We start from the raw sequence: 68,705 nt of genomic DNA on the forward strand, positions 1-68,705 counted from the left end.
CAGTGCCTGGGAGGGGCAACAGGGTTGCTTATTTGCCCGGACCTTGTAGGGCCCCTGCCTGACCCTGAGTGAGGGATGGTGTCCATGGGTCCCAGTGATGAGCAGGCTGAAGCAGAGGGCAGGGGCCAGGCCACCGTCCCTGACCTTCCTGCACCTGGCCTGGGCAGGCCCCAGTGAGTGCCCGATACGGAGGTTTAAGGCTGGCTGGCCACTCATCAGCTGGGTGACTCTGGTCAACTCTTATACCCCCTGAGCCCAGGTTCCTTGCATGTAGAGTGGGGGTGAGAGTCCCTCCTCTCGGAGTTGTTTCAGGGGTCCCCTGGGTTGGTGGTTTGGAGGACGGCACACAGTGGCCTGCAAGTGTCCTTTACGGGGTGGCTGGGAAGGGCCCTTGGGCACCTCGGGGTCTCTGGCTGTGGTTGCAGGGGCCTCACCCCGTGCAGTTCCTCCAGACCCTAACAGGAGAGAGCCCCAAGGACACAGGGTCTTTGGTCACCAAGGAACACTCAAGAAGGGCTCACAGACCCTCCGAAAAAAGGCACGGAGGACAGTGCCCATGCCCAGCAGGCTCCTCGGTCCCCAGGTCGCCACATCCTGACCCCCGTGCGTGGCTGTCTGTGCATGTGGTTGCATGTGTCTGGGGCACCGCCGGGCTGGCTGGGCCACACCCTGGTGACTCAGGGCTGTGGCACGCACCCTGCACGGCCAGTGGGAGAACAAAGCCACCAGCTCAGGGCCTTGGCATCCAGCTTGAGTCACAAGCGGACACACCTGACCAGGTGCCCCTAGGCCTGTAAGCTGGTCCGACCCCAAGGGATCATGAGGGCCCCCCACCCCTCCACAGTGGTGGAGCAGAGGCGGGGCCTCTCACTGACAGCCAGCAGCGTGCCTGGGGGCAGGTGACTAAAAAACAGCTGCCAGTCCCGGGGAAGCCGGGAGGTCTCAGGCCAAGCCCAGGACCACCAGCCCACCGCTGGGCTCCAGTCTCCAACTCAGCCCAGGAGGCAGAGTACCAGCTCCTGCAGAACCACAGGCCTGGGGCCCATGGGGCTGGCTTCCTGGAGAGGCTAGACATGGAGGGAGGGAAATGGGGGACAGGGGAGAGGCCTGCCATGAGAGCAATGGACGTTGGTCAGTCTGGGTTGGAGACATGCTGTGGAAACGGCCCTGACCCTGAGCCCCCAAGTCTGGGTCTGAAATGTGTGGGAATCATGAGCATCAGGCCTTCCGGTTACCGCTCTGGTGAGGAGCAGGCCCGGTTCCCGCCTGGGAGTGAGGCTCGTCAGGACAGAGGCTGGGGCCCACCCTGCTAAGCACCCCCACCAGTAGTGATTCAAGAAGGGGCCAAGGTTCCGAGACAAGTGTCCAAAATGAGAGAGGAAGCCCAGGGAGGAAGACAGGTAGCAGGGGGTTGAGGGGAACCGGACTGAATTCACTGGCAAGGAGGAGCCCCAAACCCCACGCTCTGTCCCATGTGAAATGGGGCCTCTAGTTCAGCTGACACCCAGGCTCTAGAAAGTCTGGGGCTCAGATGCAGAATGGTGACTCCTTGGGGTCCCAGCTGGGCCTCAGAGGGTGGAGGAGGCCTCACCACTCCCTGGGACCAGAGGACCCAGTCTCTCCAACCAAGGCTGAGAGCATCCCACCAAGAGAAGGGAAGACAGACCCAGCAGAGACACCACAGGGCAGACAATCAGGTCCCCAAAACCCTCAGCCATACCTGACCCTAACGGAGAGCCTGGTCCAACCTAACCTAACCCTGAACTGTGCCCAGGGTGCCCTGTGCCCACCCCTCTACCCTGGAGCCCACCCCAGACTTGACACTGCACTAACCCCCACCCTAACGCCAAATCTGACCCCTACCCAACTCTACCCTAAATCAACCTTACTGCACATCTGGGTGCTTCCCTGTGCCCAAGCCCTACCCCGCCCACCCCCAGCTCTGACCTGTGCCCACCCTCAGAGCAGACTCTTGCCCAAAACTGCAACGTCAGCCCTACTCCTGCCCCAAACCCACAACACACCTCCAGCCCCAGCCTTCCCAGGTCCTGCCCTAATCCTAATTCCTAGTCCGTGTCCCAGGAGCACCCTACTCCCTGTCTCTACCCTCACCACCAAACCCACCCTAAGTGCCCCAGGCTCCCCACAAACCCACTTCAACCCCAAGTGCTCATGTTGTGCCCACCAGGTTTCCACCGTCTGACAGTCAGGGACTCAGGCAGTGCCTGGGAGCTCAGGTTGGGCATGGGCTCAGCACAGTGGGGCAGGTCTCACATCCCCAGGCCAGGACTGAAGGTGGAAGGGCAGGGCCTTGGGTCAGGATGGGCCCCCCAGGTGAGAGCATCAGGTACTTTGCCAACACCAGCAGCCCCTGCAGCCAAGGCTCCCGGGGACCCCGTGCTAGGACTCACAGGGGAAGTCGTTCAGACTCTAGGTCTGCCCCAGCCTGCCTGCCCTCTCAGCAGGTGGGGGGCAGCTCAGAGCTGTCCAAATGCCTCCTGTGCCTACCCAGGTCAGGACCCTACTCCTGCACCCCAGACCCCGGGGCACTTGCACCCCAGGGAGGTAGGGAATCAAACCCAGGCCCCTAGAACGTAGCCAATATTCCCAGGGGAAGCCAGCATCCCCTCTCAGCACCCCCAGCCCCCTTCCCTGGTCTACAGGCCCAGCAGGAGAAGAAGGAGCAGAGCTGGCTGGCTGGTGCTGGCCCTCCTTTCCTTCCCTCAGGCCCAGGCTGCATTCCCAACAAGCCAAGACCTGCCACCTGGATAAACAAGCTCAGCACCCTCCTCCACCCGTCCTCCCAGCTCCAGGGTGGCCACTGTAGCTTGATGGGACGATCCTGCTCCCATCTCTAGCCTGAAGCCTTCGTGCTGCAGCTTCTGTCACAAGACTCCCCAGGACCCCTCTCAGGCAGGCCCAAGCACCCCAAACTCCTCAGGCCTGTACAGCCTTCTCTCACCCCGCCATCCTCCCACCCAAGGCCCAGCACCTGCAGCTGGTTCCTTTCTTTAGCCAGGTGCCGCTTTCTTGTGAGAAACCCGGGACCATGGAGTGGGGCAGTGGGGAACTGTGGCCCCACCCCCTCCAACATGGTGGGCAAGGGAGGCTCAGAGAGTCACACAATCACATATCACCCGTAGTGCTGGACACAGACACCCTTGCCCAACCTTAGGCCTTAGCCAGGCCAGGGCTCACGCCAGAGGCCTAAGTAAGGGCATGGGGCATCTGGAGGCAGTGGAAGCTAGGGAGAGGCAGGAGACTCAAGGACAGATAAGGCAGGGCTAGGCCCCTGGGCCAGGGCTTCCCCGGGCCTGGGCCCAGGAAGTTCTTCCAGTCATCAACCCCTGTTCCTTCCAATGCAGTCCAAGGGGAGTGGTAGGTTTTCCTCCTTTCCAGCCCCATGCTGAGCAGAGGGGCCCAGCCCTGCTGCTCCAGTGACCCAGTCTTCCTGAAGCTCAGCTCTATGCAGGCACCACTGTCTCCCCACCTCAGACTCTTCTCCCAGGTGCCTTCTTCCTACGGATCCACTGAAGGCCTTGTCACTAGCACTCAAGGATATCCACGACATGCCAACCCACCCAGCAACCTGACCCCCGCTGCCCTCTACCCATCCGCTGCCCTGGCCCCAGGGGCCCCTGATGTTCTCCAGAGAAGGTCCGCACTTTCGGCCTCCTGGCTTTGCTGGGCTGCCCGCAGCCTGAAGAACCTTCCCCTCTGCTTCCAGGCAGGGAGGAATTCCTACCTGCTCTTCAAGCACCAGCCCAAATGGGGCCTCCCACCTCCTCAAGAGACCTTTGCTAGCTCCCTTCCCCCATCAGAGGGGAGGTCCCCTTCTCTGAAGCCCAGACCACTGCACTCGTCTCTGATGGCCTTTCCACCTCCCCTGTCCAGCAGTTTTGTGGCAGGTCCTCTCCTACCCCGCCCCACCCCACCCCCTGCCCCAACCTCCAGGTTGCAAGGGCACAGACTATCTGGGGAAAACTGTCACCACCTGGTGCAGTAGTTAGAAGGGCTATGGTTTCACCGTGGTCTTGTCTGAGGCTTCCTTCCCTCCCCACCTGGCTGCAGGCCTCTGGGTAGCAGCCAGGGGCTGGGTGCTTCCCACATATAGCTCTAGCTCTCACAACAGTCTTGTGACATTGGTGTTACTGTCCCCATTTTACTGACAAGGACACTGAGGCTACAACAGGTGATTGCTCAAGTGGTGAAGTGGGAATTAGGTCTCAAAGCCCACCCTCCAAAAAACTGGTGACCTGCCCTAAGTGGGTGTGGAGGTGGGGTTCCCTAGGGTAGGGCCAAGGCCAGACTGTCACCTAAGTCTTTGTAACTCTACTGCAGGGTCCCCAAGCCTGGGGGTTGGGAGGAGAGTTCATCCAGGGCCCCAGGGCACCTCCACCACGCAACCCATAAGGCAGGAGACTGACGCCCACCCATTCCCACACCCCTTGCCACACACATGACACACACACTCTCTCTCTCTCTCTCTCTCTCTCTCTCTCTCTCTCTCCAACCCACCTTCGCAAACCCAGCACTCACAACCTGACACAGCAGCTTGCACTGACTATGCGCCCTCAACCCCACCTCCACTCGGCCTCTCAGTCCACACCCAGACCGGCCAGACAGGCTGGGGTGGTGCAGGCCCAGAGACACCCCAGGGGCTCCCTGCCCCCACTTGGAGCAGGGTGCGGGATTCCGTGGGGCAGGAGCGCCCCCAGCTGACCAGTGTGGGACAGGCAGGGCGCAGGGGACCAACCCAGGCCCTGCGTGCCCCAAGACCTCCGCCCATCGCTCCATTTCTTGATCTTCCTGAGCACCCAGGTCCGGGTTAGAGAGGTGACCCAGGAGCAGAGGAGAGAAAAAGGCAGGCCTGGGACCACAGGAGCACAAACGTGGAGGGAGGAGCCACAAAGTCAGGAGCAGATGGTTTTGGCCTTTCACTTGATGATTAATTAGGCCAGGCCTGCAAAAGAAAGGATGAAATGGGCCCCCGGATTTCTGGTGCTGGGCGGATGTTGAGACGAAGGCCAGTGCCATAGGTGAGCCAGGTCTGGGAAGGTGGCCGAGGGACTCGTCATGGACACATTAGCCTTGAGGGACGTGAGCAACACTGGGTGGAGACCAGCAGGAGGTGGACGCTCACCCCTAAAGATCTGGAGAGTCTGCGGACACGGCAGGGAAGCGAGCACGTTCACCACAAAACTGTTCCCCTCTTTGGCTTCTGGCCCCCCTCCCTTACACAAGTCTCTTCCCAAAATGGACGTGATGTGGGTCACCGCGCCTGAGGTCTCTGCCCGCCCTGTGCTTGTGTTGCCCCCGCCCTGCCTCCGCTGGGCCTCAGTCTCCCGAGGAGCCCTGAGGAGGACGCTGAGGACCCAGATCATGTCAACTCCCACTCACTGAGCACAAACTAAGCAGGAGGCACTGTGCTGAGGTGGCCTCACCAGCCTGCATGTGACAACCGGCCGCTTTGACATCAGTGCCCAAATCAGAGAGGCTTCTGACACCCACCTATGTGCAGCAGAGCCTCCTGCTGGCCCCGGGAAGTGCCCCCAGTTCCTTCCAGGCACGCTCAGGGATGCCGCCTAGCACTTGGGCAGGAGCACCGTTTTCACGGGCTGCCCACCCCCCACTGGCTTGCCCCCACCCCTTTCCAGACCTGCCTGCAGGTGCCTCCTCAGTGAAGCTCTTCCCTACAGGCCACAGCTGGGCGAGGCACTCCTCTGTGCTGACCCCTATCAGTCATTTAATGAATCCTTACTGAGCACCTACTGCGTTCTGGACGCTGTGGATACCACTGTAGGCAAGCCCAAGCACCCCGCTCTCACAGAGGTTATATTCCAGTGCGGGGGAAGGACAGCAAACAAATACCCATGACGTTGTCAGGGCCACTTCGTGGGTGGGTGCAAGCCACACAGTCACCCAGTGCCCCGTATTCAGAAGGTCCCCGCACTTGGTTCAATGCTCTCTTGTCACTGTCTTAGAATTTTTAACAATGTTTTTAACAATGTTTTAACAATGGCCTACATGTTCATTTTATATTGAGCCTACAAATTAGTCCTAAAAAACAGAGTTAGGCTCTGACCGCTGTGGCTCACTTGGTTAGGCATCATCCAACAAAGCAAAAGGTCTCTGGTTCGATTCCCAGTCAGGGCACACGTCTGGGTTGTGGGTTTGGTCCCGAGTCAAGGTGGTATGAGGGGTAACTGATTGATGTTTCTCTCCCTCTCTTTCTCCCTCCCTTCCCTTCTCTCTAAAAATAAATAAATAAAATCTTTATTTTAAAAAATAGTTTGTTAGATGGTAGTTCCTGTGGAGAAAAATCAAACAGGAGAGGGGGCTGGGAATGACAAGAAGGAGGGATTATAAATTCAAATAGGGGAGCCAGGGAAGGCTTCGTCAGAAAGTGATATTTAGTGAAGACCCAGCCAGAGAGCGAGGAGAAGCAAGAGCACAGGCCCTGAGGTGGGGACACAGTTGGTGTGTGCCAGCAACACCGGAGGCCAGTGCGGCCAGAGGGGAGCAATGGAAAGAGGGCTGGTGGGAGGGGAGGGGAGCGGCGGAGGGGCTGGGTCACTCAGGGCCCTGCAGGCCAGGTCAGGACTTGGCTTCACTGTGAAAGAGACAAGAAGATACTGGACACACGTGACCAGGGAGCTGGTGCGATCTGACTTAAGAATTTACCTGGAACCTTCCTGCTGCTGAGTGGGTAAGAGCCTACAAGGGTGGGGGCGGAAGCAGCGGCCAGTTCCCACACTTCATTGACCCCTGTTACATTTCTGTCTTCGCAAGAGACCTGGTGGGCTGGAGATGGGAGGGGGAGGACAGGCATCAGGGATGATGCCCAAGAGTCTAGTTTGGGTAACCAGGTAGGCGGAGGAGCCACTCCACAGCCCAAGACAGGGACCGCTGGAAGAGGGCAGTGTGGACAGGGTGGATGGGGGATGAGGGGTCCACAGGCTGCAACTTTTCACCTCAGAAACTGACCACAGGCCTGGCTTCTGCCCCTTCTCCCTGCAGACAGCCCCGTAACCTCTGCCCTGGCTGCGGGAGGCTCAAGTTGACACCAGCTCAAGTACAGTTCTGTTTTCTTCCCGATAAAGGGACCTTAGTCTTCCTGTTATCCGTGAGGATAGCCTGCTTCTCTCTAAAAAGAATGTGGGAGGCAACGTGTATCAAAGATTAATGGTAAGACCAACACAGAACTAACAAGCTAGGCCCCCTGAGAGCAGATTGTAACAGGCTGCGGAGCGGCCGCAGACGCTGTGGTTCGTAAGTCCCACGGCAGCCAAGGTGGAGGAGGAAATCTGATCTGTCACAATCTGCAGGAAGCAGATTGTTTTCTCTGTGGGGACAAAGGTTTCCCTTTACAATAAACTCCGGTGAAAATCGCCTACATGGGTCTTGATATAAGGAACAAAAGAAAAGCGCATTTCAGGTGACTGTTGACCGACAAGGCTGAGGGCACTGCACCAAGCCCCGCTTGGGGAAGCAGGTCCTCCAGGGGAGAGGCCAGCATGGTCCAAGGACGGACTGCCCCAGGGCCCAAACTCGCAGACCCAGGCAGGACAGCTCGGGCCCCAAAGCCGTGGCCTAAACACGCTGCACTGGCTTTGGTTTGAGAGGAGCTGGGTGCTCCCTGAGGTCAGGGCCCAGTCCTTCTGGGTCTGTAACCTGGCTCCTGGCTCGGGGCCCTCAACAGCTGAGCTGCTTGGAAAGCTGGGCGGATGGGTGGCTGAAGCCTGACCCCAAATCCCCTTGCCTAGTATGGTAGGCACTTCCTCCATCCCCTCATCTCTGCCCTCCCTGTCTGGAGAAGTAATGGAGCCAAAGTTGTAGTCGGGCACAGGATGCAACTGGAGGTCATGAGTTCAGACTCCATGCTGGGGCACCCCTTTCCCGGCCTTGTCCCCTCCTGCTTGCCGGAACCCAGAGATGGCCGTGGCAAGTCAGTTTAGATCACACTCGCCTATCAACCTGCGGAGCAACAAGACAGAAAAAGCCTGAGATTCGATTCTGTGGAGCTGCTATTCCAGCCCCAGAATGCTCCTGCCAGGATGCACGTGAGAGAAAACCGAGGTTCCGTGGTTGAGCCACTGTTACTTTGCATCTCCAAGGCAGTAGGTGAATCGTTCGCCCAGCTAATAATATCTCAGTGAACCCAGGAACTATGCAGAAATGCCATTGCCTGTGTTCCCGGGCACTGCGTCCCACCACCCGTCTCCCCCTGAGCCTATTCTATATCAACAGCTCCAAGCAGGAGGTTGTCTGTTTCCACTGGGACAACTCGATGCACCTGAGGCTTTTCACATGTGACCTCACCCTCACACAAGCCTGTTTTATAGGTGGGGAAACTGAGGCACAGAAACATGCCAAAACGCTCAGAGAGAGTATTAATGGAGCCAGTCTCAAAATTCAGGTCTGCCTGCTCAGAGTCAGGGTGGCAGAGTCTTGGGAGGTTGGCAGCTGATGGCAGCCCGAGAGGCAGGGGCAGGAGGCTTCCAGTGGAACTGTTGGAGTCAAGGACACACTAACATACCACCATGTCACCGTCTATGGATCAAGACTCTCTGGTGTTGATGCTGCCACCACCACAACTACTGTCTGTCACCCAGAGTGATCATGACCAGACACTGGGAGACAAAGGCAAGATACCACAACCACCTTCCCCAACCCTGTTGGTCAGCAGGAATGGCAGCAGGAAGACAACCCATACTACACCACCATCTTTGGGGGCACCTAGCTGCAAGGGAGCCCAAGCAGTGTGGTATTGGGCATCCTGCACTCCACAAGACAGGAGGCACATCCAAGGAGAAGGGAATGGATGCTGAGAGCCAGCACTCCATGCCAGCATGGATGACAAGGTAGAAGTTCGCTGTCCCCTTCTGTTGGGGTGGGAGGGAGCAGAACTTCCTACCCTCTGGGTAAATCAGAAATTGGGTCTCTTATCTCCCCAGCATGTCCTCTGGTTTATTTTTCCTGCCATTGTTTTGCCACCTCTAAAGCCATCCATCACCCCCATGGACCTCATGGCCTCAGTAAGCTGACATCCTCTCTGCTGGAAAGTGGGAGGTAGGATGACACTGGTTCCCTTTGAAACCATGTCCTTTAAACCTCCCACAAAGACAATTTTACTACATATGCAAATTTATTTGCTGAAGTGTTTGCATAAAAGGGAATTACCTGTTCTGAGAGGAAACAGTTAAAGCCCCAAATTATTTGGACTTTCCATTTCGTTTCACTAAGGAATGTACCTAAAAGTGTGGGCCTTTCCAGGGAAGGGACTCTCCCACATAGCGCTCCCCCCTCCTAGCTGCCCTCCAGCTTCAGGCTGCCACCATACCCCCGGCATCTCCTCCCCCTCCCTCAGACATCTGCTCCTTTCTCAGGAAACTCTTCCCTTCCTTCATAACAGCCTCAGCTCTGAGCCCTGCAGCCCTAAACACCATCCCAGGCTCCAGCGGGATGGAGGGGGAGGAGGCAATGCCTTGCTGCCCACCCTTACAAGTGCCAAGGGTGGAGCTGGGAGAAGGTGGGGTGCAGTCTCACAATCACCAGAATCCTCTCATTCGATTCCTTTTCAAGATTCCCTCAAAGAGAGCTAGAGACCCTCGCATTTTTTCTTGGGTGACTCCGGCCTAGATGAACACCTACAGCATCTCCTGGGACAAGAAGTTCAGACAAGTGAGATTTCAGGAAAAGCATTTCCGCATTTGCAAGGTGCCTGTCCTGCTCTGGAAGTCACTGGGCCCCTTTCCTTCATTGTTTCCTGGTCCCCCAGGGCCATGTGCAAGCGGGAGAGAAGGACTCTGGACTGGATTATATTCTTTGACTCAGAGTGTCCCCGTGAAGGAACTAGGGGTCCTTCAACTCCCCTAGCACACTTTCACGGTGCCCTAGGAGCTCATTTGAGGAAATTTAAGCTGAGAGAGATGGCCCTCCTTCGCTCCCACCCGTTGCATAAGTAAGAGTACATGGGTGGGGATGCCATGACTAGTGTAGCTCAGTGGGTTGGGCATTGTCCTGCAAACCAAAAGGTCACAGGTTCGATTCCCAGTCAAAACACATGCCTGGGTTTCAGACCAGGTGCTTGGCTGGGGGTGTGCGAGAGGCAAACAATCGATGTTTCTCTCTCACATCAATGTTTCTCTCCCTCTCTTTCTCCCTCCCTTCCCTTCTCTCTAAAAAATAAAAAGAGTATGCAGGTGTAGAGACAGCATATATGGGAGAGAGGGGGCTCTGACCAGCTCCCCTGGCACGGCCTTCCCAGACTCCTGCACTAAGTAGCTGTGGACAGAGGATGCCCCTCCTTCTTTCTATGGGAGAAAAAGAATGGGATGCCTCTCCCATTTTTACCCACTCCTGATTGGGAGGGTGCTGCCACCCTCTGGCTAACCACCAAGGGGACAGCTGCTGTGCCCAGGTGACTCTCAGGTGTCTCCCCATCAACCACACCCCCTGTTCTTAGTAACATCCCTAATTTTATTTTATATCTGCACATCTCCCCAAGCAACCCAAACTGGCTCCTCCATGGGTCCCAGGGCAGGCATAAGAGACCAGGCCCTTGCCCTGCCAGTTACACAGTCAGGGTGGGAATATGACCCATCTAGGCCAAGGAGAGATTTGCTGTGGGCTGTCTGGGAAGTCGCTTCCTCAGCCTCCTAGAAGAGCTTCCCAAAGCCACCCTCCCTGTCTCCCAGGATGGGACTGGGAAACCATAGCCCTGGATCAAGGTGCTGTACCCCTTTGGGCCACACGAGGGTGCCAGTCTCAGGCAGATGCAGCACCACGCCTGCATGGAGAGACACCAGGCTCCCAAGGCCTTTACCAAACCAGCCCTGATGTCCATCTTTCCTCTGCATTGGCCAGTCCGTCGAGGTGATAAACCCCCTTTGCTGCTAATTCAGTGAGTGAGGAGTGTCCTTGCAAAAGAAAGCCTCCTGCTAACTCCGGGTGCTTCTCAAGATTGTATTCCCTCCCTGGCCAGTGTGACTCAGTTGGTTAGAGCTTTGTCCCATTAAACCGAAAGGTCTCAGGTTGAAGTCTGGTCAGGGCCCATGCCTAGGTTGTGGGTTCAGTCCCTTGTCTGGGCAAGTTCAAGAGGCAACAGATCAATGTTTCTCTCCCTTACTCTCCTCCTTTCCTCTCTCTCTAAAATCAAAATCCTCAGGAGGATTTAAAAAAAAAAAAAAAAAAAAAAAAGACGACCCTGGCAAGGTAGCTAAGCTGGTTAGAGTATCATCCCAATACACCAAGGTTGCAGGTTCAATTCCTGATCAGGGCACATACAAGAATCAACTAATGAATGCATCAAGAAGTGGCCCTGGCTGGTGTGGCTCAGTGGATTGATTGAGTGCCAGCCTGGGAACCAAACGGTTGTTGGTTCGATTCCCAATCAGGGCACATACCTGGATTGCAGTTGGGGGTGCATGAGAGGAACCACACATAGGTATTTCTCTCCCTCTCTTTTTCCCTCCCTTCCCCTCTCTCCAAAAATAAATAAATAAAATATTTTTTAAAAATCAGTGGAACAACAAATCTTAACCCCCCACTCTAAAATCAATAAATTAAAAAAATAAAAGATTGTGTTCCTTACCTACCCCACCCCTACCTCTGGAGCAACCTACTGGGCTGGGCTTGGGCAATGCAGATGGGCAGGAAGCACAGCTAGACCTCACAGAGAGGGAGACAGACCAATTATCAACAGAGCGTGAAGCATGACAGTAAGGCAGTGCCAACAGTAATGTACACAGGATGCAGGCAAGTGTGGGGGCCTGGGATGGGCTCTCCAAAACCCCAAACAAGAGCAGTGTTTGAATTGAGCCTGGGGTTATGCAGGTACACAGGGGGCTCCAGGCTGCAGGACCAAGGGTGGCCAGGCATGAACGCAGGAGAGAATCAACACACGCAGGTGGCTGGGATGGCTGGAATGGAGGGTGCAAGTGCGGACAAGATGGGAGGTGCAGCTGGACAGGTACGGCCAGGTGGGGAGGAGGTGTAAAATAGGTCAAGGAGTCTGGACTTTATCCAGAGGGACGTGAACAGCCAGGGAGGTTTTAGACACGAACACCGTCACAGAGAACACCATACAGGAGATTCTCGGCAGTGACGCGAACCTTCTGAATCTGTGCTGTCCAGTGTGAAAGCCAACAGCCACATGTGGGTCCTGAGTACTGGAAAAGTGGCCACTAATACTGAAGAGCTGAATTTTTAAATTTTACTTAATATTAATTCATTTAAGTAGCCACATGTGGTTAGTGGCTACAACATTGGGCAGCACAGCTCTAGAGGAAGGACTGGAAGGAGAAGATCTGCAGGCAGGGCTGCCAGTTTGGAGGCTGTGGAACTTGTCCGGATAAGAGAATAAGGGCCCGATGGCAGCAAGGAAATGGAGGAGAGGGCAGGGACGCTGGAGATTGTTGATGACTAGAACTGAGACACTGGTCGTGGTGGCAATCTGCATGTGGGGAGGAAAGGAAGGAGAGCTCAGCAGGACTCCTGGGGGGCCTGGGTGGCTGGATGCTTGCTTGCTGTGTCATCACTGAGAACAGAAACCAGGGTGAACAGGCACGAAGGAAATGGAAGTTCCATTTCGGACAGGTGGAGCCGAGATACTCTGGGACACGATATCCAGGTGGAGGCATCTGGTAAGCAGCTCTGGTCTGTGTGTGGCTCTGGCGCTCAGGGGAGAATTCAAGCTGGAGACAGATTTTTCAATCACCAGTAGTCACAAACCAGCAGCCCATGGGTTAATTTTTCCAAAACAGTTAGTCACTTTTTTTTAAGGGGTGGGGGAGGGAGAAGGAGAGGGAGAGAAATATCAATTGGCTACCTTACACACACACAACCCCACCAGGGACCAAACCCGAAACCCAGGCATGTGCCCTGACCAGGAATTGAACTGGTGACCTTTCGGTTTGTGGGACAATGCTCAACCAACTGAGCCACACTAGCCAGGGCTTTTTTTTTTTTAATCCTCACCTGAGAACATGCTTATTGATTTCAGGGAGGGGGGAAGAGAGAGAGGGAGAGAAACATCTATGTGAGAGAGAAACATTGATCAGTTGCCTCTTGCAAGCGCCCCGGCTGGGAACAGAACCAACAACCTTGGCATGTGCCTTGACCAGGAACTGGATCCCACAACCTTTTGGTTTATGGGACAATGCTCCAACCCACTGAGCCACACTGGCCAGGGTGATTGCTTACTTTTTAATAAGAAAATAGTTTCGTAAAAAAATCTGTTCATTTCCATTCTTTCAGTCTAGCCACAAAGCTCACACGACAGCCTCCAGCCATAACCACGGCGGTCAGAGACACAGCTCAGAAAGTAAAGTTCAGAATGTATAACATGATAAGATATACCAAAGTAAATTCAGATTAGTCCAGTAAAACGTTACCAATCCCCTGACTGGCTCAGCCAGCTTCCCTGCAGAGCCAGTGTGTCCGGTCCTCGTCCCCAGCCAACAGCTCAGGCCGATGACCCCGGGTCATTTTAGGCAATAAGGGTGCTGGATATTGTAGGGATTGGTCAGACCAAAGCAAACAAAACGGCTCTTTGAGGAAAGGGCTTTCTGGGTGACACCATGCTGAGTGAGACCCAGTCAAGATCTACTGTGTCACAAGGACCACAGACTACAGTGACCTCTGGGGAAACGGCTGCGGCAAAATTGAAATTCTGGCATCACATTTGCATCCTGTATAAAATGCACGAACATATTTGGCCATCGCTCCTTGTAGAGGTTTGTTTCACATAAGGAGTAGTTCCGAAATGTGTTTTTTAAAACACTCTTTGGGATGGGGGGCGGGGGGTAGGGTGTGAATTTAAATTTAGTAATGTGACATTACAGTCCTGGGAAATAAAGTTAAATTTATACTGTTTTGACAAAGTAAGGAAAATGCACTATCTGAAGTGGTATCATCTAATTTTTTCCAAAATTTTTCTTCCCTTCCAAAGGAGAGATTTTAAACATTTCCCAAAGTATATTTATTAGAATCTGGGTCCCATGAGATGCTCCTTTTCAAAAAATTTTTAAAAGGTGGGGGGAAGGGGGAAGAGGAGGGGAAAAATAATTCTTTGATCAAATCTGCTTAAAAATCCTCTATGCCTCCCTTAGATTCATTGTAATATTGGCATAGCCATGCCTCTTAAAAGAACTGGGGTGAAGAAGCCTGTTCAACTTTGTTCACCACAACTTCCCCAAGTTTGTTAGGCCACAGAGTCTTTTTCATTAAAGTCCCTTGAGGCTGAAAGAGCATGAGCCCCTTTAAGAAACCCAGCCTCAGCCACTGTGGAGAGGAGGTGGGACGTCACTGCTTCCTGCCAAATGGTTTTGAAATATTCATCATTTCTCTCAAATGGCAAAGGACAAAATATTATTTCTACTTTTAATTCATTTCGCCTACAAGTCCTAGAACATTTGGTATCTGATAAAGACATTTTAAATAAAAAATACACATCCAAAATTGAGGACCAACAGGCAGCTCACTGTCCCACTCACTGGCCACCTGTGCGCTGGAAGCGGCTGGTTCTGAACCCGCTGTTGCCGCAACCTCTCGAACACCTTCCCAGGTGTAGAGTGTGCTATTCAAATCATCAGCCAATGACACAGGTCTGTCCCTCTCCACCCAGCTCCCACACTGGGAAAAAAATATGCTGATTTTTTTTTTTTTTTTTTTTTTTTGCAAACCCATGAAGAGTGGTGTCTAAGGAACTGGCAGTATGAAAAGCATTTTGTGGTTCTTTGATTTCCTTGCAAATCTTCACTGGTGCCAACTCCAAAAGATGTGCATGACACTATCTGGAAATCCACCAATTTTCCCCCTGAATGTTGCTGCCACTTCTCTAAAGCCTCCATTTACACCAGTAGCATTAGCATATGATCCACTTCATGTGCCTCGGTTAGTTTCTAGCACATTTCTGGGAATTAACACATTTTTGCTTGAGAAAACAAAGAGGCTATAATGCATTTACAGTTTTTCCCTCCTCCCTACCCTGTGATCAGAAAAGTTTAAGAGGCGAAGTTACTCATTCAAAAATGTATTTCCTGACAGCCCTCCACGTGCAGGGAACAAAACCACAAAAATCCCTATGTTAATGGAGCTAACATTTGAGCAGATGGCTCAGGCAGAGAAGTTGCCAGCTAACATGGTGGCTCTTATCATGAAAACCAGTCCAAGAAGGAGGCAAGTCTACTTCAGCTGAACTGTTATTTTGCAAGGAAGGGGTACAAAGTCACAAAAAGAGAAGGGTTCACATGGACTGTCAAGTGCGAATGAAGAGCGGCTGTCATGGGGTGAAGGCATCTAGATTGAGAGGGGAGGAAGGTGTCTGGGGAGATGCAGCAAAGCTCCAAGAGGTAGCAGGGACCATATTTGGTGATGGACTGGCTGTGGAAGGGAAGGAGAAAGGGGAATCAAGGACGGCTGCAAGGGAGGGGAGGTGCCAGGCACAGAGAGCCAGAAGATGGCAAGAGCGAAGATCATGCGCTTGGAACGAGGCTGCCCTCAGCACGCGCCTCCGTGCCCTGGCCCAGCCACCCACCCCTGCCGCTCGTTAAGCTCCTGCCGCACTAGCCTCTTTCCCTTCCCTCAGAGATGCCGATCTTATGTCCAAGGCAGGACCTTTTCACCCACTGTCCCTCTGGCAGGAACACTGTGCCCCAGCCCTTCGCCTGGCTGGCTCCTCCTCATGGGTCAGGTATGGACTCAAATGCCACCTCCTGGGAGAGGTTCCCTGACCACCTCCACCTAAAGTCGCCCACAGGTCTCCGTCTCGTTACGCTGTTTTATTTTCTGCCCAGCACCATCACTGTGTGCAGCTACCTCGTGCAGCTAGTTGTCCACGCATGCATCACATGTCCCTTCCCATCAGAGCATGGGCTCTGTGGGCAGGGAGCCTGTCCCCGTTACCACTTACTGTCCAGCACCTAAAACAGTGGCTGCCCAGAGTTAGCTGCTTAGTGGACCACTGCAGAAGAGACAGCAGGATTAATGGGCGTGCAGGGGCCGGGTTAGGCTGAGGCCACCGATCTTTGATTTCAGAGCTGTGGCGTACAGATGGCGATTTCAGTTCCTGGAGAGCGGGGAGGACCCAGGGCAAGAAGGACAGGTAAGAGAGAGGCCTAGGACAGAGTCCTGAGGCACTCAGCATGCTGGGAGAAGAAAGAGGGGCTGGCCCGGCACCCTCAGAGAGGGGTGAGACAGGGACAGGCAAAGCAAGATGTCCCCAAGGGAATGCAGCTGGGAGACGGGCCTGGACTCATCCCAAGGAGGTGTCCAGAGCCCAGGCTCCCACACGCTGAGGTCCGCATCACCTGCGGGTGGAGGTAGGAATGGGGATTCCCAAAGTGGGTATTATCCTTTTCCCATTCTACTAACAAGGGGAGAGTTTCTGTTACCCGGTAGGTGGCGACCCCAGGGTGTGGGCCCAGTGCTGTTCCAGAACCCAAGGTCTCAGCCTGTCCCTCCTCTCCAGTCTCCGAGCTCCTAGGGAGTGTCACAGAAGGCACGGGGGAGCTTGAGGGAGGGGGGCTCCACCACAGTGTGAGTGTCCAGATGTGAGTGTTCAGGAAGCAGCTGAGATACGGGCTGAAAAGAGGCTTCAGAGCAACCACCCAGGGGCTGATGACCTTGACCCACCGATGTAGAGAGAAGCTGCTGGAGAGGAGTGAGGAGTAAGCAGAAGCCGAGGACATGGGGTGGCAAGCATGGGTAACTCTTCAGAGAAGTTTGGCTGCAAAGACAGACACAGGGTAGTAAGTGGAGAAGCACTGGGTGAGAAGAAGGCTATTTTAAGGTGGAGGAAACCTGAGTGTGTTTCGAAGCTGAAGCCAGTAGCCATTAAAGAAGCCTTAAGGAAACTGGGATGAAGAAGGCCGACAGGCACGCTGGAGGGGGTGGGGTGGCGAGGTGGAACAGATCCTCCCTGAGGGAAGAGACTCCAGAGGAGGTGTGCTTGCGGGTCTGGGACAGAAGTGGAGGGAGTCTTGTGTTCTGGGGTTTCTCTCCTGGGAGGAGTAGGAGGTGAGGGTATCTGAGCAGAGTACAGGGGAGAAAGGAGGGCAGGGATTGCGAGTCGGGATGATTTGCAGGAACTCAGCATTGGCAGACAGCTGGCTGGAGGGGTTGGGGGCAGGCCTGGCAAGGGGCCAGCAGAGCCTGGTGACCATTTTTGGCACCATCAGTATGCCCGGGGCTGGGATGTTCTTCAGGGGCACTCAGCAGCCCAGGTGCAAATTCAAAGAACAGGGTGTCACAGCAGTCCAGGGCCGAGGTCCTACCAGGCGGGGTCCATGGGAGCGAAGTCAGGAAATGGGCAGGAGCGGGTCTGAGTAAGGCACCAGAATCCAACCTGAAGGACAAGGAAGCAGGTGCAGGAGGGGCTGAGGAACAGGGAAGGACACGGGGACGAGGTCAGGAGACCACCAGGAAGATGTTTGAACAAGCAGTTGAGAGACTAGAAGTTCTGCCCGTAAAGCACAGCGTGTGAAGTCGAGGCTCAGAGACAGAGGAGACAGAGATCATGGGCCTGGGTGAGGTGGCTGCAGGCTCGGCCCCTCCGGCAGCATGCGGCACTCACAGAAGTCGCCTGATTCTCCGAAGGGAGGTGCAGCAGTCTTGCAGTGGGATGAGGTTCCTTTGTGTGTGTGTTGCTATCCTATTGTTTTATTTTGTTTAGGCGAGACGTGTGCATAGTAAAGCATTCACACAGTCCAAAGGCTTGTACTATTAAAAACAAACAACCACCCTCTTCTCCCTACAATGAGTCCATTGGCCCAGAGGGAACCACGCTCCCCCTTTCTTCTGTATGGGGCTCCTTTATCCCAAAGCTGAGGGTAGCTGCGGAGGCAGCTCAGGTGGTCTGTGGGGTCCATGAAGAGGCCATCCCCATCTGTCCCTCCCTCCTAGGTCTCAGGCCACATGTCCCTTCCTAGCACCCCAAAACTGCTGAGGGCATTGACACTCCTGGCCACACCCTCAGTTCCAAAATCTTTCCTTGCCTGCCTCCCACCTCCTTGGTGCACCTCCTCCACCTCCTTGCCAGCTCCTCCTCCACTCTGCCTTTAAGTGGTGGCTCAGTCTCCTCCCTTCGTGCCCCAACGACCCCACCCCATCCCAACCGATTCCCACAGCTCCATTTTCCATCTCTAGCAGCACCACGGACCAGAACTCTCTCTGCGGAGCCCCAGCCACACATGCTAACTGTCCACCTGACAGCTCCCTTTGGATGTCCCTGACTGCCTCCAACTCAACACACCAGAACTAGACTCATCAGCGCCCCCTGTGGCCTCCCATTTGCAGCAGTCAAGCAGGTTTGCGACCACCCAGCATCTTCACACCCCAGGACTGGAACAGGCCTAGATCTGGCAAGAATACACCCCCCTCCTTTGGGCCCTGTGGTTTGGTGTCCTACCCCACCCCACCACCAGTCCGAGTAGTGACCTAAGCCTAGAACATTCCATACAGCTCAGTACTTCAGGGTTAGCACAGAGTCAAACAGGCCCAGTCACAGCTGATACAGGGGTTTGGTCTGAGTGAACTCAGAGATGACCCCCCCCCTTCCCTGATAGATTTGAGGGCCCATAAAGTAAACATCCTGCCTTATGTGGGACTAATAACATGCATACTCCACGTGTGTGGGTCACATCACATCCTAGCAAAGAAAGCACTAGCCAGGCCGCGCTTTTCCCCACCTAAAAGGAGGGAACGGAGCCACAGAGGGGCAAGTACCTCTCTGCGGCTGCGCAGCTAGTGAACGCGGTGGCTGCATTCAGGCCCGGCAACGAGGTTCTACGCCCTCGCTCCGGCCACAAGATGGTCCGCAGGAGACCGGGGGAGGCTGGCAGACTACCGACCAGGCCACGACAGGGAGGAAGCCCTGCCCTCATCATCGGAGGCCCAACCCACGGCAGGCCTGAGGACTGCCCCCTCGGCTTTTCAGCCACATGGGCCAGTAAGTTCCCTTCTGCTCAAGCCATATATCATGTGGGTTTCCTGTAAAGTCAGACCCAAACACTAACTGATAACACATCACCGCAGAGGGTGGCAGGCATCACCCCCCTCCGTGATCCAGGCCAGGAGCCAGGGTGGCGTCCTCCTGCCTCCCTCTGCCCCACCCCCACATCCAACTAGTGACCAAAGCCTGAATCCCAAAGATGGCTCGGATCAGTCCCCTTCCTTCCCAGCCTTGTCCAGGCCACCACCATTTTTGCCACAGCCTCCTTGCTCTCTCTGCCTCCAGCCTGCAAACTGAGCCTAATTCCCTAAGATCCAGGTCTTACCATGGTTCCCCCTTGGGTAAATCCCCCAGGGTCAATTCCACCCCTCTCCAGGCTGCTGCCTCTCTGGTCTCACCTCCCTTCATGCTCCCTAACTACCCTGCTTCTAGGGCACCCGGCCCACACCCCCCTGCACTTCTGCCCATTCTGACCTTTCTCCCCCTCCCCACCCATGAATACCCATTCAGTACCCACCTCCTCCACGAGCCTATCACTCTGTGCTCTTGGACCTTTCCACACCGGCACTTATCACCTGTGTTAACTTCAGTTTTGTGGGCGACGATCTTCACTGGACTGGGAGCCCTCAAACGCCATAGCTCCGTCCCTTTCACCCCCTTGTCCCCAGCCCTCAGAGCGTGCCTGGCACAGAGCCGTCACTCCACAAACACTCATGGAACAGACGAAGAAATGAAGCGGTCCCGAAAACAGGGTGGGTGAGTCCCCACATCTTCTCTGTGAGCGGTCAGGTTGGGGGGCAATAATAACATCACACAACCACTGCGGTGCAGAAAGCCTTTTATGTACAGACAAGCACATCGGGTATTTCATCCGCAGAAGGACACTGTTGCCTTCATTTTATAAGGAGACCGAGGTTCGGGAAGGGTTACAGTCTAGAATTCACTGAGCACAGTTACAAAATCCACTCTGGTTTTGAGGCACCAGCCGGGGCTGTACTCTTCAGGCCCCAGCATACCTAGTACAGTGAAGCAGAGCTTTTGCCCACACTGGCCACAGGGGGGCAGCGGAGTGTTGGATGAGAGTCACTGTCTGCCTCACCTCCCACACCCTTAGAAAGAGCTGGACCTGAGACTGGAAAAGCCACCTCTGGGGAGAGACCTGGGGAGAGGGGCCCTGGCTGGGGCTGCTGTCTCAGTATCTGCCACAAACAGTTCAGACTGGAAGTAGGGGCGGGAGCACCACCAATGCCAGGAGCCAGGAGCTGGAAACACAGTGTACCACAAACTTACATGACGGGCATGTTTGATAACAAGCCACAGGAACTGATGGGTCATCGCTGGGGCACCCAAGACTTCTAAATGGGTGACACTGACCCACAGCTCTCAGCAGGGACAGGTCACTGGTCTGTCAGATTACGGCCACCTTATACCAGAGACAGGGCATGTCCTCAGAGGCCTGGCAGGCAGGGGGCACCACCAGCCTGTGCTGCAGAGCATCCAAGGTGTGTGGCCAACTCCAGTGTCCAGGACACACAGTGGTGGCCCGAGGGCTTTCATTCCTGACCTTGCAGCCCCACACCTACGAGGACTTCAGGAGGCCGATCAGAGCGATGAGAGGCAGCAGCTGAGTGGAGGTCTCACCGCATCCAGCTTTCTCCCAGTCAGCCATGTGCAGCGTGCGTGGGCCCAGCGCAGTGGAGTTCCAGCAGGCTGAGGGTGCACTCTATGGAGAACAGGCCGAGCGAGGCTCAAGAATCTGTAAGAGACAGCCGGCCTCATCTTTGCTGGAAAGGGACCTGGGCTATGTGGAAGCCAAGGAATGAGCTGGATAAACCCCAACAGCCTTTTCCAGATCAGGGCGAAACTCCGGGACTGGAGGAAAGTTAAAGCAAGGTCTCCACCCGTCTCCTGGCCAGTCTTTTCCCCCAAGGACAGTGCAGACTGACAGAGCTTGCCGAGGATCCAGATGCCCAGCCTCACTGCATGGCACTCAGGTCTGCACCCACTCCCACCTCTGGCTCCTAGCTGTGGCCTGGGAGGTGGGGCGACAGCAGCACCCATTTCCCAATTTTCCCAATTACCCAAATTCTTTTCCTTCCCACTCAGTCTGACAGCCTTGACCAGGGTCAGGGCTCCACTGCAAACAGTCCAGTATCTTTCCCCAGGAACGCTGAGGTCCCCAGCTCATGACACACCCCGATTCTACAAACCCTGAGCTGCAGGGACAGCACAGACAGAAAGTTGGATGAAGAAAGCCTTTGCCTACCCCCTCCCCCTCCCCTCAGCCCTGCCTGGGTGTCAGCAGACATGATAATGCTGGGACATAGCCCTACCCTCTAGTGAGTCTCTCTGGGCCCCGAAAACCACCCAGGCTTGAACCCAAAGGCCAATCCAAAGTTATCACCCTTACTTCTGATCCCTCTGCTCCGGCCACTGGGATTTTTCTCATGGACATATAGTCCGGGTGACCCTGAGCCCAACCCCAAGCTCAGGTTCTGACTAGGAAAGCTGAGCGCAGCTGGCTGGGGAGTGGCTGCAGCATCTGGGAGGCTGTCCCCAGCTGCAGGAAGGTAACTAAGAAGGCTGCCAGGAAGTAAGGACAGGAGGGAGGCAGTAACATGAGAGTTTGGGGTTCTGCTTTCTTTGGGGGGTGGGGGGAGAAGCCATATTCTGCATCAGAGTCTCAAAAAGTAGTAGGAAATGGGGAGACGGGGACAGAGCAAGAGGGGTAAGCTAAGGGAGGACTTCTCACTCAGGTGCCACCGCCACCCCTGAGCTCAGAGTCAGGAGCCCCGGGGTACAGTTCCAGTTTTGTCACTCACTTGGGCGCATCACTTCCTTCTCTCTGTGCTTCCCCACATGTGAAATGAAGGGTTCTCAGTGCACATGGAGACTCCTCCCCCAGCTGGGGAAGCGGAGGGGCGTGCAGAGGGAAAGGACCAAAAAGCAGCAGAAGGTACCAGGCGTCATCAGGGTGTACAAATGTGGAGGCAATAGACAAGCTCCCACCCTCCCCCAGGACACAGCCAAAGGAGGTGGGGTGTGTCCCCAGGGTCCAGCCTGCTTCCCTGGTGCCAGGAGCAGACACATACACCCCTCGCTGCCCCAGCCAGCCCTCTCTCCAAAGGGGTGAGGGTGGCATCCTGAGGTTAGATGTCTGCAGCTCAGCAAGGCCAGAGTGGCTCGGCTACTGGGATTAGCACCACATCCTGAGCTGCCCTGGATAGGGATCACACATCATCAGCTTCACAGTTGCTTAGCAGCACCCTGCCCACACTGTCCCCTTGCCCCTCACTCACCAGCCCCTCCTTACATGCACTAACTCCTTTCTCAGAAGGAAGCAGGGACATTGCCTCTGCAAGCAGGGAAGGGGGGGTTAGAGGGGGAAGACAGAGGCACCCCCAGTGGATAGCCACACCCACAGACCTGCCAAGACCCCCAAGATACAATGTTGTTGGTGGAGAGGGACAGTGAAGACTCCTCTGCCCAACCCCTGTGGCTCTGTCCAAGGTGGCCTTGGCCTGGAATTACCCAGCCTTCAGGCCACCCAGGCCCTCCAGATGGTTCCTGTCCTTGGAGAGACAGAGGCAGGAAAGCCCAATGGAGACCCCACAGCTGGGAACCATCCGCCCCAGCTTCCTGGGGAAAGTGCTACTGAGGTCCCCCAGCTGTTAGCAACCTCCATCCTCCACCACCCCCAAATATGCCACAAAGCTCCTTGCTCTGGGACATCTCTGTCCACCCCCAACCTGAGCAGGGGCTGGGCGAGTCCTGCTTCCCCCTGCACACTTCCCCATCCCCCAGGGTCATCCAGACCCCTGGCAATGCCCCTGCACCCCTGCTCACAGTGAGGAATCTTAATCCTTCTCAAACCCCCTCCAGAGACAGGCTTTTAGATGGAGTGGGGGGAGGGAGAAAGGACAAGCAGCCAAAGGCCCAGATTGTCTGAGTTCCTGTCGCAGTTTCTCCTCCACCTTCCAGGGGAATGGGCAGTGATGGGGCCCTTGAGTTGAGGCAGGAGCAAAGTGGGTGCGAAGAAGACAGACTCCAAAGTGCACCTCGGCGCCTCCAGACAGACGCCCTCCTCTTCGTGCACCCCACCTCTCCCAGTTTGTGACGGCCTACTCTAGAAATAACACTTGGGGCAGGGGCACCACTGCAGGAGATGACAGAGGTGAAGGGGCAGCCCCCCACCCCCAGATCCCGGCACAGGGGGTGGGGGGTGGGAGCAGCTGTGGTCCCCACCCGAGGGAATTCCAGAGGCAGGAACCAGAGGTGCTGAAGAGCTGATATGACTGTACCCCCTCTGCGCCTTCTCACCTGTGCAGCCCGTGGGCCTCAAGGGAAGGAACCTGAGCCTTCACTCCTCCGCAGGGGCCCTTGGCGTGATCCTGAAGACACCAACACCCGCGGCAGCTTCCTCACAGTCCTGTGCAGAGTTTGAGGGCGGCCGGACACTCACAACCCTGGAGCCGCAGCCGGGTGCCTAGGAGTCTTCGCTGCCAGGCTCAGTCTCTGGGGATGCGCGCAGCTCACGGGCCAACAGAGCAGTCAGGCCCTGAGCTCGGAGGAGGAGGTCACCTCCCAGGAACAGGAGCCCACAGAGCACGAGCAGTGCCAGCACGCCCAGCACAGCTGCCTGCACCAGGTGCGGCCCTTCTGGGACCTCTGGCTGCACCCCCGACTGGTTGCAGCAGGAGCTCAGCCAGGCGGCTCCGGCCGTGGCGCCCTGCGAGGCATTCATGCTTCAGCGCCAGCTGCCCAGATGTGCCTTGATGTGCTCGGGACTGTGAGATGGTCAGATGGGTGGGAGCAGGGGCTGGCTGGTGGACCACAACAAGCATCCGGGAGGGGCCTAAGGGGCGGGTCCCAGGCACCCTAAGCCCCGACCCCTTTCACAGACAGGCCCTTCCTAGACAAAGGGCTCCTCCAGTGTGGACTATGGCCCGGACTTCCGGGTGGGGGCGTATCTTCTAGTTCCAAAGGCCCATACACCTATGCATGTAAGTCTGGCCCACCAGCCAAACCCAGGAATCCTGTCCCCAAGGCTCTCCCTCCCCCTTGGCAAAAGAAGTCAAGATGGCACCTTATTCAGAACCCTGAAAAGCTCTTCCAGACCCCATCCCAGGTGCTGGCTGGGGTTCTACCAGCTTAGCAAGACGCAGGACACAGGACCAGCAAGGGCCACCACCTTTTCTGGGCTTTCTGCCCCTGGGCCAAAGCTCAATACTGCTAGATGGCCCAGGTGGCCACTGGGACAGGAGATAAATGAGCAGCCTCTAAAACCTGAGTGACAGGTACCCTTCCTATCCTTTGAGAGCCTCCTGGGGCTGGACAAGCAGGCCAGTGCCTCCTTGGCCCCACACAGGAAGAGATGGGAGGACAGGGACTTTAAGGCATTCTCTTCCTCTCCTTTCCCCATTCCTCTGCTCAGACCCCAGAGGTCAAGGAGAGTTACAAACCAATGGGAAAGCTTTGAGTCACCAGAGCTTGGGTTCTGCCCTTGGGTAAATTAGCTTCCTACCCCCAGGAAATCTCAATGCCAAAAGGGATGATGTTACGGTCCTGCCTGCCACAGGGAGCTTGCTGGCAGCTGGTTCTCCAACAGCCAGGCCAGCGTCAGAGAGTGGAGCAGAGCCTGGCTGCAGAAAGAGAAAGCTGGGATGGAGGGAGACCCTCCTGCCCAGGTATCCTGAAAACTCCTACAGCAACCCGGAGCTCTTTAAACCAAGGCAGTGCTAGTGAACGCCTGTATCGTCCAAACCCTCAGAAGAGATTAGCTGACGGCCAGCGAGGAGGAGTAGGTCACCCAGACTACAGCAGGCCAAGCAGGGATCACACACCATGAAGGACTTGCTGAGAACGGGCCTTCCCCATCTCCAAACCCCTGAGAACCTCGCGAGTTCTCCAATTCCCCAGAAAACAAGGGGAGAGCATCACAAAACCTGTCACGAAGTATCACATGGCCAAAAACTGCTTGGAGTAAAAAAAATGTGCAAACGCTTCCTTGCATTCCTGGCTACAACTGGCCCGTGGGCCCGGCCCTGCCCCCACCCCAACTGTTTCTCCCTTGGCGCCCTCCCTGTGCACAGTGTAGTTAGTCCGTTAGTACCAGCCCAGATGTAAACAGAAACCATCGTAAAATATGGAATCAGTAAAAGGCACACGATGGAGCTCACTGATTTTGAGTATACTGGTGTTGAAACGAGCGTGTTACCAGAGCCGCGCCCTAACCACCAGCAGGGGCCAACCTGACCTGGAAGAAGTGGCACCAGACACATCTCCAGCTGGCCCTCCTCTCTCCAGAAAGAAACCCCAAATCAAGGGAGCGTTCTGGTGCAGGTTGGGCCTATGTGTGCTCTAGGAAGACGGGAGATACTCTTCAGAGTCACCGTGAAGCAGGGCCACATAATGTAAACGGCAGAGATGTCACAGCTTCCTTAGGAAGGGAGGACAGTCGTCAAGTCTAAAAGCAATAGCTCCTGCCCTGGCTGGTGTCACTCACTCAGTGGACTGAGCACGGGCCTGCGAACCAAATGATCGCCGGTTCCATTCCCAGTCAGGGCGCATGAGAGGCAACCACACACTGATGTTTCTCTCCCTCTCTTTCTCCTTCCCTTCCCCTCTCTCTAAAAATACACACTCTTTTTTAAAAGTTTTAAAACAAAATAAAAGCAATAGGTCCTAACTGTGCCCTCATCCAAGGGACTAACCATGGTCACTCCTGGGTGGGTGACATTGTGTGTCCCACAAAGTACAAAATCGGTCGGCTTTCATCTTCCTGTAATCCTGTCCACCACTGCCCTCGTCTTGGAATAATACCCTCGACACACACCAGTCTCCTCACAAGTCTGCCGAAAAGTGTTAATGTTTCAGGGCAGAACACACGCAAGGCAAGGGAGCTCACGTTCTCAGTTTTATTCACCACCCTAATGACGGTGCTCCTGTGCAGTGGAGAAGGAAGGGGCCCCACCAGAGGGATGGCGGGGCAGCCTTGGCCTGACTTAACCGTCAGCGAAGGTCACGAGGCTGACCGGAGACTAGCAACCCCACATCAAAGAAGCCAGGGGATGGCCCTTCCAAGTGTCATCAAGAACCTGAATCAGGTTCCAGAGCCCCACGGGCCTAACAGTACAGTCCCCAGGAACCAAGGTCTGTGTGCCATCAAGGAGCACCAAGGCACCCAGGAAGACCTAGAGGGCCAGGGTGTCTTTGATGAGCCTGCGCACGGTGGTGGTGACTGAGGTGCCCAGGGCATCGGTGATTTGGAAGGAGATCTTGTAGAGGTAGGGCTGCACGTCCCGCAAGCCTGTGTCAAACACGTTGTCCACTTCCGACTGCGTGGGCATCTTGGGCAGGTACTCGTGCCGATTCATCACCTCCACGATGTTGATGATCTTCTCACAGAGCTTCTCCCCCACCTTCTCCCGACAGATCTGCCGCTCCTGCTCTGTGGCCAGGGCGACCACATGTACCTTGACCGTCCACACCTCCCAGGGGATGCACTCGTCCGAGAAAGGCCAGCGAGACTTCTTCTTCTGGTAGAACTCCAAGGACATCTGCCCCAGCCCATCGCCACCTGAGTTGCGCAATGCATCCTGGGGAAGAAGGGGTAGGTAACAGATGAGCAGGCTGAGACAGGAGTTCTCGCCCTGTGAGTACCTGCTTCCTACACCCCAGGGAACTCTGCTGTCCTAGCTCTGTAGTCCCTCAGGGAGGGCAGGGAAGGGGCAGAGGAGGTAAAGGACTCAGGCAATGTGACACAGCAAACTGCCCACCTGAAATTGAGTGGCTCCAGCAAAACAACAAAACGTGTCTCATTGCCCAGCTCCCCCAGCTCTGTCCAGAGTGCTTGGTTAAGCACTTACTCTGGGCCAGGCACTTACACACTCGCTCCTCCCGCTCCCACTCACCCCTCTCAACAACTCTGGAAGGCAAAAGTATTAAGGTAAATGAGGCTCAAAGTTATCTTGCCAAAAGTCACAGGCCAGTGAGCGGCTGCGCCAGGGTCTGAATCCACATTGTCGAATTTCAAAATCCTTGCTTTTCTCCTTTACATGCAAGGCCTTCCTTCTCCTTCCACAACCCCACCCCTTTGGCCCCCATCCTTCAAAACGTATTCTAACATCTCCTACTCCCCAGGTAAATCCTATTTGCTTTCTCCACCGCCAGTGAAGCACAAGGCTTCTGCTTCCACTTCATTCGCTCCACGGCGACCTAAGCCCACAGCCTCTAAAGAAAAGGAGGGGGGACTATAAAGCCCAGTGATCCTTGATTACAAAGAAAGAATCCACAAAGCAGAAGAGGGAAGGGAGAGAAAGGACAAACCAGACCTGGCTGCTTCTCCCTCTTCTCATCTGATAAGCAAATGGGACCACCTGGCCCAATCATTCTGCTCACACTCCCCCCACCCCCGTGGCATGTGGTGACCCCACACTCCCCACCCCGCCCAGGGCAGCCAGAACCCTTTCCATGTCAGTCATGGAGAGCCAACCAGAGGGTGAGGGTGCTTCCCTCGAGTCCTGACAGGACCGTGCCCCACCTTACCTTGAATTCCCCGACAACCTTGCGCAGGGCACGGTCCAGCTCCTCAGAGGAGACGCGCACATAGGTGAAGTCAATGAAGTCACAGTCGACATCCTGGGTGCCCACCGTGCCGATGGAGTAGGTGCCCTCCTTCTTGTAGTGGAACTTGCCCGTGCTGCGGTGCAGGAGCACCGTGTGCAGCACGGCCAGCATGGCCTCCTCCACCTGCCGCCCCTCTACCGACACCTCCAGCACCTCCGAGCGGCAGTTCATCCTGCAGCCCGTGGCCCACGACGGGTGGGAGACAGGAGTAAAGACCGGGAAGCTTCACCCCACCCGGGGGCTGCCCTGCAAGAGGAGCCAGGTCAGAATGCTGCCACCTTCGGAACGATCTGCCTGTTACTACTCACTTCCTCCCAGGCCCGGCGCAGCCCATGCCTCCACAGCCTTTCCCCGCATTTCAGCAGCACCGACTATCAGAGAATCTTAGACAGTCGGGAGCGGAGCAGGGCAGAGCTTCAAAGGGACCAGGCCAAACCGCCCGCCGAGGCTTGGATTCCACTGCGGTGCTCGCTGCGGCTCGCAGCACTGCTCGCCGTGCCACGCCTGTCGGGCACCGGCTGTTAAAGGCGAATGCAGCCCTGTGCCTGAGAAGCTGCCAAGACGGAGGAGCGACGGGCGGGTCAATGTTACCACAGCGGCGGGACTACACGTCTGGTTTCCTGGGACCCTGAATGACCAGGTTAAGGATCTGGAGTCTGACCTAAGGGCAGGGACAAGCCAGTGCATCACTGTGCCAAGATCAAAACCAGACATCGGAAGTTAGCTCTGGAGCAGCTGAAGAGGCAAAAACAGTGTGACCACAGACAGAGACTGAAGTAATGCAGACAGGAGCGGAGAAATGCCATAATCCCCCCGAGTCCCTAGAGGGAATGCAGCCCTGCCAACGCCTTGACTGAGGCCCAGTGACACTGACTGGGAAGTTCCGCCCTTCCAAAATGGGGCCCCCAAACCCATAGCCATTGACCCATGCACTGGGAACAGAGCTGCTGTGCCCGCCGTTTCTGTGTCCACCCCAAGGATCAGCAGGGCCCCCTCCCCTGCCCCCAGGGGCAGCCAGGCCTTGCGACTGCCAGTGCCCTAACAGATATTTCACAACAAAAGCCTTCAGACAGTAACGACGGTAACGCAGGACCTCCCACAGCAGATCATCCCCTCTTGAGACAGCTCTCCTGAAGGAGTTTGTTTCTTAGTGCTTCAATCCACCAGTCACAGTTCTGATATCAAGAGCCACACAGAACAAACCTCGACCCTTTTCCACAAACAGGCCTTTCAGATATTTAGAGGCAAATCTCTTCATCGCCCCCTCACCTCCTCTACAGATTAAAGATCTTCATTCCCCATAAACCTGCCAGCCCAACATCCCACCTTCTCTCCTTGGTTTATTTCAGTCTGTCTCTGTCCCCTGTAAACAGTGGTGCTCACTACAGAACACACAGGGCAGCAGTCAGACATTAACCTGGCCCCGCCTCTCACGTGGCAATCAGCCTGGGGCCACCTGTACTGGCAGTCATCTGTCACAGGGGTGGCCCTGGCTTGTCTCTCCCACTCGGCGGACAGCACCTGGTGGGCAGGGCCTGTACCTATTCATCACCAGGAACTGGGTACCTGGAACCCAGTACAAAGTCAGTGCTCAATTCGCCCCGCCCAGGAATTCCTGGTCCTTCCAAGGGCTGCAGGATGGATTTCCCCTACACTCTTAGATCAAGGATAAGCAGGGCTCTCCTGTTCTTTTCTGCCCTCTAGTTAAACTCCATCCAGCAGTTCCCCACCTAGAGAATCCCAGCTCTGGTCCAGCTCCGGTCCAGCTCCCCTCTCTTCCACAACTTCCCCCTCTGGTGCCCCCACAAACCTTCAAACAGGCCATATACATCGCTTCACTTCTGTCCCAAGCCCAGGATCTTCCCTCCTTCTCAGCGCTATTTTAGGCTCCACTTCTCCAAGAAATCAGTACTCCAGCCTCCTTCCCACAGCACCCACCTTTGGTCTCTGATGAGCTTGTCTGTCCTCTCACCTTCACCCCTGCCTCCGGTGAGCAGGGAGTTCTCCAAAGCAGGGCCCGGGAAGAACCGTCACTCTGGTCGCCCCCAGACCCAGGTCTGTGGAGCACAGGGGCAGAGACTGACAGATGCCTTCTCAGAGCCAGGCTGGGGCCCAGAGCACCCCCATACCCACCTCACGTGTACAGGCTGAAGCGGGATCACTCAGTTTCTGATTATCCCCTTCCTCCTCCTCCTCCTCCTCCTCACGCCCGGCTGCGATCCCCGCAGGTCCGCCCCAACCTCCGCGCGGAAGATCGAGCGCAAGAGAACTAAAAGCGAAAAACAGAAAGCGTTCGGCTAGGCATCAAGAGACTCAGGCAGGACTCAGGAAAGACTTCTGGTCCGGGTCCCGTTTTCCCCACCGCCACTCGCCCAGAACCTCCACAGTTCAGATACCAGGGGTGGAGCTGACTCCGCAGAGGTCTCTCTCCGGCGCGGCGCTCCGCGACCCACCTGACCCGGCTGGGGAGTTCGAGGCGCGCCCTGTCTCCGACCGGCTCGGGGAACGCCCGCGCTTGCCCAGGAGAAGGGGGCGGCTGGTTAGAACGGTGCCCTTCCTCCCCGAGCCCGCGCCCCGGACTCGCGGGCCATACAACTGCGACCCCGGCGGCGCCCCACCACCTCTGAAGGAGGTGATGCCGGCCCCGGAAATCCGTGCCCCGCCCCTGCTCACCGGATGGCTCCACTTGCCCCAGCGACCACCGGCGGGGGGCGCACAGCTGGCCAAGCCTCGATACGAGTGCAGCTGCCCGCACCGTTTCACACTCACGCGAGCGGACAAACATAGTCATGTACTGCTCTGTAACTCGTATGCTATCTTGTTCTTGATTACCTCTCGGATTTTAAGATTTGATGGTGAGAAGTAACCCCCTCATTTGGACGACTCCATTCACTTCCACCACCGAGAACGTTGTTGTGCTTCGGCCGGAACTTCCGCCATAGAGATGAGAGGGAAGGAGAGGCCGAGGAGCTCTGTGCTGCCTCGCGAGGATGAGAGGAGTCATCCGCGGCGAGCCGGCCCCTGGGGCGGAGACATGGTCCCTAACTCCGAACTCAGATGCCCGAAAGGGGTACCGATCGCCCAAAATGAGGGGCATGCTGCGTGGAGAGGTGCCCTGGAGGTGAGTCCAGGCCAGTGCGCTGCATGACGCTGAGTGGATGGCAAAGCTTTAGCTTTTCCAGTGCATAATAGCCAGGATCCCTGGTCGCACAAAGAGGCTGGAGAAAGGGACTTCACCTTACTCTGTGTTATCATCTATATACAGTTGGTGCTTTACCTTGACCAATCTGGTGACAGTTTCTGTAAGGCTGGTAATTCTGCCATTGCCTTTGCATGCGCCTGTTGACGTCACTCACCCTTTCTGATTTCCTCCTCTAACCCGGGAGCTGTTGTAAGGATCACAAGAGATAATTCACATGGAAAACCTTTGTGGACTGTAAAGTGTTCCATGAATAGGAGTGCATTTTTAGTGCTGTGTAACTTCCTGGGAGCATGTGTGGCTCTCCTGGTAGGTTGTACACCCAGGGCAGACAAGGGTTTTTCAGTTACTCTGTTAGTGCCCACTGGGCCTGGCACACCCCCAACCCCACAAGAGGCACTCCTTCCATGTTTACTTGGACATTAAGATGCTCATTTTTCTAACATGCACTTTCTCTCCCAAAATAATAATACCTAACATTTATTGAATGGAATGGAAAAGGCATGATTCTAAGTGTTTTGTATATGCTAATTAACTTAACCCTACAAGATGAAGAAATTGACGCTGGGACACCTTGTTACTTGCCTAAGGTCACTGGGTAAATGGCAAAGCCTGGAGTTCAAATGCAGGATTCCTTACCTCTACAGAAGTTCTCTTTCTGATTTCTCCACCCTCCCCCTCCAGTGCACCACCACACTCCAATATGCTGCCCCCAACACCTGCTCTCCAGTGGAGAAATGCCTTGATTAGTAGTGCTTGCCAATTTCCCACTACAACCAATTTCAAGCTACAAGCCATCATTGAATGCGGAGTCCAGAATGAAAGATTACTTTCTGATCGTCAGAGTTACAATTGGCTGTAGAGTACCAGGACCAGCTGGCTCTAGCATACCATCATCACCTACCTGCCCTTTAGACTTCCTTCTCCCACCCAGTTCTTCCAAACACCCCTACTCAACCCCCTCTCCTGGCTGACCTCCCCACTCCATCTATTCCCTATCCCCTTCCTTCCCATAGTTCTGTCTTATGCAGCTGTGGTCCCTGGCTTGTCTCTGTTCCCATTGTGGTTACCTCTCCCCAGGCAGCCTCAGAGTACCTGCAGAGCCTGGGGAAGGAGAAAACTGCCTGCCTTACAGACCAGCAACCTTTTCTGGAGCCTGGCCTTACTTAACCTGGAGGGAATCAGGATAACTATGAAGAGGGGAGGGTCTGCAAGGATAAAGGACGGGGACTCTGGGAGGTTAGAACTCCAGGGTGGGGGGAACCAGAGCCTAATTCCCAGGCACTGCAGTGAGTGAGGGGAGTGACTGACCTCTCTCTACCTCCGACACAGTCCATCTGTCCCTGTGCTGCCACCATATCGACATCATCATCATCCATGACATCATCATCGTCCATACCACCATTCACTGAGACTTACAGGTACCAGGCAAGCACCTCACATGCACCCTTGTGTTGATTTCTCCAACCACCTTTGAAGGGAAATATCATTTCCCCCAACTTACACAGAATGCGACAGGCTTAGGGATATGTAGTGACGGGCTTTAATGGCTGATTTTATGTGTCAACTTGCCTGTGCCACAGAATGCCCAGACATTTGGTCAGCCATTGTTCTGGGTATGTTTGTAGGGCGTTTCTGGATGAGCACACTTAAATCCCTAGACTGAGTAAAGCGGATTGCCTCCCCTAGTGAGGGTGGGCCTCATGCAAAAATCACCCCAAACAGAATGAATGGCCTGACCCTGGCACGAGCAAGTGGGGAGCTCCTCCTGCCTAACAGCTTCCAAGGTGGGACATTGGTTTTTCCTGCCTCAGACTTGAACTGAAATATCTGCTCTTCTTGGTCTTGAGACTCCCAGCATTTGGAACTACACCTTCAGCTCCCCTGGGTCTCCAGCTTGCTGACCGCAAGTCTCGGGACTTGTCAGCCTCCGTACTCACATGAGCCAATTCCGTATATGTCCTCTTTGGTTCTGTTTTTCTGGGGAACCCTGACTAATGTACTTGCCAAGGCCACACAGCTACTCTTTCCTCATTCTGCCAGTCCTTTTACCCATTCTTGTCCCTACTCCAAAATGCACCCTGTCCATGGAGCCTTTCCTGCCTGAAGGTGAGGCCGAACCCTCTCACCTCTCTTATCTCGAGCTCAGATGCTGGCCAAGACTTGCCTCCTCTTACCTCCCTAAATCCTTATAGGGTAGTTCTCATGGTACCTCAGTCCTTGGGTCCTATACCCATGCGAGTGGTCCTGTCAGGGAAGGCAGGCCTTGGTCAAAATAGAGAGACTATGTGGAATGAATTCTCCCATCCTATGCCACTACCCCTGGTGGTCAAGATGTAATCATTCATTCATTCATTCATTCATGCCACACATATATAACTGTCCACATGCTAGTAGGCCCATGTCATTCCAAGGTGGACAAGGCAGAACCCTGGCCCTCTGGGAGCTTGGAGCCTTGCAGAGGAAATGGACCAGGAGATATACTTGGGCAAGAGAACACAACACGTGGCATGAAAGAAATGGCAGCAGGTTTTGCAGGGCTAGAGGGGGCCAGCATGGAGGCTGCTACTGTCACTCCAGAGAGATGTCTGAGGCTTGGGTGGAAAATGAAGTGTTTGGAGTGAAGAGGAGCCCCAAGCCGTGCTCCCAGCAAGTTGGGAAGTGACTGGGCACCAGAAGAAAGCTGCAGAGAACACAGGACAACAGCCTGTAGAGATGGGCAAGAAGGGGGTTCTGGAAGGTGATTCCAGAAAGAAGTGGGACTACAGTGAATTATTCTGGGGAGGTTTTCCGAGGAAGAGGACAGAAAAGAGTTGGGGGAAGAGGTCTCACTGAGGACCGAGGGTGGAAACAGGGTTCTGAGGCAGGAAAGGCTAGGGCTCCTCAGCCAGAGCCCAGAGCCACGGCCAGCAGGCAGATGGGCAATTGGCTGAGGCCCTCTGAGTCCATGGAGGGACCTTGGAGGCCAACTTGAGACCTTGGGAGTAGGCAGCTGGCTGTGCATGAGTGTGACCTCGGATGTCCCCACCCATCCTAGTGCATGCCCCAAGGGAGAGCCGATCCCTGAAGCTGGCCCCACAGGCCACCCCCAGCCATTCCAGAGCTGACCCCTGTGGCGTCACATGGATGACTCAGGCCCCGGCAACAACAATAAGTGGGACTGACGTCAGGCTGGGGGCTCCTGATGGTGACCAGCCTGGCTGGGTGGCCAGCACCCTGCCTGCTGACACTCTGACCAGGCTGGGTCTCAGGGGGGAGGAGGACCAGCTGTCCCCTTCTGACATCTGCCTCCTGGAATCCTGGGCAGGGGCTCTTCTTCCTCCCACCCTTTCTGGGATGTCACCCCCAGCCCCCCTCCTCCAAGGCAGAGGAAATGGCTGGGCGGACGAGAGAGTGACAGAGAGCGTGAGAAAGAGGCACCTCCCAGCCCAACATCATCAGGCAGCCTCTAGACCTGGACTGGGCTGGGAGGTGGCACGTCTGCTACCAGTTCCCTTGGGGAACACGGGGGTCTGTCCTCCCACGTGGGAGAAAGGAGGTACACCTCTTCTTCTGGGAAGGTCTGTGTTTGTCCTTCTGGCCAAGTTGGGGTGGGGGTGAGCCTTTATTTCTGTGTCAGTCCCACAGGGGTAAGAAGTCCTCTCTCCATCCTGCAAAGTATGTGCGTCTGTTCCTTTGGGATGCATGTGCGTATCTGTTGTTCTTTGGGGCACAGGATTCTGTGTAACTGTTCTTGCAAAAGCAAAGGGCCATTTACTTACCCTTGTCAGAGAGTCTAACTCCCCCTAGGGGCTGATTCTCTCCCCCTGGTATCTTGTGGAGCTGCAGAAATCTCTGTCTATCCTCATGATATCCCAGTTGCATGGGATGGGGTCCAGATCTCCTGCTTGAGCTCCCGTGTGGGGGCCCCTTCTCTCTGATGTGCCAAACCAGCAGGGTACCCCGCCCGCCTGGCTTGCAGCTGGACACTGCTCCCTGCTAACACAGCGTGGGGCAGGACAGCCACCCCACCCCTAGTGCTCTGCTCCCTGGCCCAGCCGCCACCCCCAGTCCCTTCGGCCACGCCTGAGTAGGGGCTGGACAGTGCCAGCTCCTGAGTCAGACCTTGAGGAGACCTCAAGTGGCAGGGTCAGGGCCCTCAGGAGGCAAAGCCAGGGTTGTGGGGAGGATGACTAGAGCATGAGCCCGAAGGCAAGGAGCGAGGGCAAGTAGCAGAAGCCAAGGCCAAAGTTTCCGGGGCCCCGTAGCCTCCTGGGCAGCTGAGTCCTGCTGGGGACCCTGGAATGTGCCTCCCACCCTCAGAGTGTCCCTGGCTGTGTGGGGAAGGAGATATTGGGGGCGGGGGTGGAGGGGGCTTTTACTCAGCTCTGCATTAACTACTTCCTGTCTTCACCACAGGGAGCTGGAGGTTTCAAAGTCCCATCAGTCAGACAGACCCCCTGCTGGAGTCAAGGCAGAGCCTGGGAGAAGCCTGAGCCTGGAGCTGGGGTGGAAGCAGAGGTTCCAGGCAGGGCCTGGCCTATCCAGAGAGGACAGAGCAGCTGCTGGCTGAGCGGTGGGGCTGCAAGGCCAGGCCTGGCCTGGGCTAGAAGGCCGATGGACAGAGTCTCACCCCTTCAGCCTTGTCTTCTGAGAAAGCCCAGTGGCCCAGGGTTTCTGCTGCAGTCAAGGGTTTGGTGGGCACTGTGGCTTGTCCAGGTCTAACCTAAAACTTTCTGGGACTCCCCAGGCCCAGCTCCACCCAGAGGGAACCTAGCACTGCCCCCAACACACAGCTGCCTCATGGCCATGAAAGAACATCACTAGCAACCTGCTGACTGTCCTGTCACAACAACCTTCCACCCCTGACGGGTTGTCTCACAGGCTTCCTTCGGTAGCCACAAAGCTGGCTGCCGCACAGCCCAACACGCTGGACATCAGACCCGGCTATGTGGCACCATACAGCTCAAGTCCAGTGTGGAAGTCAGGTTGCCCATGACCTTCAGAAGCTTCTCAACCTCCTTGAGACCTACCCTCACTACCTCCCTCCATAACCAAGTCCTAGTGGCTGGATCCCAGGTGTGGGGCAGCTTCCTCCATCCCAGGCCCTAGGGAAAGGCCATTAGGTACAGACATACCCCTGAGGTGCAGAGCGCCCCTCAGACCCTAGACCTCAAAGCCACCACCAGCCCCCTGCCTGCCCTAGTCACAGTGGCACCTTAGGGCCAAGGAGGGGGCCAGGGCCCCTAGGCACCAGGCCCAGCGTGGGTGAGATGGGGGGATACAGGAGGCAGGCTTCCTGGGTCTCCGTGTGAAGACAAACAGCAGGCTTTGAGGCCTTGGAAAATCCTGCCCGGGATTCCAGGCCCTGCTAGCGTCACTGCCTTTTGACTATTGTCCCCGTCGGAAACGGGCCCAGCCCCCGACCAGCTGGGACAGAGCGGCCATTGTGAGGCCCCACCAGGCTCAATGCCCCCTTGTTCGCCCTCCCAGCCCCTAGCAAGACCTGGAGGCCAGTTCTTCCAGTTGCTCAGTGGAAAGAAAGGGCCTGTCTGCAGGCTCCAGCCCTTGGGCGGGGCAGGGTGGGGCTGCAGAAATCAGCCCCCAGCCCTGTACCCCAGTAGCCAGAGCTCTGAAAAGGAGCCACCATTCCTGGAGTTTCTTTTATATCGGAGGCCCTGGGCAGGGGGACCTAGTGGCTAGATACACCCAACTCGTCCAAGTGACCTTGGGAAAGTCATTTCCTTTCTCCGACATGAATTCTCCTCTTGCAAACACAATAGCTATTATTATTGGGTGTTTGCTATGTACTGGGCACTGTTTGAAATACTTTGCATGCATTCATTCATGTAATCATTTTAGCAAGTTTATGGAATAGGTACAATTATTTTCACCATTTACAGATGAAAACACTGAGGCAAAGAAAGGCAAAGTCACTTGCCCCAAATTCCACAGCTGTAGCCGAGATTTAAACCCAGGCAGTCTGGTTCCAGAGTCCTTTCCCACTCTGCCATGAGGTGAGGATAACCACACTTTCCTCATAGGGTGATGGCAAAGGCTTGAACTAGCAGACATATGAAAAGAACCCAGTGGGCAGTAGAACATAGTATGTGGTAGCTATCACAGCCCTGCAGGGCTTCGAGATCTGTAGGGACCAAGATTCTCCACTGCACACCCCATTCCCCAAGCCTGGCCCGTCCTGCGGCACCCAAGTGGTTCTTTCCCTTCCCCAGGAACCGCCCTGTGCTCCACATCTGTCTGTGCAGGAAAAAGGCAGAACACGGAGGAGAACGCACAAAGGCAGCAGGACTCAGTCCAGCCACAGTTGGTGGGAGATTTCCTAGCAACCTCTGCTCCTAACCACAGAATCGCCACCAGACTTACCCCCCCGCCCCCAGGCTGAGGAAAACGGCTTCTTGGAGAGCAGCACGAAGTTGAAGGCAGGGCTGAGAACAGAGGCAGATCTCCTGACACCCCTGCCCACTGCCTAGCCAGGTGCTGGTGCTGCAACATAAGCTCACGCAGGAGTTCTGGGGAGGGGGTGGGGCGCAGCAGGGACAGGTGCTTGGAAGCCTACACACTGCTAGGAGTGGCAGTCACCATGCACAGTCCCCAGAGCTCCCCACCTCACCCCCACATGGACCATTCAGGAGGCCTGGAGTTGGACTGTCTTCCCAGAACCCAAGTGAGGGCACATGGCTGGGCCTCCTTGAGGAACTGCAGGCTGGCTGGAGCCCTGGGGAAGGCCCTTGGCTCTGTCCTACTCCTAAGCAGAGCTCTCTCTTGTTCGACTTCCATCTAACAGAGGCGGCCCTCACCCGGTCAGAGGCCCCGGGGAGGTGGAGACTCACCCAGGAGGTAGGTCCTAGGCCAAGGACTCTATGGGTCATAAGGAACACTCGCGAGGGGACCCGCCTTCAGGGGCCTCGAGAAGGAAATCGTGTGGCTAGACAGGCACCGAGAGCAGTGAGGGGCGGGATGCTGCATGGCTGCTCCCTCGGGCCCCAGGTTGGGGTCGATCGAGATTCACGTTTCTCAAAAGAGTGGCACTCCCAACCACCTGCATCACTAGCACCCGGGTTCTTGGTCAAAGTTCAGACTCATAGACCTACCCCTCACCAAATTCAGGCCTTTGAGGTGGAGTCTAGAAATCTTCATTTTAAGCCAGCTGACTAAGCAACTGATGAGCTCTGAGATTGGAAAACCTACCCAGGGACACGTGAGCACAGGTAGGGACCTCAGAACAATCTTCTTGCCAAGAAGTCAAGGCCTGCCAGCAACCTGCAACCTGCTGCTGGGGTACGAGGCGTGCAGGGAAGAACGCTGAAGATGAGGATGGAAAAAACCTATGCTGAGTGACAGCTGCTGCCACCACCCTGGGCTGCCCCGTACCCAGAGCACTCGAAGTACCACACCCACACTCCCGGAATTCCGGCAGCCACCCGAGGCATAGCCTCTCTCTGCTTTAGAGGTGTGCAAGCCAACCAGACATCGTTGCCCCAGGTTAGGACTGCACTGCTCTTTTCCCCGCCGGCCTCCACCGCAGGCCCATCCACAAGACCGGAGAGTGGCAGCGTTCTAGCGTCTGTCTGCGTGCTTCTGCCTAACAAGCCCATGAAGCAGATGCCGTTCTTATTCACCTGTTACAGAAGGGGGAGCGGAGGCTTGTCAGCTCAGGTTGGTAACATACAAGGTTTATCCAGGCACCGCTGTCTCATGTGTTGTTATGGAGTTGGGGGAGGGGAGTGTTGGAGATAGGATCCCAGTTTTAGCTACATGTCTATTTTTTATTCAATATATTAAATATATTAATCAGAAAAGTCACATACTATAAATCCAGGAGAATACACAAATATAAATGTCAGAATCTGTCACGTGTCTTCCTCCTAGAGCGAGGTTCTGTACATGTGGAAGGAGGTGGGAGAGAGAGCCAGTATGAAACAGGCTGGGAAAGGCTGGCCCAGGCTGGTGGGGGCCCATCCCTCCCTCTCAACTGCCCGCCCTCAACCTCTTCCTTCCTGTATTTACAGCAACATTTGGCTTATTTACAGCATGGCAGTGTGTGTTAAAAATGGTTTATCTTACAAAAACACGAAGGCCAGGGCTGGGATGGGGGTTAAGACAAATAGTAGGGGTCTCCCCCAAGAATGCATCCCCCTCCCGCAGGGGGTGACCTCCCAAAGCAAGTGAGGAGGCTGGTCAGTCTGCGGCTCCAGCCCAGGCAGGGGATAGTGCTCCGGGAGTCTGAGGGCCGTGGGCTCAAGGCACGTGGGGTGGCGTGGGAGTGCGCGTACACAGGGCACGTGTTCCTGGGCTGGGTCAGAAGGGGAGAGTCTCCATAAAGATCTTGTCGACAATGGGCGGAGGGGGCACCAAGTCCTCCAGCTTGAGGTAGAAGATGCGCTGCAGGCCCTGGGTACACAGGGTCCGCAGCTCGGGCAGCTTGCCCAGCAGGCGTGACAGGCAGCTGGCCGGCTGGCACTCGCCTGCCACAGCTGAAACGTGCTCCTTCAGGCAGCTGGCGATGCGGTTCTGCAGCTCCTCCACCCGCCGGGGCTCCTGCAGCCCGTGCCGGTCTGTGAGGAAAGTACAGGGTTGACCACCCACCCGAGGACTGGACCTCCCCGAGACCTGGCCTCCCCCGCCTCTGAAACTACTCTGGCACTTGGCAAAAGCACGTTCACACACACGAGCCCATCGGAAGTCTAGGATGGCATTATCAGCATCTTCCCAGGAGAGAAACTGAGGCCCAGAGATATTAAATGACTTACCCGAGGTTACAAAAAAAGAGCAAAAATCCTAGCCAAGTTTTCTGACTAGGCCAGTGGTTTGTTTTTCCCCAAAACTATTCTGAGGAGCCCTGGAGTTGAGTGATGGTGTCCTAGAGGCCACCTCCAGGGAAAGCTGGCCTCAAACCCACCACTCCCTCCTCCGCCCAGAGAGCCTCAGAGTCTGTCCTATATAGCTGGGTCCCCTGTGAAATTTAAGTAAAAATGGGAGAGGGGAAAATTCAGGTGCTTTAAAAAGTAAAACAGAGATCTGAAAACCTCCGCATTTAACGCCCAGAGCCCACCCTGAATAATTATATTTACATAAAGCACCCAGCAGGCAGGCCTGGTAACCTGTGCTGTCAGAAGTCAGGATACCCTTGGGGGAGCCGATGACTGGAAGGGACATGAGGAGGGCTTCTGGGGGAATGGTCATGCCTGCGTCTTACCTAGGTGCTGGTTACGTGACTGTGCTTTAGCTTGTGCAAATTTATCCTTTGAGCAATTACGCAACATAATTCAGAAAGACTTTAAAAAGAAGCCACAACCCTAGGCCACACACAACACCTACACAGTCTGGATCTTGGGTCACCTGGGATCATTCACAGACTGGCCTGGGCTTTGTGGTCAGATGCAGCTGGGCCTGAACCCCAGTTCTGCCTCCTACCAGCAGTGTTGCTCTCAGCAAATGCCTGCCCTTCTCTGCATCTCATCACCCTAACTTCTCAATGTGGGGGCCGAGGAATGTCAGATGCCAGCCCTCCCGGGGCCCTCAAGCCCTTCCCAACCCCCAGGACTGGCCACTCACCTGTGATGAGGACAAGCGCGGACAGGCAGGCGAAGGCAGGCACATCGACAACCAAGCTGTGCAGGGACCGAGAGAAGGCCAGAATGCTGTCGATCCAGTCGCCGAAGCCTCGTGTGCACTGCAGCCGGTGCAGCACCAGGCCAGAGCAGAAGATGAGCTTCCCCTCGGCTGGCTTAGACCTGGTGGGTGGGGAGACAGGTGGTGGTCAGGGGGGCTCCCAAGCAGGGCAGCAGGGGAGGGGCTAGGCAGACAGTGGACAGCTCACCGGTAGGCCAGGCGGAGGATGAAGAGCTCCAGGAAGGCCGACTCCAGCAGCAGGTCCCGGTCGCCTGCGCACAGCTCAGCGAAGCCAGGGATCTTCTCCGCCCACTTGCGGATGACCTCCAGGGACCCCGAGAGCAGGTCGTAGAACTGCCGCACATCCCCAACATCCTCCTTCCCAAAGTGCGGCAGCGCCAGCTCCTGGAACTAGGGGCAGCCCGGTGGGGTCAGGGCGTAGGGCCCTGGACAAGGCCCACCATGTACAGCCACATCATGCCTCAGAGGCCAGATCCCAGGGGTGAGGGAGGAACTGAGATGCCGTCCACCTCATGCCTGTCAGTTCTCAGTCACCCTGAGCACGGTGGAGGCTGCTGGAAGGAGCGCGTTTTTCTGATTGGCCACCCACCCCAGGGGGTACATTCTTCCATCTGGTCAGCCCACAGGGGCTCCTCTTTTTTCAGCCTGTCCAGCTGGGGAGGGGCCTTTCCTAATGTGCACAGGCCCTGGATGTGGGCTGGCAGGGCTCACCTTGGAGTAGTCCAGTTTGGCTGTGCTGGGCCCCGAGTCCAGGTGCGCCCGGACCAGGGAGGTGAGGAGATTGGCTGGGGAGACATCTGGGGGCTGCCTGGGCTTTGAAGGGAGCCGCCCCCGCCGTCCCTTTAGGCTGTCTGTCCGGACAACTGTGAAGGGATGGCAGGGATGAGGAAAGGAGGAAGGGACCCGGGAAAGGGACTTTCAACCCAAGCTGTGTGCAACAGAGCTGGGAAGTTCCAAGGACCTAGAGCCCCTGAGACCCAGGGGGACCCTAAAGGGACCACTGCCCATACGCAAGGCAGGTGGACCAGAGGTGGGGTGGAAATATGGTCCAGGCATGCCCCCCACTGCAGCCCACCAGGACAGATGCCTGGGGACTCTGCCTCCACTGCCCCATCAGGCCTGCCTCTGTCCCAGCCACCCACCTTCCTTCACCATGCCCACAGCCAGGCACTTCTGGAAGCGGCAGAACTGGCAGCGGTTTCGCCGCCTCTTGTCCACAGGGCAGTCCTTGTTAGCCAGGCAGATGTACTTGGCGTTTTTCTGCACTGTGCGCTGGAGGGGGGACAACACGGAACAGGCTGTCAGGGCGTGGGGAGGGGGAAGCCCAGGGGAGGGGACCATCCAGATCCTGCTGCCATCACAGACAAAAGCGCTCTCTGTTCACAGCTATTTTTCTAACATTTGGGTGGCAGGGGAGGGAGAGGTGGAAGGGTGGGGGGAGAAAACGTCTTGGGGACATTGGGGGAAGTTCTGCATCAGGAGGAAGACCCCTAGGGCATCAGATTAGGGCCTAGGGGTTCCCTGGCAGCCCAGGCACCTGTACTTCTTATGTGCCTGCATCCACCTGTCCCTTCCTTCGGGCAGACACAAGAGGGCCGACGAGGGGTGGGGGTGGGAGCGGGGACGGGAAGCTCAGCAAGCACTCAGAGCTGAGACAAACCCAGAGCCTGTTCCCAAGTCCACCCCCAGCCCGAAAGCACCAAGCCCTCTTCTCAGCTCCTTTCATCTCAGGCCAGGAACACGAGCGCCTGGGCCCCTTCCCACCAGGACCTCGAGTTGGGGGAGGACGGGCAGAGGACACCCCGAGGCTGGCCACTGGGGTGGACCCCTGGGTACCCCTGCAGCCCACACCCTCTGCCCATCGCTCACACCTCCCTCCACTGCACTGTGGTCATACAACCATAAGTGCCTGAGTACATACGTGAGAGGCCCCAGCCCCATGCCCCCTCCCAGGGACCCTCACAGCAGGGCTGCGCCTCCCCGGAAGGCAGGACTAGTTGCAAGAACCCGAGGGAGGCTACCACAGACCCTGCTGGAGTGAGAGACCAGCCCATCCCCACTCCTCATAAAAAGCCACACCCAGGGCAGCCAAGTACCTTGAAGAAGCCCTTGCAACCCTCGCAGGTGCGGACACCGTAATGCTGGCACGAAGCGTTGTCACCACACACGGCACAGCGGCCCTCACTTCCACCCGGAGCCCCACTCCGGGACTTAGCTGAGGTCACAGGCATATTCAGCATCCCTGGGCCATCAAGGTGTGGAGAGGTGGGCACCAGGCCTGGGAAGGCCGTTGGCATGGAATAGCTCTCTCCTTCCACCAGCTGGTGGGTGGCCTGAGAGGGGAACAGCTTCAGGGGGCTCTGAGCCAGGCTGGGGCTGGGGCCGGTGGTGGGGCTGAAGGAAAAGAAGGCTGGCGGCTGGGGGGGGCCAGGAGCCTTGGGCAGCTGCTCTGTCCATGCCCGCAGGCTTTCATAAGTCTGGCTGGGTGAGAAGGGGCCAAAGGAGCCGTCCCAGGGAGAGAGCTGGGGTGGCTGAAGGCCGGGTGTGGGCGGAGACGGGGCTGAGCAGGGGCTGCCGTAGTAATCTGAGCCGCTGGAGGACAGGGTCTCATCTAGGGGGCCACTCAGGGTTCCGGGGTAGCAGCCGTACACCTGGAAGTCCTCAAACTTGAAGGAAGCAGAGGCAGGGGAGGTGGCTGAGGATGATGATGTGGAGGAGGCTGAGGAGGAGGCTGAGGAGGATGGCTGGGCTGTTCCCGGCAGCTGGTACAGGAAGGTGTCAAACTCCCCTGTGTAGCTGTCCATGAAGGTGCTGAAGCTGGGCAGGGCAGTGGGGGCAGTGGGAGCCACCTCGGGGCTGGCCAGGTCCATGGTGGGCTTGCTGAGCTCGGAGGTCAGGGTGTCACTTGCCAGATGGTCATGGGGTCCAGGGCTCGGTGCTGGTGTCCCATATTGAGCTTGGATACAGGGCATCTCTGGAGAGGGAAGACACCAAGGGGGTGGGAGGGGGGAGGGAATCAGTGAGAAAGGCCTGGAGCCTGACCTCTAAGTACAGACCCCTGAGGCGGCAAGAATGCCAACCAGACATGGGGTCCCAAGGTTTTAGGGTCACAGCCCAGCACAGAACCAGGAATCCTGACCCCAGCCACAGCACCATCTCAACCTCCTTGTCACAAAAAGCCCCTGGGCAAAGGCCCAGTGACAGTGGGCTCAGTCGGAAGGCCAGCCACACCCAGTGAGCCTGGGAACCCTAGGGAAGGCACCCAGCCAGCGTTTCTCTGCTGGAACAGGGGGGGCTGTGTTCCTCCAGCCCCTGCCCTCCCACACCGGGCAAGGCATGGGTGAGGGCTGGGAGAAGGGTGGGTGGGAGAGGCAGCCAGGCTCAGCCCTAGCCCAGTGCCCAGGAAGAGATACGCTGTTTCTCCAACCTGACACTCATGGGAATATTCCCAGGCACCACCTAACCTCTGCACCCCCCTCCATTCCCTCATAGTGCTGGGGAAGAAGGACTTCCTGCAGTGGGAGAAGTCTGGGAGTGAAGGCCTCACTGTCTAAGAAATCAGCCTAAGCAGCAATGAACCTGCCTTCTCTCTAGCCCTACCCTGCCACCTGAGAACGCCTGAAGACCCTACACACACCCTGGTCCTGCCATCTGGGGGACAGTGTCCATTCTGTACTTGCATGGGGTGCTCCCAGGGGCAGAGAGGGAGAGGGCCCAGGCCTCCTCACCCCGTCCCCAGCTCCCCAGTGGGCTGGGCAGCCTGGCTCCAGACCCTTCAAGGCCAGATGCTGAAAAGAGTCTCAGGGGACACTGGAGGGAGGAGAGAACAGCCCTTTGGACGTCTAGGAGCATGGACAGTCCCAAAGAGGAATTTCTCTGCTGCCCCCAGAGCATTTTTCTCTGTAATGTTTATAAGAGAACTCTTGGAGTGCGCCAGAGGACTTGAGGTGGCTCTGCAGGGAGAAGGAGCCTGTTGGTGGGAAGGTGGAGACACCCTGCCACTGCCTGGGTCCCTCCACTAATGTGTGCTCGGAAAAACTCAGGAGCTCCGACAAAGCAGGTTACACCTGCCCCCCCCCCACCTGAGGACCCTGAAGGAACAGAGCTGGCATCATTCGGAGGGATCCTTAAGTTCCCAGACTGGTCACAGATTAACAGAGAAGAGGCTCCAGAACAGTGTCCCCTCCCATCCTCGTGCCTGGGGTCTGCACGGCTCTAGCCTCACCAGTCGGGGAGGGAAGCTGGGAAAGAAAGCAAGCTGGAACACAGCACCATAATCAATGGGGACAGTGGAAAGGGGCAAGGGCTGCCACCACCTCCTGGCCAAGAGTCCAAGGAGTCCTCTAGTTCTAGCCTTTCTCCTCCATGTGCCCTAGCTGGTTAGCACCACCCCTGATCTAACACCCCCCCCCAAACCAGCTCAGACAACAGAGCCCCTGGAAGCTCTGGCCCCATCCACCTAGTGGCACCTATCCCCAGGCACGCAGCACCTGTGAGAGATGAGGGTGGCCATCTCTGCCTGCACTAGGAGAGCCTGGACAGGGATGGGTTTGGGGTGGAGGAAAGGCAGCTGCCACGGAGGGCTGGGCGTTCCAGCTTTATTCAAATCCTGTTTCACCACTTGGACATCCCACATCCGGATCAACCCCCACCAACCTATCCCTCCACCCCCATGCAGGTACTTAATGGCACAAGATACGGACCCACATGGAGGGAGGGGGACAACTGCGCAGTCCCACAGGGAGGAGGAAGAGGCGGGGTTGAAGGAGGGAGGGGGAGAATCCGGCTTCAGGCAGGTCCTGGCAACAATGTGGCTTGCACCTGTTATGCTGAAGCCGCCTCAGGCTTCACCCTACCTGTATGATCCAACTAGTACTGTGGGGGTACAGGGGTGACTATGGGGGTCGAGGAGTGGGGATACCCTCCGCGTAGTACCACAACAGAGACTCCAACATTAGCAACTGCCATCCAGGATCCCCAAGGACCAGGGTTTCCACCTCTCCTTCTCTCTCTCTCTCTCTCTCTCTCTCTCTCTCTCTCTCTCTCTCACTCACACACACACACACACACAGGATCCAAACTACAGCTAAAACAATCTTCCTTGTGCCTCCAGAGAACCTGCTCCTGCCCCAAGAAGACTCTTTTATTCCAACATGCAGCAGCGATCCCTCCACAGTTCAGCCACCAATGCTGGCCATTTCCTTGGGGAACCCAGAGATCTCCTAACACAGTTCAGGCAGAAACTTCAGGCTGGATTCCTGCAAACTAAGCGACAGCCTCTAAAGTGTTAAGAAAACTACTAGGGGCATGGGGAAGGGGCTGACAAGCTGGCAGGGAGGAGACCCTTTTGGAAATCCAATCCTGGCAGGAGTCGGATGGATCCCAGCAGCTGAAGCTCTGTGTACCTTTCCCCCCAGTGTACTGAGAATCCCATCAGCACCCCAGTCCAGGGCGCCGTGTGCCCAGTTGGGCACCCTGGGAGACTGAACTACAGCCAGCTTCCTTCAGAACGAGTCTGGACTCCTGGCGCCAACCCTAACCCCCTGAGGCTTCCACCTTGCACAGACACTCCCCCCCTCTACCCCGTTACCCCGCGCGGAGTAGACTCTATTTCGATCTGGGTCCTCATCCCGTTCCAACCGCTCCCCACCCCAGGGCCAGAGCTGCAGCCTACACCCGCTCTGCTTCATGAAGACCCTACAACATCCTTTCTACCCGCGCGTACACCCATCTCCTTCATGCAATACCCCTAAAAAACCAGAACAGCTCTGACGAGCTGCACGATCCCCGCGGGGATACCTACCCGGCCGGCTTCTGCTCCCCCTGCCCTGGACCAGCGCCCCGAGTTGCAGCCTGATCCCGAGTGCGTTTCAGCAGTCCTGCACACTCCCTCAACTTTCGCAGCCTCCGCCACTGGGGCTCCCCGGCTGAACCGACCCTCTTCTTAAGCGCTCCGTGACGCACGGAGAGGGGCGGGGGCGCTTCTGACGCACGGCCGGCGAGCCCTGGCCATACAAGGGTGCGGGGGGCGGTGCGGTTCCGGCAGGAGGCGGCGCGGGCCGGGGAGCCCGAGGGGGCGGAGCAAGAAGGGGGCCTGGAATGTCTGCGCGGGTGACGCACGCGGGGTTCCATTGACGCAGGGAGCCCGGACTGTTTGATCTATAAATAGTCCCCTCGCGCCCACTGCGCAGGCTAAAAATAGCAGCTCGTGGACTCCCGAGGCTCCCCCCCGCCGGACTCAGGACCCGGCCCGGGGTCCCCAGGTCCTAAATAACCGGCCAGGGAGGGCCAGAGCCCGAGGAGAGGGCGCTCTAGAGCCGCGGCCGCAGGGCTTCCCCGACGAGGATCGCCTCACCCTCCAGCTGCTGCTTGGAGCCACGACCGTTCGCGCCCGCTCCCTCCGGCTCCCTTGGTCTGCTCCGCCTTGCACCCTCCCAAGCCCTTCCTGAAGGCCTGGGCCTGGGGCGGGCACTCAGGACACACCCGAGGCACCTGCACCCCCACCTTAGCCCTGTGCACTTGATCGGTCTTCCCACCAGGGTCTCCCCAGCAGGTTCTCAGGCTGCCCCAAGGCTCAGTCTGAGCCTTATTCTCTCCCCCCACTTTCCTATGCAAAGTACCTTCCAGAGGGCAGGGGTTTGCCAGGCCGAAGACGGGCGGGCCAGTGGGCTCTACTCCACCCGCGGAACTTCATTTTTCACCAGTCCCCTCCACAGTCCCTTCCAGGTTGAGTGAACTCTGGTGGGAAATTACCGAATTTCAGAACCGGGTGGAGCCTGAGAAGTCTTTCAGAATTTGTGCAGACTCTTCCCCATTTTATAAATAAACAGGCTCAAAAATAATGGCACTTGCTCAAGGTCACACAGTAAAGTGGTGGCTCATGGTGGGGGGTGGGGTTGAAACCCAGGGCCACTGACTGTATCTCTAGGAGGTCTTTTCTCGCCTTCCCCTGACCCTAATAAGGGAGTCACACCCACACTCCCACCTCACCTCCAACACCTGTGTAGAGTAGTTCTGACCTACCCTGCAGGAGCAGGAAGGGCCTTCTGGGGCTATATCAGGGCACAGACCAGGCTGCAGACACCTGGAACCTTCTGGGGTCTGGCTGTCACCTCTCCACCCCCATTCTTCCCCTAGCTTGGGGAGTCCCCTCCCTCCACTAGGTAAGAGAGGGAGGATAATGTTCATACGACAGCCATCCCCCTACACGTGGGCAAAGGCGCGCGCACGCACGCGCGCGCACACACAGGGGCCCCACCCAGCCCCCTTCTCCCCTGCAAGTCAACATGACCAGTGTCTGCTTCCCGTGAGCCTGAACCCACCCACCTCAGTCTCACCTCACCTGGTCATCCTACAGCCATTCCCTCTACCCTTGAGGCGTTTCCTGCTCCTCATGGTCCACCCTCATCTCCTGTTGCAGACTCCCCACACCCTTGTCTTCAGCCCCCACTTCTGCCCACTCAAGGGTCCTGCCAGCACCCCCAACTCCATCTGTTCCAGACAGCACTTGTCATCTCTGCACTTCCTGCCTGTCACCCAGTGTCTGCTCCTGATGCCCCACATGTAACTTTTCATTTTTTCCTAAAATTCTATTTTGGAACATCTTTTGGATCCCCCATTCCTACTGCCAGCAACAGCCCATGCCTCCCTGGTACCTGAAGGCAGCGGCAGCAGACCAACGGAGGGAGGCCGGTGACCTCCCCTTTTCCTTGCCCTCACCCACTAAGAAAACTGCCCTTTAACCAGCTTGTCTCCACTTTCCAAACCCCACTGCCCACCCTGGATGGAGCAGTCTTCAGGTAATGCCAATCTCATCCAGTGATCAGGTCAGGACCTGCCAGGACTTCCCCATTGCACTCTCCACGTGGACCAGTCTTCAGAGAGCTCTGGCTTTTCCCAAGCCATCTTCCGGAGACCCTTGAGGGTCACCTGGGTAAAGGGGAAGCATGGGCAGGATAATGCCAAGGGGACCCATCCAGGATCCCCACCCCAAACTTAAGCTGAAGTTTGTATTTGTTTTTATTTTTTCTCTTGGGTTTTTGCAAAGATTTTGCTTAGGGGAAATAAAACAATCCAACTTTAAAAAAATGCTTGAACAACCAATATACTTCCTGTTCTCCCATTTTGCAGATTAGGACCCAAGGGTTCCCAGAGGAGCTGCACCCTGCTCAGGACCACAAAGCAAGTCCGGGCTAGTGAAACTAGGCTTGCCACCCAGCCCCCCCATCCGTCCCGGGGATGCGCCCCTCCACCCAACAGGGCCTTCCTCAAAAGATAAAAATATTTTTAACATGTCAGCAAAAGATGATTCGCCAGATCAGCATTCTTCTCTCCATCCTCCACCACACAAACAGGTGTATTAGCTGTGGCGTGACCTGTGTGTGCTCAAGCACACCCTTAACGGTTCTTTGAGAGCTGGGCCAGCCTGGAGCCCTAGCACCTGCCTTTCCTCCCCACAACTTTCCATCTGTAAAAAGCACAGACCATCCCTCCTGTCCCTGGGGAGGCCCGCCCAGGAGCCCCAGGGAACTCAAGTGTGCTGAGGAGCTATCCAGGGCCCTGGCCTAAATCTCTGAATCTCAGCACTAGCCTCCAAATCTCTGTCTGCAGCCCAGGCCCCACCTTCCCTGGCTGTTGCAAGTTTGGAGGCTGCAGTCTTGCTGTTGCAAAGGCAGAGGGGAGGGAAGGCAAGCGCATCTGCCACTTGGCCACGCTTGTGGAGGTGGAGGGTGCTGGAAGGTCTGAACACACTACACTCTGAAAATAGGAGAAAAAGGGAGAGTCCCTCTGTGGGAGCACAGCCAGGGCCACCCATTACCACCCATATGGACGGTCTAACCTAAGACAGAGGGGAGAGAGGTGAGAGGGGTTTGGGGACTCTGGGCTTTATCCCTGCTGGCCAAGTGCCCTCCAGGGAGGGTGGGCTGGAGCTCTGATTGGGGGTGGCATCTGGCTGAGCAGGACTGTGGGGAGAGGCATACTTGATGCAGACTTTGGGAGGCCTAGAGTATAAGCTGGTCCCAGACTGGATCCTTCCCTCTCTAAGAAGTCTAGTCTTCAAGAGCAAAATAGCTCCAGGGAATGGGGCCGGGGTGGGGGATAGGTAATGATGAAGCAGGTAATGATAGGAGAGGTATCTAAAACTAGAGGGGAGAACTGGTAGGTAAAGGAAGTGCCATGATAACACAGGAAGGGCAGGGATAGAAGAAGTCACGTTGAAGACAAGACAGCCACCCACGTCAAGCTCCCACGGCAGGCCTGGCCCACCAATCTACCCTCATAACCCTCCCCCCTCCCCACCGCCCCCATCTAAGGACCTCGGGCTAAACCTTCCCACCACCCGCTGGGCATATGCTCCTCTTCCTTCTAACCCTGCTGATCCTCCAAGACCTCAGCTCACGTGCCACCCTCCTGGACCAGCCTAACTTCATAATAAGCACATCCTCACGGGGAGTTGGGGGCACGGGGAACACCAGTCAAGGGTCAGCCCAGGGCACTTCACATGGATTCTTCCACTTGACCCACTCCCTAGCCTTCCAGGATTGAATTCTGACCCACTCCTTATAAATGAAGAGATGGAGGCTTGGGAGCAGGACTCAAGCTCAGCTCCCCTAACCCTCGGCTCTGTGCCGGACCCAGGGCCCTCGCAGTTCTTCCAAGGGCACTGCGGAACCAGGCACACAGCACAGCCTGTAAGCGGAAATCAGCGGTGGCTGCGAGGGGTCTTTGGAAGGACTGGAAGCAGTTCACGATCTGCCGACGGCCACCCGCGTGTGCTCACTCTGGGAAAGTCACCAAACTACCCTTTAAAATATCACACCTATCATTTACACACTTTTCTGTGTATCTGTTATACTTTCAAAATATACATTTAATTAAAAAATAGCCACACCTCAATGAAAGCGATACATATGCAAGTGGTATAGATGCCGCTGGAATTTACTGAGTGCAAACTCGTTCAAGCATGTGTTCCTGAAATCACAGAGAAACAGTGGCTGTTTCTCATTATTTACTTGCTCTCTCCATACATACTCGGAACACAACTCTGAGTGAGGAGAGGCCATAACATCTGACATTAGAAAAGGGTCCTCACACAGTATGTTTCCTATCAACGTACTGTATTTTCTGAACAACTCAGTAGGCCCTTGCCCCTCCTAGTCACATCTTATGGGTCCTTACCATGTGTGCAGCCACATCCCGCCCCCACCAATGTGTGAACGTGAGAGCAAGGCCCTGTCTCCCTCACCTTGTAAGGGGGACCCCTCATGCATCCTCAACAGTAGGTAGCCCAGGGCCACCCCCAATGGGCAGCCAATGTTCCCCAGCCAAGAGGGAGGGTGTGGACTTGGGTGAATCGGGCATGGAGGAAGTGGAACTGCACAGCCCCTTTCCCACAACGTCCCCAGACCTCGGGCTGGCCCCCTCCGCTGCTGGGCAGAGGGCAGGAACTTGCCCTACTTTCACCAAGACCATCCCCACCCACAGGCCTCCACACCCTTCCCTCGGGGTGGGCAGAGGGAGTGCACTTTGCCACCTCTCTCTGAGAAGTGGCCAGGGAGCTTCCCCTCCTCAGCCCCAGGACCTATCACCTGCCCTGACCTGGCCACTTCCTCTTCCTGCCCTGGCAGTGGGCAGAGGGATTTGTGCCGGGGGTGGGGACACACTGCCTACTGCCCCAAGGGGCTTCCCAGGGACAGCTCTGAGAACTGAGCATAGAGAGTGAGGTCCAGGCCACTGGCTCTGATCTCCCGGCCCTGGCCCAGGCCCTGCCACGACCACACCTCTCTCCCCAGCCCCAGGCAGGGGCAATAGATGGAGGAGCTGTCAGAAGCATCTGTGACCCGGAGCCAGCAAACCTAGCGTACGACCTGAGGCCAGTCCCTTGCCTTCTCCAGGGCTGTTTCCTCATCTGTCCAATGCAGACAACGTCACAGGTCCCAGTGCTGTGAGAAGTCAGTCTGCCGCCCTGACTGGTATGGCTTGGTGGGCTGGGCGTCGTCCTGCAAACCAGGGGTCACAGGTTGATTCCCAGTCAGGGCACATGCCTGGCTTGCAGGCCAGGTTCCTGGCTGGGGGCGTGTGGGAGACAGCTGATCTGCATTTCTCTCACACATCGATGTTACTCTCCCTCTCTTTCTCCTTTCCTTCCCCTCTCTCTGAAAGTAAATAAATAAAATCTCAAAAAAAAAAAAAAAAAGAATTCAATCTGCTAACAGGAGCGGGAGGCCCCACAGTGAAACGGAGCACTGGTGGGGGGCGGGCACTCCAGGGACCTGCAGCAGGATCCTAGGGCGTGCAGGGAACGGAGACGCCAACTAAGGAGCCAGCAGCCCCCTTCTTCAAGGACCAGAGAAACAAAGCAACCCCATCCCCATCTCTCCCCATCCAGGGCTTCAGTGAAAGGACGTGAGAGTGAGCCCAGAGATGTGGCTCCACCCAGCAGCAGCAAACTCCAGATTCTGTATGCAGCAAGTGCTCATTTAATACTCTGAAGAAAGCTAGTTAATTAAGGAAGGCAGGCCGCTCTCCACAGAGGTCATCTTCAGTTCAGTGATTTCTCGACTCCCAATCCCTTCTCAGGCCAGAAGGAATTAACATACAGCACAAAGGAATAAGATTAGACTTCAGGAAGAACAGCCGAAGCTGGAAAACCAGACAAGACATGGAGTTCCTTTGGGAAAGGTCGGCCCACACCTCATTTGCACCCTCCTCAAATCCCCTTCTCTGCCCGTCCATCTGCTCTGCTCCTGGCCAGCTCCTCTCTCCTCCACCCTTGGAGGGTCTCCCACCACCACCACCCTGCAGGACATCAACACCCACCAAATTCCCCTGCCCCTGCCCAGGGTCTCCACCCAGCCACCTTGGGCAAAATTTCAAATTCCAAAATAAAAACCCTCTGATAATGAGCCCCAGCCGGAAAGACTGATGCATTTTCCTATTGTTAAAGTATTTTTAGTCACAGGCTCTGGATTCGTTTAGAGACTCACGTTCAGAAAGGGAAAAAGTATTTTTTTTTTCAAGAACTGAGAGGGAGAGCACAGGAGCCTCCCACGTAAGGAGCTGCCACTTATTCCAGGCTGGGCCCAAGCCCCTGGCCTGGGGCCTGGGGAGCATGTTTGTGGCGGGCTGGTTGGCAGACCTGCCAGGCCTCACTCCAGCTCTGCTTCTCAGGCACCAAAACCAGCTGGGAAGCCGGGCAAGAAGGACAGGGCCGGGGAGCAAGAAGAGAGGGCTCAGAGAAGCCAAGCCCAGGGGGTCTGCCTCCTAGTCCCAGCCAGCTGGGGGACCTGGGGACCCTCCTCCAGAACCAAAGCTGAAGTGCCCTGACGGACACCCAGCTCACTCCAATGTCCTTCCCCAGCCTGGGCACACCAGTGCCTCGTCCATGCCCGGGCAACGGAAGAGGAGGCTCAGGACCCTGTTGGAAATCTCTGAGGGAAGAGAGAGAAGGCACCGTGCCTCTGGTTCTCAATCACAAAGTGCTCCCGGGTCCCACTCCCATCATGCAACTGTTGTCAAGCCCCTACCTCTCATTGCTCAGGATATTGGCCACCCTTCTCTCTCCTCCTCCCCCACTCCTCTCAAGACTAGAGAAACCACAAAGCAGACAGTCACAATGGAAAAAGGTCCCAATAGTCCAGCTCTTATGCCTCAGTTTCCCCATTCCTAAGACTCACCAGCTTCCTCCTCACGATCTGCTTTGGCTCAGACCCTGGACAGCTGCAGCAAGGGAGAATCCCAGGAGTGGTTGTAGGCTCTTCCCGGCGGCCTCGGGGAGCCCTGAGGGAAGAGACGTGACTGCCCGGTCAGCCTGCCCTGCCCAGCCGAGGCCGCACACCAGCTGAACAGGCTCAGGACAGGCACCTCTCCCCAAGCCAGCATGTCCTGCTCTGTTTATATAGCAGAAACTGGAGCCGGCCTCTGGGGACAGGGGGAGCTGCCTCAGGGCCCTCTTGGCGAAAGCCTGACTTTGGCCCAGGTCAGCAAGAGCCCAAAATAGTCAACTGATGGGAGCCCTGGTGTGTGCGTGACGCTGGACCCATGCCCAGGCTGGCAGACAGGTGCCACGTCACAAGACCAGCAGCCCTTGCACTCATGGGGCCCCAGCTGGCAGCCCCTCAGGGTGGCCTTGGCAGTATATCTGGCATGAATTCCATCCAATCACCCAGACAACAAGGTGAACACAGAAAATTCTGCCAGGGGGGCTGCTGTGGACCCAGAGGGAAGGCTGGGAGCTCAGGACTCGGGTTTGAGCTGAGGGCAGAGGTGGGGGCCGAGCGAAGAGAAAGGCACCTGGCCCACTGCTGTCTTCTTCACTCACGTGCCCCCCGAGTCATGATCTCTGGCTGGCCGGGGACACCTGCCTCTCCCACTTACAGTAATTCCTCTTCCTGTCCCCAGCCCAAGGTTGGTGGCACAGAGTAAGGCCAGGTGCACATCCAGGACAGCCCCTGGGAGAGGAGGCCCTGCTTCCCAGGGCTTTTTCTCTTTCTATCCAGGCTTGGAATGGACATCCACCCTCCCCTTCCCAGCCACCCCTCTGGGGCTCTCTGCACCCCGAACACCAACTCCCTGGGGGGCAACAATGTTGGGGGGGGGCTAGGGGAGATACTGAGCCAGCTATGGCTCCATCAAGGATCTCTCAAGGTCAGAGGGGGGCTTTGCTCAGAGACGGCCCTCTGTTCCGGGGAAGGCACAGCAGGGTCCCTGTCCAGGGTGCCAGGCTGAACTCCAGCTCCCTCAGGTAAACATGGTAACCAGGATTGATGATGTCCTTGGCCCCCTCCCAGCACCTCAGATTCCCAGGGAGAGGACTGGTGGAAACCCCATCCCCACACCCCCACCTCTCACTCGCAGATCAGCCGTGTCTTCTCTGGACACAGGCTCAGACAAGAAGGTGTGTTGTCCCCAGCAGATCATACCTCTGTGCTTGCCTGGAATCCAGGAGACCTGGATTCTAAACTTGGCTCTACATGTCCTCACTGTAGGGCCTTGAAAAGTCACTTCTCCCCTCTGTAACTCAGTTTCTTCGCCCATAAGGAGGGGAGGTAAGCTAGATGGCCGAGGATCCCTCTGGCCATGTCCAGAAGACTGATATTTTCCCTCTCAGGAATGCTCCATGAATAGTGGAGGGTCTCTCCCTACCCTTGGCTAGCAAGACCCTCCTCATTCACAAAGGCACCTCCCCATACCAGACCTCACAGGACCGTCAGGGCTGCCAGAGTGGGGAGGGGTAGTCAGCACCCTTTTGGGGAGGAATGGGGTAATCTCCATCTTCCCTGCATGCAGTCCCCTGGTGCAGTGTCTGTACCTAGAAACAAGCCAGCTTCCCATCCCCCACTATACTCCCAGCCTGGCCTTGAACTACCCAACCCTACCCCATTAGCCTCCTGAAAGTAGGCACATGTTGCCTTGGGAGCAGCTGTCACCCCCCACCATCACCCATGTCACCCACCCAGAGAGCTCCTCCTCCACCTGTCCTGCTAAGCAAATGAGGCTTCCCCCTTCCCCACCCCCACCTGACCCCCACCACTGTGCTGAGCGGCACCTTGCCTACCACTTCTGCAGGGCTTCCCCTTCATCCCCCAAACCACATCCACTGCAGGCAGCTCCACGCCCACCTCTGCCCCCACACCCCACCTGCTTGGGGGCCAAGGGTGTACAAAGCACTTACCATCCTGGATGCACGGCCAGACCTTGTAAAACACTCAAACCATCCTCTGGGCCTTCGGGACCTGGCAAAAGAAGCCGGGACACCAAGGAGGGGCCGGGGCTGGCTTCTGTCCATGGTGGAGGCCTACAGAAGGGGAGTTGGTGTGACTGAGGAGAAACCAGCCAGCAGGGACATTCCCTGGAGAGAGCGCAAGCCTTAAACATGGCTGTGGGAACAGTGGCAGGACCCAGGCTACCAGAGGGAGACAAGCTAGCCCAAGAGGGGCATCAGAGCCTGGGGCCCATGCTCCCGGCAAACACTTTTGGGTGTGTGGGTTGTGGCCAGGAGATGCTGACAGCATCTGGGACATCTCAGGGCCATGGAGACACATGGTCGCACCCAGCCCCCCGGCCTTGCACCCTACCCTGGGGTGAGGGTGCCGCAATCCAGCTTTCAGCCCCCGATGTGCACAAACGAACATCTTGTACGCGGAGAAAAGAGAACTACTGTGAAGAGAGAGTGGAACACCCTGCTCTCCTGACCCCTACGGTGGCCCCCAAAGCCTCAGAGGCCCCACAGGGCAGGGGCTCTGTGCCCCCTTCTCCTGGCAGCCCAGCCTTCTAACCAGAGCGTGGGGACGCTCAGGAATATTCTGTGAAGGGACTCCAGTCCCAAAACGGGACGGCCCAGCTTAGAGTAGAGAACTTAAAAGCAGAATAGGCTACATCCCAGACTGCCTAGGTTCAAATCCTGGCTTCTTCACTTGTAACCTTTGTGCAACTTAGAGAACCTCATTTTCCTGGTCTGTAAAAATGACAGCCTGTAACTGACATCTCTAAAATTAACAACCACAGGGTTATTATCAGGCTTGAAATGAGTTATGCGTACAGGGCTTAGAACAGTGCTGGACACAGATGTGATGTCAATTTGAAGAGAAATTCAATGCGGACACATCAAAACCTAACTCCAGACCCTGGTTCCGAGCTGCTCTGGGCACCTGGCCTCTCCAACCGTGTGCGCACCCCTCCAGCCTCTTCAAGCTCTCCCCACTGACCCCACTGGTGCAAATCCCCCTTCAGCCAGTGCACCTTAGATCCCACATCTCTGCTTCCCCTTTCCTACCCTTATTCAACCCTCTCCTCTCTTGACTGAGCCCCAGAGGGCAGGACAGGCCAAGGCTTGGTGTTCTCTGGTTATCAGGCTGCCTTCAGGCCGTGGTGAGGCCTGGGAAAAGAGAAGTAGATGTGGCCATGATAGGAGGCAGAGGGAATAAGGAAGAGGGCCCCAGAGGGTGGGTGACAGGATTCCTCCACCCTCCTGCCTTCTGCCCCAACATCCTCAGCAAAGGGAGCTTCTCAGGCCCACAGCGCACAGGCTCTCCTCCTACAGAGCCGCAGCTCCCGGGTTCCTGCAAGTGTAATGGGAGTGGAGAGGGGAGGCCGAGGGAAAGGAGGGGGGGAGGGCAGCCTGGAGCATCTGGATGCTTTCCAACCCTGCACAGAAGGCAAAGTCAGGCTTCAACCCTGCCCCAGCCCAGAGGCTACACCTGCTTCCCGAAGTGACATCGTCATCTCCCGCACCTCAGAAACAGGGCTGCAGTCAGGCCCTGGGCCCCCTTCCCTTCTCTCACTGCCATCCCACAGCTGAGGAGGAAGGGTGCAGAGGGACAAACTCTTCTTACCAGTCAGGCCCAACCTGAGTGCCCAGGTCATCCCCACCTTTGTCTGAGAACAGGGGCCAGAGTCGGGGACCTGTGGTGCCCAGAAAGTGATTCCTAAAATCTTAGAGCAGGTACCTGACCCCCACTTCTATCCCAGATCAAAATCCTCTCCTCCACAGTCATTCCATAAACATTTACTGGGCACCTAACGTGAGCCCAGCAGTGAGCCATGAATGGTGGGAGACCCAAGAAGGAGCAAGCCAAGATCCCTGGGCCCCAAGAGGTTACAATGGGGAATGAATCAAGGTCAATTGCAACCAGCACTGTGCAGAGGGCAAACCAATGGCTTGAGTGATCTTGGAGGAGGAAAGAGTGATACCCCCCGAATGGGGTGGGAGCATCAGGCCAGACATCAGTACCCAGCTCCTGCTCCCCATCCTCACTGTACTCCAGCTGCATGGGCTTTCTATCCCCACTCGAGGTCTATGCACTAGCTGTTCCCTCTGTCAGGAAGTCATTGCCCTGGAAGTCTGCACAGCCAACTCCTCTCATCAGTCAGGTTTCCATTCTCATTTCCTTGGAGAGCCTCCACCCTCATCCTACCACACTGACCTACTTTTATTGCTTCCACAGGACCGATGCTGTTCACTTGTTCACTTGTCTCTCTCAATTACTGCAGCGTTCAGTCTCTGAAACAGAGTTCAGCACTAGCAGGTGCTTAGTAAGTATTTGTGGAATGGGAGGAGGGGAGGACTCGTACATGCCTGCATTGGAACTGGTCTGGGAGGAGGGTCGGCGAGTCGCTCGGAGGTAGGTGGGAAGGACATTGTAGCTAAGAAGCTGTCCCTTCCATTTTCGGGCAGATTAAAAATCTGTGGATTCTTTCCTATGCTGAGTCACAACCCTGACTCTAAGAGCCCACCCATAGCTCTGGGTCCCAGCTCTTTCTCCTTCATAAAGTATTTGGGTCTTTTCTTAACTAAACTCCCCCTTGCAACAGGACGTGACTGCAGACCCTCTGCACTCCTGGTGGCCTCCTAGGCAAAAGCTCTGCACTGGCCGATGTCCTCACCCAGAAATGGGCATATTACTATAACAAACAATAACAACCGCAACAGATATATGTCGAAGACCATTTTCTAGATTCATTACGAAGCACTTTACATGCATTTTCTCATTTCAGCTTCAAAACACCATAAGGAAGGGATGATTATTATGAACATTTACCAACAAGGAAACTAAGGCACAGAAATGTTAAGCCCCTTGCCCAAGGCCACACAGCTAGGAAGTGGCAAAATTGGGATTAGAACCCAGGGAGCCCAACCAGGAGGGCCAGGGCCAGGCATTCTGCTTCCTGGTTAGATCTGTTTAGTGGGTAGAGGTCTCTGCATAGAGCAGTTTGACAGCCAACCCCAGAGAGCAAGTGGAAAGCTCCAGGGCCTGGGCTGCTGGGCCTCTCAACCAGGCTCTAGACCTGAATTCCTGACCTAATTTTCTTAACTTCAGCACAGGCCTGAACATTTATTATCAGTCACATTCATCTTGTTAGTCTTGGTCCATCCTTCTGCCCGGTTGCCATCAGCTGGAATCTTGATTTTATCCTACTGTACAGTTGTCATTCCTCTCCACTCTAGATCATTACCAGGAACCAGCTGGCCTCCCTTTTAAGTCTTCCTCCAAGTCGCCGATCTAACCATGCATTTGGAGTGGGTCTAGGACCAAGTAAAGCCTTGTGCCCACCACTGAGGCCCCTGTCCAGGCTGTCGTCAGCTCCTGAATCTATGAGCACGCTTTAGGGCAGAACTGCTGTGAACCCGTCTACCTCTGTCTAGCCTTTATTTCCCCAGCATTCCCCTAAAACTAGCCCCAAACCCAAATTAATACATAACTGTAAAACGCTGTAAATGACACCTCTGCAGCATTTCTAATCCCAGGTCTGCTCTTGACTCGAGACCCTCTCTGGCCTTGGTTTCTCCACTCAGTCCCACGAAGGAGTTACAACGGGCAACCGTAGTCCATCCCAGCGAGGTCCTGGAAGCCCAGCTCCCGAGCTCCTGGAACCCGTTCTCCGAAGCCAGAGGGGAAAATGAAGGAATTTCCCCGGCCTGGCCACCTCCAGCGCCCCTCGCGGGCCAAACCCCGCCCTTGGCGGGCCAGGGAGAGAAAGCGTTGGCTGCCGCAGTTGGGAGCTGAGTCGGAGCTAGCATGTTCCGCTGGCAATCCAGTCCCTACCCTCACGCTCCCCGGCTTCCAAGCAGAACTCCCGGCGTAGCCCCAGCCCACCCCAGTGCATCCTTAAGACCCCCTTCTTCCCAGGCCTCTCCTGGACCAAATGACCTCCTCTCCACACGGCCCCCTCACCTGGCCTGGCGAGCTCGGCTCGCCTCTCCACCCCACGCCTTCCGGGCTCGCACACCAGCCGGCGGGGTGGTAGCTCCGAACCGCAGGGGTGCACAGGCCCAGGGGTCGCGGACGCCACGCGAGGCCCCAAGCAGTTCCGCCGCCTGGCGCTTCAGCCGCCGCGCCCACCCCCCGCCCCCAGGAAGCCCCCCACCCTGAAGTTCCGGCCTCGGCTACGTGCCCCCCCACCCCGCCCCGCGCCCCCGCGGCCGCCGGCGCCGCTGTCCCAGCCCGGGGTGCGCCTCCCCCGGCAGGCGGGTAGGGACCGTGACGTGCGCTCATTGACGTCTCCGGAATCCCGGCTGCGGCGGCGGACGCAGCCTCATCAATGGGGCTAAAAATAGAGGCGCCCGGAATAGTCGCGAACGCCCCGCCCCGCGTCCCCCCATCCCCAACACGCGCGCTGAACGCCGGGTTACATAATCCGCCCTGCCGCAAACTGGGCTGGGGGGTGCTGTTTTTCAGGCGAAGGTTCTGTGCTCTTGCTAACACCATCTGAGGCAGCATACTTGCAGCTAACGTATAAATTTACCTGGGGCTTCCCCCCCGAGAAAGAGGTGGAAAAAGTGAGGCCCAGAGAGGTTTAGCAGCAGCTTAAAGTCACACAGAATTAAGCTGGCTTGAGAGGACCGGGAAACGGCTCTCTGAGTCCTGGACACCTTCACAGCATTGCTTGGCCTGCATGCCACTGAACGCACTGCATGTCAAGGCCAATGAACCTAGCTAGCAGGGTGCCCAGGGGGGTGGTTAAGCCCCAGGACCCAGTGCAATCAGCCAGAAAGCAATTTCTTACATAAAGAAGCAGACTTCTTGGGAGGGTAAAATTTCTTCTGAAGAGAAGCATTCCCAGAGGATAGAGTGTGCAGGTAGGGGCAAGACCCCGAGGGGACTGGGATTCACTGATCTGGCTGCTTCCTTAGTACTGTATGACCTAGGGCAAGTCACTTCCCACTCTGAGCCTCAGTTTCCTTACCTCAAAATGGGGATAATAATATTACCTACCTTTTCTAGTTTTGAGGAGACTTGAATAGCTATAGAGGTGCCTTATACACAGTAGGCACTCATAATCTCTACCTATCTCCTCTTGGAGTCTGACTTCCCCAATGGGCAGGAGTACTTAGTGCAAGAAATACCCAGAGGCTCACCCCAGTGGCCAGGAAGCCCCGAGTGGTCCACCCTCTTCTGATCATGGTCTTCCAGCACAGGCCTCCCCAGTAAGAACCTTCTAACAGTGGGAGTGCTTAGAAGGTTTCTCTCTCTCACCTGACTGGAACACTCTTTGGAAATGGGCAACCCATTCTGTTCTGAGCAAATCTTTCTCCAGCAACCTCCCACTTAGCAGTGGCTAGTTCAGGGAGGCCAGGTTGAGGCTGGAGCAGTGGGGCTGGGGTCTGGCTGAGTGGAGTTGAGGTTACCTGTCTGCTTCTGTACTGCTAGGCAGTCAGGGCTGTTGGGAAACACCCATTCAGCAGGACCCAGTCCTGTGCTCTGCCTCACCAGCCACCAGTGCCTGCTCATTGTGGGAGCCATCTTAAATTATGAGCATGCCATCCAATCCCCAGCACCCAGCAGGTCCCACGCAGCAAAGAATCTCTTCTGCATTCAAAACTCTCCAAAAGAGTTCCCACGTCTCCACTCAGCCCTCATTCCAGGGGCCACATTCCTCTCCCCACCCCCTGCCAACTCCCAGAAATCCTTCTTCTGGACCTGTCCTAACCTCCTGCTACAAATCTGAAGCCTCTTTCCCTTGTTCTCCATACTGATCCCAAGAATCTGTGGTTTGTCTCAAAATCACCTCTCAGGACCTTTACACTTTTCTTCCATGTCCAAGGATTAGGCCAAAATAGAGGTAAAGAAACTGAGGCTTGAAAAATGGCAAGGGCGCCCTGGCCAAGTAGTTCAGTTGGTAGGAGTATCATCCCATACACCAAAAGGTTATGGGTTTGAGTCCCAGTCAGGGCACATACCTACGGTGCAGGTTCAGTTCAGGTCAAGGTACCTACGGGAGGCAACCAATCGATGTTTCTCTCACTGATGTTTCTCTCTCCTGCTATCTGTCTCTGTCTCTATCTCAAAATAAAAATTAAAAAAACAAAACACAAACCAACCCCCCCCCATATCCTCATGTGAGAATTAAAAAGCAAAAATGACAAGAGGAGGGGAGCCACGAGACTGGCTTTTTCCTCCCTGTCACCTTCCTCTCCTTTCTACCCCAGGAGTTCCTTCTAAATGGACTTTTTAAAGAAGCCACTACCCCCACCTCTTCTTTTTCTTTTTCCAGAAATCTAACTTTTGAAATAAATTTTAAAAATATTTGCCTGTGTAGGAGAAATACATTTATTTGGACAGGATGGGTTTTTTAAAAAGGCTTAGTTACCAGTTTTTCCATGAAGGTTTCCAGCCCACAGAGGTCTCTCCCTTCTATAAATACTTTAGCCCAACTTGGCTTTATTATATACTCTCCTGTTTTATAATCAAGTAAAATATTTATGAAAATATGTGGTGCTAAAACACACCTGTGTGGCTCATGACGGCAGTGAGAGGTGGTAGGAGCCGTGGGCTCGAGAGGCCTGGGACCCACGCTGGTTCCACTATTAGCACCTGTGCCACTTCAGGGACGTTACCTTCTCTGAGCTTCAGCTTCTTCATTTGAAACACAAGGATGGTAACCTAACCATCTCACAGGGTTGTCATGAGGAAGGCATCTGTGCTGGCAGAGATAAAGAATGGCGGCAAGGAATGTGGCACACAGTCGCAGACCCGCCATTTGCATTCAGGCCTTGGGGGGAAGGCTGGCTGGGGACTCATCTGAAAGCTGCACATGAAAAGCACTCACTGGGGCTTTACTCAGCTGGTATTTGGGGGCTTGAGGAGCTGCACAGATGTTAGGGGCAATGCCACCTCTTAGTGTCATTATACATGTCCAGTACATTTCAGCCCCCTTGTTGTCTCCTCGCCTCACGTCACTCAGCTAGTCGGTGGTCAAACCAGAACCACAGTCCAGGTCTTCTGACTTCCACATGAGTGCTCTAGATTCTATCCACCATCTTGGTCCTTCATACCTTAACCCCTCCTCTTTCTACACAAATTCCAGTAACTACCACATAGCCCCTATCGCCCATAGGAAAACTGAGGAAGGAAAAGGTCAACTATTTGCATGGCTCAGGAGCTAGGACTAGAGGGGCAAACAGATGGCCTGGCCAGGGCAGTCCCACATTCTGGAAAATTCCTAAGGGAGACAAGATCGTGTCACAGAAAGCTGGCTCCTAATCTGATGGGGGGGGCAGGACACAGAGCAGTTGTAAAGTATTGCCAAGAGGTCCAAGAGGAAGCCTCCCAGAGGCCTCGAGCTGGCATTGGGGTGGAACCTGGAGGGTTGATCTGAGAGGCCTCCCCGGAAGAAGAGAACATGGGGCACAGTGTGAAGGGAGAGACTGGACCAGGCAAGTCAGAGAGCAGGGAGGGCATCACTTGAAGGAGAAAGGCTGACCTCAAAAGTTCATAGGATTAAGGTGGGGGCAGAGTTTAGATCCTGAGGGTGGTTAAGCCCCTGGACCCAGGTCAATCCGCCAGACCCTTAGTGGTCTTTCCCATATGCCCCTCCATCTCACAGAAGTAGAAACCCTTCACCTAGCTCCACCCAGTCAGGGAGACACCACTCCCCCTCACCCCACCCTGGCCCACTGGGGGCAGGGCAAAGGCATGTGAAGGGGGGTTTCCAGCCCATCTGGGCCCAGAAGGGGCTGCCCTGCCCAGGCTCTGGCCCTGAGGGAGGAGAGGGACCGTGGAGGGGATTCCCTTAGAGGTTCCCTCTCTTCTCTTGAGGATGGAGAATTATCTGGCTGGGGTGCCCCCACCCCTCCCCAGGTTTAGGAGCAATTAAAGTGGAAAAACTGGGGGCACAAAGACAAGGCTTTCCTGGGGCTGTCCCAGGGATCCAGAGCCTTCGAGGGGCAACCAAGGGGATGGGGTTACCTGCTCTGAATTACATATAGGATGAGGAGGCCCAGCTGGGGACTTTTTTGAATTGCCTCCACATTTGCTCTTCCCTGGTTGCCATGGAAAGCCAGCAGGACCAGCGCGAAAAAGGGGCCAGGGTCACCAGGCTGGAATTAAAGCCAGTATTTCCTCTAAATCCAAGCCAGGTTCTTTAATAATAACAAACAGAAATTCTCTGTAACTATTTTTTTATTACAAAATCAAACACGTTCGTTGTAGACAGGTGCAAAACGTTAAAGAACTACGTGATTTACGAAGTGAGAGGCCGGTAATCCATTCCCAGTGGAGTCGAGTTTGGTAATCTTTCGGGGTCGGCTTCCAGATTCTGTCCACGCCTCCGGAGATCGGATCTGGCGCCGCCGGCCCTCTTCCAGAAGGAGCCGGGACCGGAACGCCGGGCCGGAAGTAAAGGGGCCAGGGCTCGCGGCAGCGCCGCGGCCTCAGTCGTGCCTCACGTCGCGTTCCCGGGGGCGGCCGCTCTGCCCCGCGCCAGGCCCGGCTGGGCCGGCTGGAGCCGGGGGAAGCCGCTACGTCACAAGGCTGACCCGAGGAAGCCCACGCTGGGTCCAGCCAGGATTCCTTTACATCACCCGGCGACGCGCCGGGCAAACACTGCGGCAAACCATTGGCCGCCCTTCCAACCAGTAGCACGAGAGTATGCAAATCAGCCGTGGAGCGTTCTCTCCCTTTGGGCCTGGTGTACGCAAATAGGAGTCCCTGTGAGGACTGGCGCCTGGGATGCGAACGGAAAGGGGTCGAGAAATGCGAAAGCAGCTGGTTTGGGATTTGCTATCCCAAATCTGGTCCAGCCGGCCCTGAAGGGAATGGAGTGTAATGAAGGGTCAGCGTCCTTAATTCTCGAATTGCCTTTCCAGTTAGACGCCGCTTTTTGGAGATTCAGGTTAACCTAAGAAGTGGTGCAAAAATTATTTAGGTCAACTTAAAAAGGAGGAGAAGGAAGAAATAAATAAAGAGATACAGAAAGCTGGAACGTACAGTGGAGAACACCTAGGCCAACCCTCTCGCTGGGGACATAGCAAAGAACACATCAGACACAGCCCCTGGCCCAAGTGTACAGCCCATTAGGGGAGACTAATGTTAAACTAGCTTGCAAATAAGTAATAGTGCCATAAAGAGAAAACGAAATGCAGCATGCCAGTGAGATACTGAACGTGGAGCTGTCATTCAAAACGTGGGTGGTGAATAAGGGATGCTTCTCCAGGGAAGTAATTTTTCAACTGAGGTGTATTCCTCAGGTGGAGAATGGGGGGAAATAGCATGAGTTCCAGGGAGAGGAAACGATATAAGGGAAAGCCCAGAGGTGGGACAGAGCTGGGTCTGTTCAACAGCAGAGCCTGTGAATGAGTGGTGGACATGAAGACAGAGAGGAGTGCCTGGCCCAGCCCTGCGGGCCTGTGCTGGACACTCTCCTTGCTTCGTTTCTTGTTCCTTCTTTCAACAGCCCTACAGGGTGTATTTAGTGCTGAGGGAACTGAGGCTCCAAGAGGTTAAATAATGTGCCCCATGTGACAAAGCTGAGAAAGCAGAGTGTGGATTTGTATCCAGGTGGATGTGGCCCCAAAGCCTGTGCACGGAACCACTAGTTATTGCCTCCCAGAGCGGAGTCTGAGGTTCAGAGAGGTGAAGTTATTTACCCAGAATTACATGGCTTGCAAGAGAGTTGGGATGCGCAGAGAGGTCTGAAGGTTTTTCACTGGTCTGTGAAAGGGAGAGCTCATGATTGGGGGTGGGGTGGGGAGCGGACAAGAAGGATGGAGAGAGAAAGGCTCCTCCCTGTGCAAACCTTGGGGTTTGCTAGAACTTGCCTAGAGCTTGAGGTTTTCTGACATGGAAAGAGGTACAAGTTTTTAAGTATCTGTCTCTGAGGGGCTGCTGCTGGCCGGCAGGCCCCTGCCAGCCAGCAGGCCCCTGCCCTCTAAGCTGTGGGGCTTGGCCTGCCCAGGCAGCTCGGATTAGCTGGATCTTTTGTGCTGTCCCAGTTGCCAAGCAACACCATCCCTCCTGCTCTCACCGTGAGGAACAGCTCTGGTTACGGGTAACAACTCCCCAGGGAACACCTGGAGAGATCTGGAGGCAGGAGGCAGAGAGGCTAAGCCCTTCTCACAGGTTTATCTGGCAGTGGGGTGGGTACCCTCTAGCTCTCTGGTGTGTCTTTGGAACCTGTCTCCCCTGTGCCTCCGCTGTGGGCTCAGAAGTGCAGGACCCACAGGCACACAAGGAAGGTGGCACAGGCATGGGCAGCACCTCAGCACAGGCAGGGCCTTTGAAGGAGTTTGGCTACTGGAGATTGGTGGAAATTCCTGCCTCCACATCTGAGCCCCAAGAAGAGCAGGGGCATGTGCGTCTGTGTGGCCATCCAATCCATCACTGAGTAGGCAATGTTGTCAGGAAGGTGGACAACTCACCCACCTTCCATCACTCTCTTGTGAAAAGTCCCACACTTCTCCAACTGGAGATGGGGAGTGCCTCCTTGTTGTGGAGTCATGGGGTAGAGAAGTCCTAAGTCCCCGGCTGTGTCTAACCCACTGTCGGACTTAGGGAGGAATAACTGAGTGATTTAACTGTTAGGTAATTTAAAATATTAGAGCATTACTTCTATCTTCTTAGGGAGAGGTTGGTTTTTTGGGTTTTTTTTAAGGACTAGGTATCTTAAAGGCATAGAATTGGAATGGCCATGATCATAATTCTTAATATATCATCACCATATGCTGGGAGAACAGCCTCCCATGCCCCAGTGGTCTGCAAAAGTCTGTTCAAGTTGCTCTCAGATATGCAGGGGGGGGGGGGCGGGGGCAGGGCCTGGCCTCTAGAGGGGGCATCAGAGTGTGTGGGCACCTCCCTAGATCCAGGGGCCATGAGTGCAGTGACAGAGGAGGCTGCAACAGGAGAGGTGTGGGCATGGGAGTAGGGTTGCAGCCCTGGAGTAATGGAGCCCGCAGCCTCCGGCAGCCCCCATCCCATCCCCAGTTCCCCAAGTTCCTCACGCTCTCTGTGGGATCCTTAGCAGAAATCCCCAAGGAGTAGAGCTCCCAGCTCCCCCGGTACGGGCTGCAGAAATCCCAGTGCACTTTCTCTGGGCAAGTCTTGGGCTTCCAGAACCTAGGGAGGCTGCCACGGGCATGGCGTGGCTGCAAGCTGCCTCAGCCACTCAGGCTTGTGAGTGGGATAGTACCCTCAGACACTCACACCATAAATGTCCAGACACAGAGTCACTTTGGAACTGTCCTCTGCAGACCAGGCAGCACCTGCTCCTAGGGAGAGCTGGGTAATCTGAGCTGCTGGCAGGCCCTCAGGTCACTTCAGACACAGATAGTCAGCTGATGCTCCCGGGGCCATTCATCATGCCCCCAGCCCAGCCCAGCCCTGGCGTGGCTATTTCCAGGCTCTGGGTATGGAGCAGATTATATAACAGGCTGGAAGCCAGGGGCTGGACTATCTTCTCGGTAGGGGCACTGTGGCAAAGGATGGGGCCTCTCCCACCTCCCACTGTCAGGCCAGCCTTTCGGAGCCCCATTTGCCCTGTGGAGACATGGGGTGGGGGAGCTCCACATGGGGTGGGATCCCTGCGATGGCCTGGTGTCTGCCAGCACACTTTTCACCTCCTCTCTCCCAATCTGGCCCAGAAGGTGGCGCAGCCTCCTTCCTCCCAGGAATTTGAGGCCACCCGGTAGCTGCTTCTTTATCTGATCAGCCCTGAGCAGCCCCTGTTCTCTCTCTCTCCCATGACCCTCAGAGGAAGAGGCAGGTGCATTTGCTGCTGGCCCCATTGAGAGAACCCCGCACCCATCTCTGCAGCCCCTTTCTGACAGTTTTCACTCGGTGGTTAAGCAGGGTTCAAATACACTTTTTCACGTTGTGGCTTTGTAAACTTGTTGGGCCTCAGTTTGCATCTGGGAAATAGAACAATAATATCTTCTTCTGGGTACGGTCGTGACCATGAGGGCTAAGGAGCTTATTCCAGGAGGCAGAATGCTCGGGTCTGAATCTCAGTCCTGCCTGTGTGGCTGTGGGCAGACTATTTAAGCTCTCTAGGCCTCAGTTTCCTCGTGTGTGGATGTAGACAGTGGTAGCGCCGAGCTCCCAGAGCTGTGAGGACCCCGTGAGTCTCTATGCATAAGTCACTTACACAGCACCGTCGCTGTTAAGTGTTGGCTATAATTAGACAATGTTTGGAGATCACGTTCCTCAGCCTTGGCTCCTAATAAGCTCTTGGTGAAAGGTAGATGTTATTTTTAACTTCTTCTTTCTCCTTCTCCATCTTCATCCTCTTTATAAACCCACCTTCATTTAGCCGTGCAGTTCCTTGTAAGTGCCCTCTAATCTCTCCTCTTTTGTTGCTAATCTGCTGCCACCACCAATAGAGACCTGTGCAAATTATATTTGTCTGGTGTTTACATTCACAAACTATTTCCCAGGCACTCCTGTCTGGGCCTCACAGCAAACCTGGGACAGCAGTGCAGCTCGTGTCATCGCCCTCATTTTGCCGCCGAGCAGGGACACGGTGTGATCTGTCCAGAAGCATCAGCTGCTAAGGGGTGTGCCCAGAACAGCGGTCAGGGTATTCCGACCTCCGCCACGGGAGCACGCGGCCCCGAGGATGTGGCCAGGGCATGCCAGCTCTGCGTTGCCAGGGCAGATTAGCGCAGGGGGCCCTCCTGCTTCCGGTCCCAGCCAGACTGCTGCGCGCCCACAGAGTGGGAGGAGAAAGGCCTTGGGGATTTATAAATATCTCTCATCCTAGCCCCAGCCCAGAGACCCCTAAATGCTGTGTGGTGGTGCCCTCTACTGGACAGAAGTGGCCTCCACTGGACTGCTGCCTCTGAAGGGAGAAAGGGGAGGGTAGCCTCTATTCACATTCGCACAAAAAAATCTCTCCAGGGCTTGCTGTGTGCCAAGCTGTCTTCTAAGAACCGTAGAGGAGGGGTAGAAACTCACAAAAACCCTACCCTCCATGGTGATACGTCGGGCAGGGTTGGGGGGTTGCTGAATGCAGATAAAAACGTAGAATATGATGCCATGTAACAAGAAGTGCTATGAAGAAAAATAGAGCAGGTGAGTGGCTAAAAAATGACAAGAGGTTGCTAATTATAGAGAAATGTGGGTGGGATCCTAGGGAAGTGAGGAAAAGGATCTTATCTGGGGCCAGCAAGGCAGAGGGTGAGCTGGAGGTGCGGAGAAGTGGAGACTGTGGGTGCACTGAAGGAATAAGAAGATCCATGTGGCTGAGTGCAGGGCTGGGGAGAGAGAGAGCTCAGAAATGGGTATGGCTCCCTTTCTTTCTCTGCAGGTGCAAGAAATAATTTTCCTCCCACCTTTTAAGTTCTTCTACTGGGCTAATAATCATTCTTAACATGAGATAGATTAACAGGAGAAAACTGTCCAAAATTCATTATGGATGCATATGCCGGGGGTGCCATGAGACCGGAAGATGCATTGGGCAGTTAAGGTTCATATGCCATTTTGGACAAAGTAGACAGGGGACAGGGATCTGGGATTTTAACAGAAAGCAGGTAATTCACAAGTAGATGAGAAAGAGCAAATGCTTGGTAAACAAGTC

The 68,705-nt window shown here is 55.8% G+C and overlaps 3 protein-coding genes across 13 annotated transcripts; all 3 read right to left on the reverse strand.

Moving 5' to 3' along the window:
* Positions 1 to 23,441: 23,441 nt before the first annotated feature.
* Positions 23,442 to 23,699, reverse strand: SMIM41 (small integral membrane protein 41). Its single transcript, XM_045184358.2, has one exon. The coding sequence runs from the start codon at positions 23,697 to 23,699 to the stop codon at positions 23,442 to 23,444; it is 258 nt and encodes an 85-aa protein (XP_045040293.2).
* Positions 23,700 to 25,858: 2,159 nt separating this feature from the next.
* Positions 25,859 to 30,551, reverse strand: ATG101 (autophagy related 101). Of its 8 annotated transcripts, none has more exons than XM_045184177.3 (5): positions 29,980 to 30,251; positions 29,717 to 29,852; positions 29,556 to 29,640; positions 27,503 to 27,829; positions 25,859 to 26,553 (listed from the first exon to the last, which is right to left on the reverse strand). In XM_045184177.3, the coding sequence occupies exons 4-5, from the start codon at positions 27,752 to 27,754 to the stop codon at positions 26,149 to 26,151; spliced, it is 657 nt and encodes a 218-aa protein (XP_045040112.1). In that variant the 5' UTR covers positions 27,755 to 27,829; positions 29,556 to 29,640; positions 29,717 to 29,852; positions 29,980 to 30,251; the 3' UTR covers positions 25,859 to 26,148. The 8 variants fall into 8 exon arrangements, with proteins under 8 accessions (XP_045040112.1, XP_024431611.1, XP_045040111.1 ...); XM_024575843.4 differs by having other exon boundaries at positions 29,522 to 29,640; XM_045184176.2 differs by lacking the exon at positions 29,980 to 30,251 and adding an exon at positions 30,416 to 30,551 and having other exon boundaries at positions 29,522 to 29,852.
* Positions 30,552 to 38,527: 7,976 nt separating this feature from the next.
* NR4A1 (nuclear receptor subfamily 4 group A member 1) lies at positions 38,528 to 59,238 on the reverse strand. Of its 4 annotated transcripts, XM_045184175.2 has the most exons (10): positions 59,090 to 59,238; positions 55,090 to 55,212; positions 53,093 to 53,195; positions 47,036 to 47,153; positions 42,512 to 43,389; positions 41,558 to 41,687; positions 41,127 to 41,278; positions 40,603 to 40,805; positions 40,338 to 40,516; positions 38,528 to 39,337 (listed from the first exon to the last, which is right to left on the reverse strand). In XM_045184175.2, exons 5-10 carry the CDS (start codon positions 43,385 to 43,387, stop codon positions 39,081 to 39,083), a joined length of 1,797 nt encoding a protein of 598 aa, XP_045040110.2. In that variant the 5' UTR covers positions 43,388 to 43,389; positions 47,036 to 47,153; positions 53,093 to 53,195; positions 55,090 to 55,212; positions 59,090 to 59,238; the 3' UTR covers positions 38,528 to 39,080. The 4 variants fall into 4 exon arrangements, with proteins under 4 accessions (XP_045040110.2, XP_024431503.2, XP_024431502.2 ...); XM_024575735.3 differs by lacking the exon at positions 47,036 to 47,153; XM_024575734.4 differs by lacking the exons at positions 47,036 to 47,153; positions 55,090 to 55,212; positions 59,090 to 59,238 and having other exon boundaries at positions 53,093 to 53,296.
* Between the last annotated feature and the right edge of the window lie 9,467 nt (positions 59,239 to 68,705).

This window comes from Desmodus rotundus, chromosome 3 (genome assembly GCF_022682495.2).
Source record: "Desmodus rotundus isolate HL8 chromosome 3, HLdesRot8A.1, whole genome shotgun sequence".
NCBI lineage: Eukaryota > Metazoa > Chordata > Mammalia > Chiroptera > Phyllostomidae > Desmodus > Desmodus rotundus.

Bases quoted from the DNA above. Each gene is read 5' to 3' on its own strand.
- SMIM41 (XM_045184358.2), bottom strand. From the start codon at position 23,699: ATGAATGCCTCGCAGGGCGCCACGGCCGGAGCCGCCTGGCTGAGCTCC.
- ATG101 (XM_045184176.2), bottom strand. From the start codon at position 27,754: ATGAACTGCCGCTCGGAGGTGCTGGAGGTGTCGGTAGAGGGGCGGCAG. The intron at 26,554-27,502 runs GTAAGGTGGGGC...CTTCTTCCCCAG, and splicing joins AGGTTGTCGGGGAATTCAAG to GATGCATTGCGCAACTCAGG.
- NR4A1 (XM_024575735.3), bottom strand. From the start codon at position 43,387: ATGCCCTGTATCCAAGCTCAATATGGGACACCAGCACCGAGCCCTGGA. The intron at 41,688-42,511 runs GTACTTGGCTGC...TCCCCCCTCCAG, and splicing joins GTTGCAAGGGCTTCTTCAAG to CGCACAGTGCAGAAAAACGC. The intron at 40,806-41,126 runs GTGAGCCCTGCC...GGCTGCCCCTAG, and splicing joins CCAAACTGGACTACTCCAAG to TTCCAGGAGCTGGCGCTGCC.